Genomic DNA, 72089 nt, shown 5'->3' with positions numbered 1-72089 from the left:
TTGTCAGAATGTGTACTTTCGGAAAATATATGGTTTTCTAGGGTCTCCTAATTGTTAGGGGGTCGTTTGGTACATAATACACATACCGGGTGCAAAAACTGCATGAGCCGAAGCATCTTATGTGAAAATTCATATGCACTATTTTTACTTGGGTGCCCCTGTACCCCACATAGTTTGGTAAATCCATCCATATAGGGCATCAAACTGTTCAGTAGGCCCCTGGCGTTCATATTTAGAATGTTTTATGTTGATACGGTACAAAATGTGGAGGTACATAATGGGGTAAAATGCAAGCTTTGTGACAATTTTCAGAAATGTCATATAAACCGTTCTGTTTAGCATAGCTTTGTAGTTTGGTAGTTTGCAGTAGAAAGATGTATTTACCCATTTTTGTTTTGTCAGAATGTGTACTTTCGGAAAATATATGGTTTTCTAGGGTCTCTGTACTGTTAGGGGGTCTTGTGCCGCATAATACACATACCGGGTGCAAAAACTGCATGAGCCGGAGCGTCTTATGTGAAAATTCATATGCACTATTTTTACTTGGGTGCCCCTGTACACCACATAGTTTGGTAAATCTATGCATATAGGGCATCAAACTGTTCAGTAGACCCCTGGCGTTCATATTTAGAATGTTTTATGTTGATACGGTACAAAATGTGGGGATACATAATGGGGTAAAATGCAAGCTTTGTGACAATTTTCAGAAATGTCATAAAAACCGTTCTGTTTAGCATACCTTTGTAGTTTGGTAGTTTGCAGTAGAAAGATGTATTTACCCATTTTTGTTTTGTCAGAATGTGTACTTTCGGAAAATATATGGTTTTCTAGGGTCTCTGTACTGTTAGGGGATCTTATGCCGCATAATACACATACCGGGTGCAAAAACTGCATGAGCCGGAGCGTCTTATGTGAAAATTCATATGCACTATTTTTAGTTGGGTGCCCCTGTACCCCACATAGTTTGGTAAATCTATGCATATAGGGCATCAAACTGTTCAGTAGACCCCTGGTGTTCATATTTAGAATGTTTTATGTTGATATGGTACAAAATGTGGGGGTACATAATGGGGTAAAATGCAAGCTTTGTGACGATTTTCAGAAATGTCAAAAAAACCGTTCTGTTTAGCATAGCTTTGTAGTTTGGTAGTTTGCAGTAGAAAGATGTATTTACCCATTTTTGTTTTGTCAGATTGTGTACTTTTGGAAAATGTATAGTTTTCTAGGGTCTCCTTACTGTTAGGGGGTCTTATGCCGCATAATGCACATGCCAGTAGCTTATATTGCAGTATATACACTTTGTATGCACTAACTTCCTTTTGGGGTCTCTAAATGCCAGATACATCAGTGATCCTATGCACAATGGGCATCAAACTGTTCAGTGGACCCTTGGCTTTCATATTTAGGGTGTGTTTTCTTGGTACCTAATGTTATGTGGGAGATAAGGTGCTTGAAAGTGGAAGATTTGATGTGATTTTCAGGTATTTCACCAAAACTAGCAATTTTGGGAAAGCACTGCGACTCTGTAGTTTGGAGTAGAAAGACATGGGTACCAATTTTGAATTCGCCCGAATGTGTACTTTCCACAAATATATGGTTTTGGGGGGGTCAATGTATTTTTTTGTGTTTTTACCCCACAGAAACTGCAGTAAACGTGTTGAATTTTCAGTAGCTAAAGAGACCTCTGGGGCAATCTCTATGCACTAACTTCCTTATGGGGTCTCTAAATGCCAGATACAGTGCTGATCCTATGCACAATGGGCATCAAACTGTTCAGCGGACCCTTGGCTTTCATATTTAGGGTGTGTTTTCTTGGTACCTAATGTTATGTGGGAGATATGGTGCTTGAAAGTGGAAGATTTGATGTGATTTTCAGGTATTTCACCAAAACTGGCAATTTTGGGAAAGCACTGCAACTCTGTAGTTTGGAGTAGAAAGACATGGGTACCAATTTTGAATTCGCCCAAATGTGTATTTCCAAAAATATATGGTTTTGGGGGGGTCAATGTATTTTTTTGTGTTTTTACCCCACAGAAAATGCAGTAAACGTGTTGTATTTTCAGTAGCGAAAGAGACCTCTGGGGCAATCTCTATGCACTGACGAGGGCAAGGAAGTGTACAGTGTGAAGCATGAGAGAGTACAGTAGTTTTCTTGGCATGTCACAAAAGCGTGTCAAGGTAAAATTCTCCAACTGGCTCAGGTTGGGAGAAGGAGCAGCCTGAGGGGATTGACGGATCTTAGGTGCTATTTTTATGGCTGGAGGTGGGGCATTCCAAGGGGAATCTGGCTCTCCAGCATGTAAAACCTCATTAATAAAGGTGTGAGAGCCAGAGGAGATGGTGTCCTTGATCTCCTTGATTAAACAGTTTGGAACTCTGGTGGTGTGCAATTCCATGCGCTGCATAACTTCCTGAGTTTGCACCCAATCTATTCTCTCAAAATCCAGGAGATCCCCAACTCTAGTTAACTGAGCCCGGCAAAGGCGGCGGCAGATGCTGGTGGGTTCTAACATCCTAGTCTTTAAAGACGGATTGTAAAGTAAGGGCTCAGTTAGAATGTCCTCCCCTTGAATAACTCCTTCCCTTAACACGGAGACCATGCTCCAGGTTTTAAGAGTCTCTTGGTAGTATGCCGGTAATGGTGAGAGGTTTTTTAAGAACCCTTCAGGTTCGATGACAAATAATTTTCGGTCATACCCCATGTTGCGTACCTTGTGATAAAAGCTGGATGCCAGAGTACACCACTGTGGAGCAGGGTCTGCATAAAGGTATCTCTGTATCTGTTGGAGACGGAAAGTGTGCACTTGGGAGTGTATGCACACAACTCCCTGCCCACCCTCTCTCAAGGGAAGGCTTGAAACACCTGCAGATACCCAGTGCTTTCCCAACCAGAGAAAGTCCAGTAACCTTCTTTGGATCTTAGCAATTAATTCTTGAGTTGGGCTAAGGCACACCAGCCGGTACCAGAGTTGAGAGGCCACAAGCTGGTTGATCACCAATGCCCACCCCCTCAAAGAAAGCACTTTAGCAAGACCCTTCCACTTTCCAAGACGGATGATGACACGCTCCTCTAGTTCACTGAAATTCAGTGAGACAGGGCACTCCTCAGCTGACAGGTAGACTCCAAGATATTTGATGACCTTGGTCTCCCAAGGGATGTCTTGAAAAGTAGGAGGCAGATTGTCTACTTCTAAAGGACCTTCCAGAAGGCCTGAACTTTTGGACCAGTTGATCCGAGCAGATGAGGCAGCAGCGTAGATCTCTTGGCACTCTTGTGCCCGCTTAAGATCATATAGGTCTTGGGCCACAAGGATTACATCATCTGCATAGGCTGAGAGAACCACTTTCATATCTGGTTCTTTGAGCACCAACCCCATTAGTCTTTTCCTTAGGAGACACAGGAAGGGTTCAATGGCCAGTGCATACAGTTGTCCTGACAAGGGGCATCCTTGTCGAACTCCTCGCCCAAAGGTCAGAGGTGCAGTTAGAGACCAATTGATTTTTATCAGACACTCTGCAGAGGTGTACAGCGTTTTCAGGTAGCCTACAAAATGTGGACCAAAGCCATAGGCTTGCAGAGTACCTAAGAGGTATTGATGATCCACCCTGTCAAATGCCTTCTCTTGATCTAGGGAGAGAAAGGCAAGGGATAGACCAGCCCTCCGAGCAAAATGCAGCAAATCTCGGACCAGAAAAACATTATCAAAAATTGTCCGGCCGGGGACTGTATTGGACTGGTCTGGATGAATCACCTCTGCCAGAACAGACTTGAGTCTGAGTGAGATCGCTTTGGCTACAATCTTATAGTCTGTGCTGAGCAAGGAGACTGGACGCCAGTTCTTAATAAAACGGAGATCCCCCTTCTTAGGTAGCAGTGACAACACTGCCCAACAGCATGAAAGGGGCATCTCACCTGTCTCAAGGGCTTCAGTTAGGACCCTTTGGAAATCAGGTCCCAGAGTATCCCAGAAAAACTGAAAGAACTCTACAGTTAGTCCATCTAGCCCCGGAGATTTATTGTGGGGCATTAAACTGAGTGCTTGAGAGAGCTCATCTAGAGTGATAGGTTTCTCCAATCTCTCTTTTCTCCTCTCGCTGACTACTGGAAGCCCTTCCCATAGTTCCTTGCAGGCATCTGGAGAGATAGGATCTGGAGAAAAAAGGTCTTGATAGAAGGACCGAGCCTCTGGGTCCTCAAGGGGGGTGCCATCTTCATCAAGGAGGCATGTGATTTGTTTTCGGTTCCCCTTCTTCTTCTCCAGAGCATAGAAGAAGTGTGAGCCACGATCCAAATCACAAAGTAACTGCATGTGGCTTCGTACATAGGCACCACAAGCCTGACGCTGTTCTATGTTACGCAGAGTCTACTTCTTTTCTAGGTATTCCTGCTGCAGGTTTTGGTCTTCACATCCCAACAGCTTTTGCTCAAGATCAAGCACCTCCTCATTCAATGACTCAATCTCTGCATTGCGCTGCCTGCTCACACTCTTGGTATACTCTTGACACAAGAGTTTTAGGTGAACCTTGCCTACGTCCCACCACTGACTCAAAGTGGCAAATTCATCCTGAAAACCCCTCCAGTCCATCCATATTCCTCGGACCGACTTTGCAAACCCCTCATTCTCCAATAAACTGTTATTAAAGTGCCAATAAGCAGCTTTGGCCAGTGATGGTGCATCTGCCACCATCACAGAGGCACAGTTGTGGTCTGTAAATGGAGCCAACCTAATGGTACTGCACCTGGCTCGTGACATGAGATGGCCCGATATATATATCCTATCGATCCGGGACTGAGAAACATGACCATTTCTCACCCTGACATAGGTGAAGGTATTTGTGTCTGGGTGCTGCTCTCTCCAGATGTCAACCAAGGAGAAGCGGCCAATGAGTTCCCGCAGTGCTGACTCCAATGAGTCCCTTTTCTGGGGCACATTGCGGTCTTGAGCATCCAGGGTGTAATTGAAATCACCCCCCATAATCAAAGCTTCATCTGAGTCAATTGTCTCCACGTATGTTGACAAACTTTCAAAGAACCGTGTTCTCTCTGGTCCGGTAGTTGGGGCATATATGTTTATAAGGTTGTATGTGCTATTCAAGTCCTGGACCCGGAGATGTAACACACAGCCTGGGATGACAGATTTAGCACTTAGCACCTGAGGCTGGAATGATTCAGAGAATAGGGTCACCACCCCACATGAAGTCCATGTGAGGTGGTTAAAAAAGACCCTACCCTTCCACTCCAGATGCCAGGTTGCTTCAAGCTCCGGAGTGGTATGGGTCTCTTGGAGAAAACTTACAGAGTATCTTCCTTGGTTAAGAAAGGAAAGTACCTGAAACATGCGGAAAGGCTCTCGACAGCCATTTGTATTTAGTGTGCTTATACTCAAGGCCATTATTGTGTATTAGGAATTGCTTTAGCCCTCACAGAGGCCAGGTGAGACAAACACGTTTTGTGGAACTTAATGATACGGAGATATTCTGCTGTGCCATAGTTCTTGGCCTCTCTTATGACCCCAATATAATGTCTCACGGAACGTATTATTAAAGGCAAATCATGCCAATTCTGCAGGGCCATACGCAGTTTGTTATCCAATTTTACACCAAGGTTGCTCTCAAGAAACCTTTTGAGTTCCTCAGCAGGGATGAGAGGGGCAGAAGGATTTGCCACACCTGTTTCACCCTCTTCTACAATATTGTTCTCATCCCTTGGCTCTTCCTGGCTGAGGGATTGATAATGTCTCTCCTCCACTTGAGCTTTGAGGATATCTGCACGTGATGTTGCAGGAATGGGATCAGAAGCGCCCATCATTTGGAGAACCTGCAACACCTTCAGAGCTGTCTGGGGCAGCAGATGGAATCAGCTCCTCCACAACAGGGGGAGCTTTAGAGGTTCGATAGTCAGCCTCTGCCCTTTCTACTGCCTCCTGATCACTCCGGATGGCAATAACATTGGGGTCAGTGGAAGGTAAGGGAGGAGAGACCTCCATATGGACAGCAGACTTCACAGGATTGTTTTTTTCTGAGTCTGCCATGCTATCCTCCTTCATATCCACCACCCCAGCCCTATCATCCCCCCATACAGTCTTATCTGCAGATTCCAGTATGGGGGTTATCCCAATATTTTCCCCCTCTAGGAGTGGAATATCCTGAGGCACTGAAAACTGAGTATGTTTGCAGTTCCCAAAACTTAGCACCTCAGGGACATTGACTACCCACTCTGCAGGTGTTTCATTGGGTGTCTCTTTGCACTCCATGTGCAGAACCTCTAAATGTGTTGGAGGCAGGTGCTGCCCCCCTGACTCTGTGGAGAAGCCCATGTTCCCCTGTTCTAGGCTCTCCAGACCATTAACCTCATTATTTCTTACTGAATCTGGAGTTGAGAGTGTATGGTCTGAAACTGGTTGACTGAGTCTAAAATATGGGTTAGACAATGTCACTACATGAGGGCCAGATGTTTCACTGCTCTTCTTGCCCTTAGATGGGGGTGCTCCATCATTGACTACTAATGCCCATTCCTCAGGTACCAGGTGGTTGGACTTAAATTTCCTCTTCTTTTCCTTGCCACCTAAAGAGGAAGGGTCACTCACTGCTCCTACCCCAGCAGATGTTACAATCTTGTGTGCCCCCACACCCACAGGGGAAGGTTGATGTGTGGTAGGAATAGCTGTGCCACTGGGGGATGTGGTGAATTTATTTCCCCTCTTCTCCTTTGCTGCAGTTGCAAGACAGACTGGAGACTTAGATAACTTCAGTGAAGAAGGGGGAGGTTTTGAAGTTGTGGAGGTGGGTTGTGTAACAACCTCCTTTGAGTTCTCCAGTGAAGGAGATGTCCCCTTTAAAGAACCTGCTGAGATAGTCCCAGCAGGGCAAGCTGTTACACATGAAGTGCCAGGGTTGCAAGTGTTGGCCGTGGTCTTAATTTGCCTTTTGGGGCAACTCTGGCGAGTGTGCCCCATCTCCTTGCAAAGGAAACACCTCACTTCCTCTGTGTTGTAAAAAAATTTATACAACACCCCCTCAAACAGAACCCCGAAAGACCCCTCAATACTATCATGACCCCGAGGAAGAAGTAGTTGAACCTGCCGTTTAAAAGAGAGGACATGTTTCAGTCTGCTCTCTTTGCATCCTAAGGGGATTTTAGAAATATTTGATTTTAATTCCCCAAGGGCTTGCAGGTGGGGACGCAATATTGGGTCTTGTAGGAAAGGGGGCACATTGGATAGGACCACCCTAGTGCCCAACCCTTCTAGGGGTTCTACAGGGACATAACTCCCCCCCACTGTGATACCTCTCTGCACCAAAGTGTGTACTGCAGCTAGTGTACGGGCAGAGATTATTGCTTTCCCATACATTTTGCTGGCTGCCACTATTGCAGAGGGGCCCACTAGTTCAGCTGCAGCTTTTATATAAGCCTCTATGCCATGAGCTCCTGACATTAGACATCGGACCCCATGTTTCCGAGTAAGTTGCTCTGCCCCAGGGGTGACTTGGCTTGGTCTGCTGCCCGCACATACTGCCTGCGCAAATGTTTTAGCCGGGGTCACATTGGCTGAAGCAGCAGATGTAGAAGCGCTGGGGTTTGTGACACAGACTCTGACTGCTGCTTTGCTGCAGAACTGTAATCGGGTCTTTCAGGTCTTTTGCCTTTAGGACCCTGAGGCATTTTTTTTTATCATTTTTGTTTTTATTTTCTCCCATTATTTACAAAATACCCCACAAAAAAGGAAGCTTAATTCCTTAAACAAAAAGTAGATATAAAGGAGAGAGGCTCTGGCAGGGAGAGGGTTAATGTGAGCGGGTGCCTGGGAGTTGCACTGCTGCTGAGAAAAGATTTTAAACCCCAAAATCCTTCTCCCTTTAGCTTTCTCACATTACAAAACTAAAAATGCAACATGAAAATAAAAATACCAACACAATGTGAGAAAAAAAAAGTAATTCATTTAAGCTGAAACAGAATCAAACTGCAAATGAAACTGACACCCAGGTGTGGGGGAGGGGGAGGGGGTCTATCAGTGAGTTTGTAGCCCAAAGCAGTGAAGGGAAATGGGCTAGCAATCACTCACCTTCTGGGTGAAACTAAAATTCGATTTTAAATAAAGTAAATCAACTCAAAACTTCTCAAAATTCAACCAACAAATGGCCAACACCTTCACACATCAATTGAAACCAAAAAATCCTCCCTTAGACAGGGATTTCCCTGCTTAATTTCAGCTTAAACAGAGAGCTTGCTTTTTTGTGGCTTTACTCCTTCAGTAGCTAAAGAGACCTCTGGGGCAATCTCTATGCACTAACTTCCTTATGGGGTCTCTAAATGCCAGATACAGTGCTGATCCTATGCACAATGGGCATCAAACTGTTCAGTGGACCCTTGGCTTTCATATTTAGGGTGTGTTTTCTTGGTACCTAATGTTATGTGGGAGATAAGGTGCTTGAAAGTGGAAGATTTGATGTGATTTTCAGGTATTTTACCAAAACTAGCAATTTTGGGAAAGCACTACGACTCTGTAGTTTGGAGTAGAAAGACATGGGTACCAATTTTGAATTTGCCCGAATGTGTACTTTCCAAAAATATATGGTTTTGGGGGGTCAATGTATTTTTTTGTGTTTTTACCCCACAGAAAATGCAGTACGTGTGTTGAATTTTCAGTAGCTAAAGAGATCTCCTGGGCAATTTGTATGCACTAACTTCCTTATGGGGTCTCTAAATGCCAGATACATTGGTGATCCTATGCACAATGGGCATCAAACTGTTCAGCGGACCCCTGGCTTTCATATTTAGGGTGTGTTCTTTTGGTACCTAATGTTATGTGGGAGATAAGGTGCTTGAAAGTGGAAGATTTGATGTGATTTTTAGGTATTTCATCAAAACTGGCAATTTTGGGAAAGCATTGCGACTCTGTAGTTTGGAGTAGAAAGACATGGGTACCAATTTTGAATTCGTCCGAATGTGTACTTTCCAAAAATATATGGTTTTGGGGGGTCAATGTATTTTTTTGTGTTTTTACCCCACAGAAAATGCAGTAAATGTGTTGAATTTTCAGTAGCAAAAGAGATCTCCTGGGCAATTTGTATGCACTAACTTCCTTTTGGGGTTTGTAAATGCCAGATACATCAGTGATCCTATGCACAATGGGCATCAAACTGTTCAGTGGACCCCTGGCTTTCATATTTAGGGTGTGTTTTCTTGGTACCTAATGTTATGTGGGAGATATGGTGCTTGAAAGTGGAAGATTTGAGGTGATTTTTTAGAATTTTCATAATTTTTTATAGAAACTGCTAAATTCAGTAAATCATTGCTGCTTGGTACTTAGGAGTTGGAAGACATAGTTACCCATTTCAGATTCGTCAGAATGTGTAGTTTTCAAAAATGTATGGTTTCCTGGGGTAAACCTAATGTTCCAGGATTTTTGGCTTTGGAATGTGAAGTATGCCGTATTCTGCTGTAATGCTTTGAAAATTTAGTAATTTACTGCTGGGAGTTTTTGATCTATAGAAGTCAGAAATCTCAATAAAACTATACATATCAGGTATTGGCACGTTCGGGAGACATGAGGCTTTCCAAATCAGTTGAATTTTTGTCCATAAAATAAAATATGTTTCTGGTAGAAATTCTTATATCATGAAAAATAGCATTTTTTCTTTTTTTTTTTTGTATTTCAAGCTCTAAATCTTGTTCCAGAAGTGGAAATACACAAAAACTCAGGTAGATTTGGAAAGCTCAGGTTCTCCTGAAAAAAACAATATATAGTTTGCCTACCTAAACTTAAGCCTGCCCCCAGTAAAAGCCCCTACATTGAGAGAGCACAGAATGTTCACAAAACATCTGGCACTGGGGGGGAACTGAAATGACAAATTCGGCTGGCACTTAAAGGGTTAAGAGGTGACATGATAACTATGTATAAATATATAAGGGGATCATATAATAACCTCTCTAATGTTTTATTTACCAGTAGGTCCTTCCAACGGGCACGAGGGCACCCACTCCGTTTAGAAGAAGGGAGGTTCCATTTAAACATTCGGAAAGGGTTTGTTACAGTGAGAGCTGTGAGGTTCTGGGGTCCCCCCCCGAATCAGTCGTGCTGGCTGATACATTATATAACTTTATATAGGGGCTGGATGGATTCTTAGCAAGTGAGGGAATACAGGGGTAGGGAGATAGCTCTCAGTACAAGTGAGGGAATACAGGGGTAGGGGGGATAGCTCTCAGTACAAGTGAGGGAATACAGGGGTAGGGGAGATAGCTCTCAGTACAAGTGAGGGAATACAGGGGTAGGGGGGATAGCTCTCAGTACAAGTGAGGGAATACAGGGGTAGGGAGATAGCTCTCAGTACAAGTGAGGGAATACAGGGGTAGGGGAGATAGCTCTCAGTACAAGTGAGGGAATACAGGGGTAGGGAGATAGCTCTCAGTACAAGTGAGGGAATACAGGGGTAGGGGGGATAGCTCTCAGTACAAGTGAGGGAATACAGGGGTAGGGGAGATAGCTCTCAGTACAAGTGAGGGAATACAGGGGTAGGGGAGATAGCTCTCAGTACAAGTGAGGGAATACAGGGGTAGGGGAGATAGCTCTCAGTACAAGTGAGGGAATACAGGGGTAGGGGAGATAGCTCTCAGTACAAGTGAGGGAATACAGGGGTAGGGGGGATAGCTCTCAGTACAAGTGAGGGAATACAGGGGTAGGGGGGGATAGCTCTCAGTACAAGTGAGGGAATACAGGGGTATGGGAGATAGCTCTCAGTACAAGTGAGGGAATACAGGGGTAGGGGGGATAGCTCTCAGTACAAGTGAGGGAATACAGGGGTAGGGGGGGATAGCTCTCAGTACAAGTGAGGGAATACAGGGGTAGGGAGATAGCTCTCAGTACAAGTGAGGGAATACAGGGGTAGGGGGGATAGCTCTCAGTACAAGTGAGGGAATACAGGGGTAGGGGGGGATAGCTCTCAGTACAAGTGAGGGAATACAGGGGTATGGGAGATAGCTCTCAGTACAAGTGAGGGAATACAGGGGTAGGGGAGATAGCTCTCAGTACAAGTGAGGGAATACAGGGGTAGGGAGATAGCTCTCAGTACAAGTGAGGGAATACAGGGGTAGGGGAGATAGCTCTCAGTACAAGTGAGGGAATACAGGGGTAGGGGAGATAGCTCTCAGTACAAGTGAGGGAATACAGGGGTAGGGGGGATAGCTCTCAGTACAAGTGAGGGAATACAGGGGTAGGGGAGATAGCTCTCAGTACAAGTGAGGGAATACAGGGGTATGGGAGATAGCTCTCAATACAAGTGAGGGAATACAGGGGTAGGGGAGATAGCTCTCAGTACAAGTGAGGGAATACAGGGGTATGGGAGATAGCTCTCAGTACAAGTGAGGGAATACAGGGGTAGGGGAGATAGCTCTCAGTACAAGTGAGGGAATACAGGGGTATGGGAGATAGCTCTCAGTACAAGTGAGGGAATACAGGGGTAGGGCAGATAGCTCTCAGTACAAGTGAGGGAATACAGGGGTAGGGGGGATAGCTCTCAGTACAAGTGAGGGAATACAGGGGTATGGGAGATAGCTCTCAGTACAAGTGAGGGAATACAGGGGTAGGGGGGATAGCTCTCAGTACAAGTGAGGGAATACAGGGGTAGGGGGATAGCTCTCAGTACAAGTGAGGGAATACAGGGGTATGGGAGATAGCTCTCAGTACAAGTGAGGGAATACAGGGGTAGGGGGGATAGCTCTCAGTACAAGTGAGGGAATACAGGGGTAGGGGAGATAGCTCTCAGTACAAGTGAGGGAATACAGGGGTAGGGGAGATAGCTCTCAGTACAAGTGAGGGAATACAGGGGTAGGGGGGATAGCTCTCAGTACAAGTGAGGGAATACAGGGGTAGGGGAGATAGCTCTCAGTACAAGTGAGGGAATACAGGGGTAGGGGAGATAGCTCTCAGTACAAGTGAGGGAATACAGGGGTAGGGGGGATAGCTCTCAGTACAAGTGAGGGAATACAGGGGTAGGGGAGATAGCTCTCAGTACAAGTGAGGGAATACAGGGGTAGGGGGGATAGCTCTCAGTACAAGTGAGGGAATACAGGGGTAGGGGGGATAGCTCTCAGTACAAGTGAGGGAATACAGGGGTAGGGAGATAGCTCTCAGTACAAGTGAGGGAATACAGGGGTAGGGGAGATAGCTCTCAGTACAAGTGAGGGAATACAGGGGTAGGGGAGATAGCTCTCAGTACAAGTGAGGGAATACAGGGGTAGGGGGGATAGCTCTCAGTACAAGTGAGGGAATACAGGGGTAGGGGAGATAGCTCTCAGTACAAGTGAGGGAATACAGGGGTATGGGAGATAGCTCTCAGTACAAGTGAGGGAATACAGGGGTATGGGAGATAGCTCTCAATACAAGTGAGGGAATACAGGGGTAGGGGAGATAGCTCTCAGTACAAGTGAGGGAATACAGGGGTATGGGAGATAGCTCTCAGTACAAGTGAGGGAATACAGGGGTATGGGAGATAGCTCTCAATACAAGTGAGGGAATACAGGGGTAGGGGAGATAGCTCTCAGTACAAGTGAGGGAATACAGGGGTATGGGAGATAGCTCTCAGTACAAGTGAGGGAATACAGGGGTAGGGGAGATAGCTCTCAGTACAAGTGAGGGAATACAGGGGTATGGGAGATAGCTCTCAGTACAAGTGAGGGAATACAGGGGTAGGGGAGATAGCTCTCAGTACAAGTGAGGGAATACAGGGGTAGGGGGGATAGCTCTCAGTACAAGTGAGGGAATACAGGGGTAGGGGAGATAGCTCTCAGTACAAGTGAGGGAATACAGGGGTAGGGGGGATAGCTCTCAGTACAAGTGAGGGAATACAGGGGTAGGGGAGATAGCTCTCAGTACAAGTGAGGGAATACAGGGGTAGGGGGGATAGCTCTCAGTACAAGTGAGGGAATACAGGGGTAGGGGAGATAGCTCTCAGTACAAGTGAGGGAATACAGGGGTAGGGGAGATAGCTCTCAGTACAAGTGAGGGAATACAGGGGTATGGGAGATAGCTCTCAGTACAAGTGAGGGAATACAGGGGTAGGGGGGGATAGCTCTCAGTACAAGTGAGGGAATACAGGGGTAGGGGAGATAGCTCTCAGTACAAGTGAGGGAATACAGGGGTATGGGAGATAGCTCTCAGTACAAGTGAGGGAATACAGGGGTAGGGGAGATAGCTCTCAGTACAAGTGAGGGAATACAGGGGTAGGGGGGATAGCTCTCAGTACAAGTGAGGGAATACAGGGGTATGGGAGATAGCTCTCAGTACAAGTGAGGGAATACAGGGGTAGGGGGGATAGCTCTCAGTACAAGTGAGGGAATACAGGGGTAGGGGGATAGCTCTCAGTACAAGTGAGGGAATACAGGGGTATGGGAGATAGCTCTCAGTACAAGTGAGGGAATACAGGGGTATGGGAGATAGCTCTCAGTACAAGTGAGGGAATACAGGGGTAGGGGAGATAGCTCTCAGTACAAGTGAGGGAATACAGGGGTAGGGGGGATAGCTCTCAGTACAAGTGAGGGAATACAGGGGTAGGGGAGATAGCTCTCAGTACAAGTGAGGGAATACAGGGGTAGGGGAGATAGCTCTCAGTACAAGTGAGGGAATACAGGGGTAGGGGAGATAGCTCTCAGTACAAGTGAGGGAATACAGGGGTATGGGAGATAGCTCTCAGTACAAGTGAGGGAATACAGGGGTAGGGGAGATAGCTCTCAGTACAAGTGAGGGAATACAGGGGTAGGGGGGATAGCTCTCAGTACAAGTGAGGGAATACAGGGGTAGGGGAGATAGCTCTCAGTACAAGTGAGGGAATACAGGGGTAGGGGAGATAGCTCTCAGTACAAGTGAGGGAATACAGGGGTAGGGGAGATAGCTCTCAGTACAAGTGAGGGAATACAGGGGTATGGGAGATAGCTCTCAGTACAAGTGAGGGAATACAGGGGTAGGGGAGATAGCTCTCAGTACAAGTGAGGGAATACAGGGGTAGGGGGGATAGCTCTCAGTACAAGTGAGGGAATACAGGGGTAGGGGAGATAGCTCTCAGTACAAGTGAGGGAATACAGGGTTATGGGGGATAGCTCTCAGTACAAGTGAGGAAATACAGGGGTAGGGGAGATAGCTCTTAGTACAAGTTGATCCAGAGACTGGTCCGATTGCCATCTTGGAGTCAGGAAGGAATTTTTTCCCATCTGGGGAAAATTAGAGAGGTTTCAGATGGGGTTTTTTGCCTTCCTCTGGATCAACTAGTAGTTAGGCAGGTTATATATAGGCATTATGGTTGAACGAGATGGACGTATGTCTTTTTTCAACCCAACTTACTATGTTACTTACTATGTTACTTACTATGTTACTATGTCAAAAATGTTGCTGCGGTTTCATGAATTTTTTTGCCAAAGTGGGATAGATTCGCTCATCACTATTCAAACCAATCTCTGTACCTGATTCTTTACACAGTTGTCTATCATGTACATTTAGCATTCCAAGAGCCACAGACCTTGGTATAGAAAGCACATATTTATGTGACACTGCATCAAAAGCTTTGGCTTTATTATAAAAAGTAAATAAATGTATTTGACACAATTGGCCCTTCATGTGACCCAGTACAGACATACTATCAGGAATATTACCTATTTTGAATTCATCAGAATGTGTACTTCTCTGTATAGTTAGGGGGTGTTACGGCACATAATACACTGCCAGGGGTCTCTGTATAGTTAGGGGGGGTTACGGCACATAATACACTGACAGGGGGCTCTGTATAGTTAGGGGGTGTTATGGCACATAATAGACTGACAGGGGGCTCTGTGTGCAAAAGCTGAGTTGGCAGGCGAGAAATCCATATGCGCTATTTTGATTTTGGGGTCAGTACATACCACAGACTTTGGTATATCTATGCATATTGGGCATCAAACTGTTCAGTAGACCTTAGGTGTTCCTATTTGGGGTGACTTGCCTTTGTACGCAAGAAATTGTGTGAGATAAATGGCAAGTTGCAACATTTCTAGGCAATTTTCTGAAATGTCATAGAAACGACTAACTTTAGGAAAGCTTTGCAGATTGGTACTTTGGTGTAGAAAGGACTCTTTACCCATTTTGGATTTGTCAGAATGTGTACTTTCCAAAACGATATGGTTTTCTGGGGGTCTCTGTATAGTTAGGGGCTGTTACGGCACATAATATGCTGACAGGGGGCTTTGTATGCAAAAGCTGAGCTGGCAGGCGAGAAATCCTTATGCGCTATTTTCATTTTGGGGTCAGTACATACCACACACTTTGATATATCTATGCATATTGGGCATCAAACTGTTCAGTAGACCGTAAGTGTTCCTATTTTGGGTGATTTGACTTTGTATGGAACAAATTGTGTGAGATAAATGCGGCAAATTGCAACATTTTTAAGTGATTTTCTGAAATGTTATAGAAACCACTAACATTAGGAAAGCTTTGCAGATTGGTACTTTGGTGTAGAAAGGACTCTTTACCCTTGTTGGATTTGTCAGAATGTGTACTTTCCAAAAATATATGGTTTTCTGGGTTTTTCTATACAGTTAGGGGGTCTTACGCCACATAATACAAGGTCATTGGGCTTTTTTAAAAATATTCTTTATTTTGGTTTCAAGTAAAGTTGGGGTACAGAAGAGAAAGGGGTGAGGTAAAAAGAACATTTACATCAACATTTAGATATAAACAGCAAAAATGTACAAGATTTGACAACAAGTTTCTTCTATATCATTGGAGTCATAAGGTTGCTACTTTAAGTTCTAAGAACTTCAGGTAGATTTCTATGGCAACGGGGTTATATGGGGTTTTTGTTAGTAAAGGTGATCCGGGGTTCCCAAAGTTTCTAGTATGTTGTACTATCGTTGTGGGCGTGATTTCCTCTAGTTTTCTAATTTCCTCTACTAAATGTATCCAATCTAGGTATGTTGGAGGATTTTTAGCCTTCCGATGTCTTGGGTTTAAAGTTCTGGCGGCATCAATAGTTGCTGGGTAAGTACATCTGTTAATACACTGTTTTTCTCAGGGATTAGTACAATGAGAGGTACGTCATTGTCTTTAATTGTTATTTTTGTTATTTTAGTTATTGTTTCCAGGATCTTGGACCAGTAAGTTTTCATTAGGGGACATGTGTACCATATGTGGGTATGTTTCCCTGGTCCGTTGTCACATCCACAGCAAGAGTCTGAGCTATTTTTATACATCCTTTTCAACTTGGTAGGGGTGTAGTGCCATCTAGTGGCCAGTATAAAATTCATCTCCTTGACCCTAACTGCCCTCGATGATTTGTGGATGGAAAGGAATATCCTTTCCCAAGTTTTATCTGATATCTCTATGCCCAGTTCTTTTTCCCAGTCTGTACAGTAGCTTTTTTTGGGGGTTTCTGCATTGTTTATTAGGAGTTTGTATAGAGCAGAGATGGCCTTTTCCAGTGGTTTTGGGGTTTTGAGTAACATTTCCCATTTAGTTAAGGGTCTGCCCCACTCTTGGCTCTGATTCGATTGTGTAAAGTGGTGTATTTGGTGATAATTCCAAGTATCTCTTGGATGTCGCCCCCATCTTCTTTGTATTTCTGCTAAGGAGATTACTTTGTTATTTATTATGAAATCATTTATTCTACTTGGGCGTTTTTTGTACTGATACCATTTTTTTCCAGGATCTACACTGGGTGGGAAAACCAGGTTTTGTTCTAAGGGCTGGAGGATGTATGGGGTGGGGGCCAACTTATATATTAGGCTGTTCTTAAACCATACCTGGTATGAGGCACTTATAAGGGGGTGGCTCTTTATTGTTTTGGGTAGTAGTTCTGCTTTGGCCCAGAGGTAGTTTTTTAGTGGGATATTGGAGAGCATGTATTCATACATCATTTTGACCATTTGTATTTTGACAAACCAAGAGAGTTTTATTTTATCCATGGTCACTGGGATTTTTATTGCAGAAACTGAGTTGGCAGCTGGGAAAATATGCACTATTTTCATTTGGGTGCCTCTGTACACCACATACTTTGGTAAATCTTTGCATATTGGGCATCAAACTGTTCAGTAGACCGCTGGCATTCATAATTATGGTGATGTGTCATTGTATGTAAGAAATGTTGTAAGATAAATGTGGCAAATTGCAAAATTTTTAGGTGTTTTTCAGAAAAGTCATAAAAACCACTAACTTTAGGAAAGCTTTTCAGATTGGTACTTTGGTGTAGAAAGGACTCTTTACCCATGTTGGATTTGTCAGAATGTGTACTTTCCAAAAATGTATGGTTTTCAGGGGTCACCCTACATTTCTGCAGCCATATCCCACATAAAACTGCCAGCGTTTATGAATTAGGTAAAGGTAAGACATGAAATTTGTGTGCACAAGGTATATTTTGTCATGTGCTTTGATAAACCTATGTACAGTGGGCATCAAACTGTTCAGTAGACCTCTGGGGTTTATATTTAGGAAGTTTTATATAGCTACCTAATGACCTATACAAAAATAAGATGCTTCATAGTGGAAGTTTTGAGGTGATTTTTGGAAATGTCATAAAAGTCGGCAAACTTAGGAAAGCTTTGTGGCTTGGTACTTTGGTGTAGAAAGACATGGGTACCCATTTTGAATTCAAAAAAATGTGTACTTTCCAAAAATATATGGCTTTCTGGGGTGAGCATACATTTTACTAGGTTTATCCCACATAAAATGGTGTAAATGTGTTGATTTTGCAGGAGCTGAAGTAACAGAAATGATAGATCATATGGGGGTATGTTCCCATTGGGGCCCCTACATGCCACATACTTAGGTAAACCTATAAATATTGGGTATCAAACTGTTCAGTGGACTCCTGGTTTCAAAATTCAGGGTGTTTTATCTTGGTACCTAATGCTATGTGGGAGATAAGATGCTGCAAATTGGAAGCTTTGAGGTGAATTTTGGAAATGTCATCAAAATTACCAAATTTAGGAAAGCTTTGTAGCTTGGTACTTTGGAGTAGAAAGACATGGGTACCCATTTTAGATTCAGGGTAATGTGTACTTTCACTTTCCAAAAATATATGGCTTTCTGGGGTGAGCGTACTTTTTTGTAGCATTATCCCACATAAAGGATGTAAATGTGTTGATTTTGCAGAAGCTGAAATGAAAGAAATAATAGATCATATGGGGGTATGTTTACATTGGGGCCCCTTCATGCCACATGCTTAGGTAAACCTATATATATATTGGGAATCAAACTGTTCAGTGGCCCCCTGGCATTCATATTTACGGTGTTTTATTTGGTTACTTTATGACCTGTAGGAGATAAAATACGATAGACAGGAAGCTTTGAAGCAATTTTTTGAAAAATTCACAAATTTTGATAAAAACCAATAAGTTTAGGAAAGCATTGCAACTTGGTAATTTGGAATAGGCAGACAGTTTTACCTGTTCTGGATTCCCCAGAATCTGTTCTTTCCAAAAAAGAACTGTTAGTGGAATTTTTGGTCTTGAAATCTAAAATATGCAGCTTTCTGGTTCATGCTAGCTATAATCAACCAGAACCAGCCAGATAATCTGTTATTGATTGAAAAACTACTCTCAGATACAGGTGCAAGTTTAAGGGTCTTTATATGGATTAATATGAACTGCCCAAACCACTGCTAACAGAACATATGTGCACTGAGACAAATTAGCGACATGCCTGGCCCATTACTGCCAAGTAGAATCACAATGGGATTTATTGTAACATATTTCAGAGGTTTGAGGGAACCAAGTAAAATGTCAGGATAAATGCCCGCCCAAGTCACACGGAACTGTGTGGATGGAAGTAAAAACTTGCACAGGGGCCATATTGTAGTAATATGTTTGGGGACTATGCATACATACCTGCAAGTGTATGATATTAGTATCATTTAATTGTATGAATGTACATAGTGCATAACATATCTGTATAGATTTAAACAGTGAGTCAGTCAGATGTTAATTAAGTTGCTTAAGTTGGGAAGCTTTGAAGTGCCTTTGTGTTGGTTACCTTGGTATTTATTATAGGGGGTGACCAACACCAAGATATCCCAGGAAGCCGTCTGGAGGGTCTTTTGCATTTCAAAGTGGAATTGTTTATACAGTTGTTATTGGTAAAGAAACATCTATAGTTGGTTCAACTAAAACAATGAGATCAAGATACACGCTTAAACCTGTTGTGAGCCAATCCGAACCATTCCCCATTTTGGTCAATGGGATAGAAACAGTATAACCAGGGAGCCTGATTGCTGATTTTTTATGAATTAGGTTAGGGAGAAGTCCTGAAGGCTAATCCCTATAGAACAGATCCTGTGGGCATATTTAAAAGAACTCTGTATCACTTGCTGTCTCTGGGCTGGATAATCGAAATAAATTAGCTTCATCTCTGGAAAAGAACCGTGGTTATTTCCTTTTACCTGGTTGTGGTAAATATTGGAATCTCCAGTATATTTGTAATAATATACTATATCTACACGATACACAACATTATAGTCCTTGACCCCAGGCCAAGACTTACACCATGGGGGAAGCTTTGGCAGAACTCAGTGTAGATTCCCCCTAGCTGCAAGGCAAAGGGGAATCCAACAACCTGGTGGGGCTCACCCTAGCTTCGGTGAAGGTGGACCCACTTGCCCATGCTGTCTGTTGGCTGATGCCTTGGACACATGAGCATCGGAGGCCATGCCTTCGGGTAGGACTCACTGGCGATGATTCAATATCATAAGTATCAAAGTTCTTTGCTAAAGATTAGGATCCAGAAGCTCTTTTGGTTAGAAAATGCAATTATCTTCTAAATTGAGGGAAGTATATATATGATGTGCTGTAACCCAATGTGTATAATAGGGCAGCACTAGTTTATATGTACCTGTACCCATGATGCACCTGTGTCTCTGTGCCAATGGGATCATTTGGCCAGTATCATTTATGGGAATCCCTCCAGGATTAAGTCTAGATCCCCCCTAGTTTTCTGTAGATGTTGAAGAAAAAATTATAGATTAACCAATGAGAATTCTGATTAGATTCCCACCACTATATGTCAGCTATTTAAATTATCTTACATATTTAGAAAATAACATCATTTTCCCCATCATTGTATGGCACAGGAATCAGACATGGGGATAAAGGGACAGACTTGTTCAGTGCTGGGAAACTGTGCTTATTGCTCCCAACTCCAATTGCAGGAACAGAGAACAGGGAGCCGGATTTACTCACATCAGCTGGGATTCTCATTGGAGGATTCTTTTGCATATTAATGCAGCCACTGGCTCTGGAGAGCTGGGAAATGTTTCATTAAACAATGCAAAAACTCTAAACCCCACATTACATTACAGGGCAACACAGGAACCAGTGCAGTCTGCATATTATTCTTATTATTAATCAGCTTTGCTGTATCAGCTTCTATGGCAGATGTTATGTGACTTGTGTTGTTTGTTTTGATAATTTACTACAATCCCTAAGCTCCGCCTCCCAACAGCAGCCCAGAGCTCATTGAGCATGTGCAAGCCCTTGGTTTACAAAAGATAGTCTAACAAAGTAACAAGATGGCAGCCCCCTGTGGAAAACTTTGAAAGCCTAAATCTTTACTATAATTAGGCTTCTCGACCTCTGGGCTGGTGCAGTAAGTTCATAATGTTTCTGTTCTGTGTAGAAAATACAGCATTTCTAATTATATTCTAAGTTTAATAAAAACAAGTTTAAAAAAATAAATATACAAAAGTCAGAATTTGTTTCAAACTTTCATGTTTATTCCTGTCAAGAAATACAAGTCAAAGAAAAAAAAATCTTAATAATAATAATAATATGTTTTGACAATTACAGAGTTTATTTGTAGGAGCCAGAAGTGGACATTGGGGGGTTCAGGAATAATACACTTACAGGTTCTACACACAGAACCAGAGAAATATCACCAGGCAGAGAATATATATAAGGAGACTGATGCGCAGATACATTTCCACTATCAGAGGAGCAATGGATTTTTAGCTCCTCAGAACAATTTTTATAATTTTATACTAAAGCAATGACACATCTTCTACAGTCTTTAACCAGAGGTCTCTCATCTGATCAGCTGAAAGTGTTGTTCTGCCTGGCAGCCATATGGGTACCATCCTGCAGTACTGAGCTGAGTGGGTCAGACTCACCGTGCCGTATTCCCCTGACCAAGCCCAAGTATGAATATGAACTCATTCAGGATGGAGACATCATCATTGGAGGAGTCTTCTCTGTGAACACTGGGGTGCATCGTATACCAGATAATGCTGTGAAATACATACCTGTCTGCGTACAGTAAGGTTTTATCTTCATTCCACAAATTATTTCCTTTTTTCTTTATAATTGATTAGCTTAAATATATGCATTTTTCTATGCAAGTTCTATTTTCAGTATTTTTTACACGGGGAGTCCTTCTGTAACATGCACAGTACTACAACTTGTTTTATTCTATAACAGCACCAAATCAAGATCAACCACAACTTCTATCCTACCACTTTAAATTCTTTTGTGCCGCACATTCTCAGCTACTTCAGTTGCACCCACCTGTTATTACATTATGCTTTCCTGTGGAAATGGAAAAAAAAATGACGTATATTATTTCTTTTTAAACTGAATAAAACCATGGAGCAATGAGCTGAGCACTTTCATTCAACCCCAGAGTTACGTTGCACAGCAGGGCAGGCATTCCATTAGCAACATGTATTTCCTTTCTTTTTCCTCCAAATATGAGTCCAGCCTTAGTGTTCTAGGTACAGAGAGCTCACTACATTTCTAGGTGCAGAGAGCTCACAAACATTTTTTGCTTTTTACCATTATTGACCAAAATACTTGAGAAATATTTCTTGAGAATTTTTTAAGTCTGTGTGACTGGGTTCACTTTTAAAAACTGGAACAATTTTGCCTGTAAAATAAAAAGGTCAAACAAAAAATTTGATAGACAAAAACAAAGTTTGCAAACAGGTCAGAATCATGTACTTTAACCCAGTAACTGCCAGATGATTTGGTCAAAGCGGAACTTGTATTGCCAGACCGTGTTTGAACATTTTGCGCTCTTTCACTTTAGGGGCCTTTCCTAGAGGGCACTTTTAGTTTACCTGGGAAAATAATATATTGTTTTTTTGGGACAAGCTAAGCTTTCAAAATATGCTAGAATGTTTGTGTAATTCCAATTCTGTAACACAATATAGGACTCTAATTGTCTAAAAAATGAAAAAAAAATTTTTTTTTTTTTCAAATATATATAGTTTTATGGAGATTTCTCACTTGCAAAAACTCCCAGTAGTACCTACTAATTTTCGAAAGCGCTGCCCCAGAAATCTGCATATCATTAGGTACCAAGGAAAAACACCCTAAATATGAATGCCGAGGGTCCATATAACAGTTTGATACCCAATGTGCATAGGTTTACCTAAGTATGTATGTAGGGGCCCCAAAATGAAAATACCCCCATATGGTTTCTGTAATTTCAGTTGCTGCAAAATCAACACATTTACTGCATTTTATGGGGGTAAAGCTATAAAAAACTAAGTTTACCCCAGAAAAACATATTTTGGAAAGTACACATTCCTCCAAATCCAAAATGGGTACCCATGTCTTTCTACTCCAAAGTACCAAGCCGCAAAGCTTTTCTAAAATTGGCGACATTGCACCATCTTTTCTCTCACAGGGCATTAGGAAGCCATATAAAACACCCTAAATATGAACGCCAGGGGCCTACTGAACAGTTTGATGCCCAATATGTATAGCTTTATCAAAGTACATGGCACTAACAGGCTAGTGATGGATGAAAAAATTTGGCAGGTATGGATTCACGTCCGAAAATTGACACCAGCATCAAAAGAATTGTCTCTCATATCTTCTCTCTCTTTTCATGCGTAGCATTTTCACAATTTCGCTAATTTTTCGGCAAATCAAAACGGGACAGATTTACTCATACCAAAATATGCCTTGTGCAGACTATTTTCATGGCTTACATTTACCCTTATTCATAAACACATGAGAAGTGGAGTGAAAGAGGCAAAAATATAGGGTGACCCCTGAAAACCATTTCATTTGGAAAGTACACATTCTGACAAATCCCACATGGGTATGGTCATCTTTCTACACCAAACGGTAAAGCTGCACTAAAAGCAATGCAACAAACAACAATGCAAGTCTAAAACTGCAATAAAATCACAAAAATGAAATACAATTCGGCAAATCAATGAAATAACAAAATTAATTATTTGACAGTGTGGTTACTGGTCAGACTTTTCTTGGCATTTCACGAATTTTATGGCAAAGTGAAATGGGACAGATTCGCTCATCACTACCCAGCATGCCTCATTCTTCATGTTACATTATGCTGGGATTTGTAGTCCAGCAACAGCTGAGTAGCATTTGCTTGAGTCACGCTGAGCAGCAGGGTTTAGTTTCCCTTTAATGGGTCTCTGCACAAAAGGACAAATAACTTTTACAGAGAGATAACATGAATGTAGGGATTTCCCTGTACAACTCAGCAGGACCCTCATTTGATAATTGCCTGCATATACGGCAGCATACACATTACCCGATACTGAGCACACAGATACCCACATTATTTGCCCTAGCCAGTTCATACAGTATCAACAAATCAATACTGGCGCATTCCCATTATTCCTTTCTAATACAAAAAACATGACCAACCATCAAGGAAATACATATTTTTTATGCAAAGAGCATCTGCAGACGTACAAGTTGGGCCTCTTTGTTACAGTGTCTCTAATGCTACCGATATATTTCCACAGTCCCGATTATGATCTCTATGAAGAACTCCGCATGCTTCCATTTGCCATTGATGAGATCAACCGGAACCCTGACCTGTTACCCAACATCACTCTGGGGTATCACCTGTTTGATTCTTGCTCTGCGCCCCATTTAGCAGTGGGAAGTGCCCTGCAGATATTATCAGGACCAGGGAAATCCATTCCCAATTACTCCTGTAGGGACCAAGGGATAATTGGTTTTATTGGAAATCTGTATTCTGCCTCAACTATGTCTTTAGCCCAGTTACTGGGTAACTATGGTTACACACTGGTGAGTATAATATGGCAATTTATCTGCACTAATTTCAGCCAGGAGTAATTATTAAATAATAGGTTAATTTCACCTTTATAATGCTCATTCATGGTTTATGCAAATATAACAATCTAATTTCTATAGCGAATTTATTGTAATACCTAGGAGACAGTAGGGTATATTTTATAAAAGCAGAGGAATTCCCTCCTTACATGCCAGAGTATCGTATCCCTTTCCGCTAATCAAATTCCTGCCATTGATAAAGATGCTGAAATCCTGCTCTGGTTGAGGAGAGACATTCTTACATCCATATGATGCTCCCTATGCACAAAGACTTGACTGGGTGATAGTGGGGGATGAGTGCTGAGACGCAGGGCATGTGAAATAGACTCCTTTAGAGACAATTACAACAGTTGGGTTGCACCCTTCCCGTTCTGCACTACAAGAACCAAACCTCCAAACATTTCCAGATTTGCCTCACTGCAAAGAACACTTAGGAGCAAGCCTGAAATGAAAGAGCAAAAGGAGTTTTTGACGTGACATTTTTTCAATTGAAAGATCTGCAGACTTGTTTTGCGAGGAGTCAAGAATTTATTAATCATCCGGATATGAAAGGGATGGAGTCATTGGAAACTACATCAAAGCAGAGGGTACCGGTAACAGCACACATGGACAGTCCTTTTGTCTCTGATGAGGAAATAAGGACTTTCCTGAGGAATTACTGTGATCCCGTATCCCCGGGAGGAAAAAAGAGAAACCTATTGGGTAATTTTAACGGCCAAAAAAGATTTTGGGTGCAGTTCATCCGGGACAAGGATGGTGTCGGTGGACTTAAGCACCCTCCGCAGGCTTTCTCTATTGGAAATAACCATGGTTATCTTTTTTACCCTGGTCAGCCTACATTTTGTAGGAACTGTTTTCAGTTCAGACATTTAAAAGAGAGCTGTACTACTGGACAATAGTGATGGGTGAAATGTTTCTCCAGGCATGGATTCGCGGTGAATTTCTGCATTTCGCCATTGGTGGATTGTTTCGCGAAATGGATGAAAAAATTTGCCACGGAAAAATTCGCTGTACATCCAAAAATTATCGCTGGCATCAAAAAAGAATAGTCGCGGGCGTCAAAAGAATAGCCTCGCGACGAAATAATAGCCACGGGCGACAAAATAATAGCTGTGCGACAAAATAGCCGCGGGTGACAAAATAATAGCTGCGTGACAAAAGAGTAGTCACGGGCGACAATTTTCTTTGCCGCACAACATTTTCGCCGTTTTGGAACAGATTCACTCATCACTACTGGACAATGCTGTTGTAATTGCTTCCAGTCAGGGAACAAAACAGCTGAGTGCAAAAAAGCTAAAAAGTGCCATCTTTGTGGGTCAAATGACCATTTGGTAAAGCATTGCCTTTCTGTACCTAAACCATCCTTTGTGAAAATGGTGAGAAGGAATGTTCGTGTGGAGGAATCTGTAGTAGAGCAACCTGTGGAGGAGGTGCATTTACAGAGGAGAAGGAGAGTCTCAGGATCTCCAAGATGCTGTTCCTGACATGCTACGAGGAGAGGGGGAGGAAAATATCGCCCCATACATGCTAGTTCAGAGCTGCCTTCCCTCCCTAGCACTATTCCCCCCACCTGTATTAGAGGTGCCGGCTCCCAGGGGGCTCTGAGAGTCAGCCCGCTCCATACATGCCAGCTCAGAGCTGCCTTCCCTCCCTAGCACTATTCCCCCCACCTGTATTAGAGGTGCCGGCTCCCAGGGGGCTCTGAGAGTCAGCCCGCCCCATACATGCCAGCTCAGAGCTGCCTTCCCTCCCTAGCACTATTCCCCCCACCTGTATTAGAGGTGCCGGCTCCCAGGGTGCTCTGAGAGTCAGCCTGCCCCATACATGCTAGCTCAGAGCTGCCTTCCCTCCCTAGCACTATTCCCCCCATCTGTATTAGAGGTGCCGGCTCCCAGGGTGCTCTGAGTGTCAGCCTGCCCCATACATGCCAGCTCAGAGCTGCCTTCCCTCCCTAGCACTACTCCCCCCATCTGTATTAGAGGTGCCGGCTCCCAGGGTGCTCTGAGAGTCAGCCCGCCCCATACATGCTAGCTCAGAGCTGCCTTCCCTCCCTAGCACTACTCCCCCCACCTGTATTAGAGGTGCCGGCTCCCATGGGGCTCTGAGAGTCAGCCCGCCCCATACATGCCAGCTCAGAGCTGCCTTCCCTCCCTAGCACTATTCCCCCACCTGTATTAGAGGTGCCAGCTCCCAGGGGGCTCTGAGAGTCAGCCTGCCCCATACATGCCAGCTCAGAGCTGCCTTCCCTCCCTAGCACTATTCCCCCCACCTGTATTAGAGGTGCCGGCTCCCAGGGGGCTCTGAGAGTTAGCCCGCTCCATACATGCTAGCTCAGAGCTGCCTTCCCCAGCATCTTCACCTAAAGCGGCAAATCTGTTGGTTTGTACAAGCAGTGAACCAGCCCCCCTACCCCTTTGTCCCCTACTGCCCCTCTTAACTATCACAAACCTGTCTCCCTCATTAACCTCCACTGTCCCTTCTCCACCCCCCACTACACCGGCCCCTGCCAGTGGTTGCTCAGTGAGCCTCCTGTTCTCCCCCATGCTTGCAGCTGCCCTCAGTGCTGCCAGTTCCCCCCTTAGATTCTGCACCTCAGATTCCAAGAGGAAAACCCACCTGCATCTCTCACAAGTAAATGCTGCATGGAACTGCTGCTCCAGGACCCCATACACATGCAACACTTGGATCACATGCAACACTTGCTGTGCAGTCTGTAACTTATAGAGGTTCAAACCGAACAAGAACGAGCTTTGTCAAATGAACCAAAACTGGGCAATTGGGATTTGGGGCCAGCAGTATGGTCTACAAGTAAAGACAGAAATGGAGGAGTAGGTATTTTATATAAAGGTGGGAATTTTGAAATAACAGATGTAAACCATATAGTCCAAGGAAGGATACTTTTAGTTTGTTTTAAATTTAAAGGGGTGAGTTTCAAAATAATTAATGTGTATGTTTCTCCAGATAAAAATGAAAGATTACTTCTTTTTGATAAGTTAAAATTATTTTTGGGTGGGAGAGTGTGTACCCTGCTTATGGGCGACTTTAATTGCATTATTAGGAACGGGGATCGGGGGAGATCAAGGAATAGTTATGTAGATGCATCTGGGAAAAAAATTAAAAGAAATAGTCGATTTATTTAAGCTGAGAGATGCTCTTGTTTTGTCTGAAACCGCGGGGGAGTGTTATACCTTCTTTAGTGATAAAGGGACAGTACAATCAAGAATTGATACTTTTAATGTGACCAGACCGCCGTTTGCTGATCATGGTATGGTTGTGGCAGGTTTGGAAGCAGATAATATGATGCAACATTGCAAAGGTATTTGGAAGCTAAAAAATTAAATTGAAAAAAAGAGTATATTGTTTGTTTGGAGAAATGGAAAAAATAAGGTAAATAATTTTGGGGATATTGGGAAATGGTGGCCCTGGGTAAAAGTACTAACTAAAAGGTTTTTCATCAGGAAAGGTGTAGAGAAAAGAAGGGAGGAAAAAGTAGAATATGAGAATTGGCAGAAAAGACTGGTGTATTTGGAAGAACTGAGGTCTTTGGGGTTGGAGGTTAAAGAAGAGATTGGAAAAGCTAGGGAAAGAATTAGAAAAAGATATGAAATGATTAGTGCTAAGAATAAAAATGGGGATTTGGTAAGTGGGGAAAAAGGAAATTTTGAAGGAAGTAAGGTCCTTTTATAGTGATTTATTTTCTGAGAAAAGAGAGATTTGGATTTAGAACAAGAGATATTGGAAGATAATCTGGATTCCTTTGATAAAGATTTTATGAGTGGCGATAAAAAAAAGGAAGACACTTTTGAGAGTGTGAAGAAAGCAAAAACTCCAGGTAGTGACGGTTTGCCAATTGAGTTTTATTGTGTTTTTTTGGGATTATATCGGAGAGATGTTTTTTTGATTTTTGCAATTTTGTTTTAGAACAGGAAATTCTGCCTGAGATTATGAGTGAGAGCATTATAGTGCTATTATACACAAAAGCTGGGCGAGAGGAACTGAAAAATTGGAGACCTATCCTTTTGAACGTTGATTATAAGATCTTGGCGAAGATAATTGCAAAAAGGCTCAGAAAGGTTATAGAAAAAATGGTTGGGGACGAGCAGTTTTGTGGGATCCTGGGAAGGCAGATCACAGAATATTTAGTATGTCTGAGGGATGGACTGTGGTATTGTAGGGATCGGAAGCAACCTGTGACAGTAATAACAGTGGACTTTGAAAAGGCCTATGATAGGGTCGTCCATAGTTATATGTTTAATGTATTAAATAAATTAGACATACCAGTGTTAGCTTGGATTATATTATTGTATTTGGATATTATTAGTTTTGTACAGGTAAGTGGTTTCCTAATGGAGAAAGTATGTGTTAATTCAGGAGTGAGGCAGGGCTACCCACTTTCTCCTGTGTTATTTGTGTGTTTTATTGAACCCTTGGTAAGAATGTTAAATAGTGATAAGGATTTGCGTGGTGTAGAGATACCGGGAGGAAACAGGAAAGATTTAAATGTAATATGTTACATGGATGACATTACAATATTGTGTAAAACACAAGCAGCTTTGAGAAGTAGAGTGCTTTTGTATGGCGAGCGGATTTAAATTAAATGTAGACAAGAGTATGTGTAGCAGAGCTACATAAAATAATATTGAGATTTTGGGGGTTATTTTTGGGGATGATTTGTGGGGAAAGGAGACTTGGGAAAAAGTCTTTAAGAAAATTGAGAAGAAGATACATTTTTGGAGGCTAAGAACTTTAACCACAGAGGGGAAAGTCTTAGTGATTAAATCAGTACTTATTCCAATCTTATTGCACATCAGCAGCATTTTTCCAGCCCTGGTTAAATGTCTTAGAAAAATTATAAGGATTATTTTTCAATTGATATGGAACTCTAAGAGGGAGAAGCTAAGGAGGGATAAGGTTACAAAAGCTAATAAGAATGGTGGGAACATTTTAATGAATATAGAGAGGTTTTTGGCAACTAAGTGTTTCAGAGGAGAAGGAGACTGCTGGAGAGAGAGGGGTGCCCAAGGGTTGGATTCAAACAAATAGAAAATGTTAGGCATGTATTTTTTGAGTGTGGTTTTGCAAAAAGAGTATGGGGGAGGATGGGGAAAATGACTGCTGGTTTAACTGGGGTTCAGATGTTGAGGGATGAAATGATTATGTATGGACTATTTCATTTAGAAAAAGGCAAAGCAAGAGTTTTATGGCTAATACTAAATTGTGTTAAAGAGGTTTTGTGGGATGCCAGAAATCTTTTAGTTTTTAAAAATCATGAGATGGATTTAGAGGTTTATAGGTTTAATTCAGGGAAAATTATATTTATATGTTTTGAGTAATACAGTAGGAAAAGGTATGGAGAAATTGATGCCGAAGGTATTTGGAAAAAATTCTATAGAGCTTTGGTGATGTTGGGCTGGTACAAGGGCTCAAAACACATAGCTAAACATTTCTTGCTATATTATTTTTTTAGGCTTTAGTGCCTCTTTAAAAAAAAAAAAAACAATCTATAACAAACTATTGTGCGTCAACAGTGGGGATTACATTTTTCAACAAACCCCCAAATATGCAAAATCCCTAAATCACCAGGAATTAAAAATAAAAATGATGTAAAGATGGTATTGGACACTGGATAAAGTGCACGCAGCCATTCCAAATTCAAACATCTGCTGGAGATGCCAAAAGGACGTGGGCACTATGTGTCCTCTAGCAACTGCCTTCTGGTCTCAGTCCACTCGGTTGATTCAGAAATCCACAAATGCCACTCCTTCACTTCCTACTGTGACAGACATAAGGGAGGGATCAAGGAGGAATGCTCTTTATGAACCGATGTTTGCCAATATGCACCCAAGGTCACCTTATGGGGCAAAACCTGAGAGGGACCTGAGAGGGACATCCCCCATTCTTACCTCCTACATATACTACCAATAACTCATCCCATTATGGTACATTCTGTAAAATGTTTAAAGTACTCACACTGGTTTAACTAAAGACTTGATTTCCCATCCTGACCTTTGATTCCGCTCTTCTTACTTTCTTCCCCTATCATGTTCGAGTTTTCTAAAAAAATGGTAAAATATGCAAAACTTGTTAATGAAAAAGTGTTGTATTCCTATAAATTATGATATTTTAGTATAAATTATGGTTATCAGAAGTAATAAAGTCTGTTCCCAAGGTAAATGCAGCTCTTTTAAGATTGTAAAGAATAAAATATTTGTAATGGAAAAACTCCATTCCATCTCAGTGATAGAAACAATAGTAACACAAAAATTCAACATTTTTCTTTTCAGATCAGCAGTGCTGCCACAGACCCGGCACTTAGTGACCCAGTGCTATATCCGTACTTTCTCAGTACAGTGCCCAGTGACCATATCAGACACACTGCCATTGCCATGCTGATACAACGCTTAGGGTGGACCTGGGTGATTATTCTGGTGGCTGATGATGACAATGGAGAGTTGGTGGGTCAGAAGCTGCAAAGTGAAATTATCAAACATGGCGCCTGTGTTGACTTCATTGTCACTTTAACAACAACAGATGAATTAAAGAATTTAAGAATTTCTGACAGAATAATAAACTCAAAGGCTGAGGTTATAGTCTTGTGTGGGACATTTACTTTCTACTTTTTGGCAACACTGTATATACACTCTTATTTATTCGAAGAAAAGACTCTATTGGTTCCCATGCCAGGGATTTCTTCACAGGTAATTTATGATACATTATCCCATGGGAGTTTGGTGTTCAGATACCCAACTGAGGATAATAAAGGACAAAGGAGTAAATTCATGGAATATATGTTATCTATCACAGAAGACGAATTACTCAAAGATATATTAGTATTTCAGTACTCCTGTAGGAGAGGGGATGAAGAGAAGAAACATTTTCTGTATGATGCCTATGATTTCTTCAAGAACTGCACAGGGGAGGAAACTTTAAAAGAATTTGTAACAGATTATCATTATGGAACAGAAGTGGACAGATCAGTATATACCATGGCACTGGCCCTGCATACGATGCTTTCTTTACATAAACTAAATGGGGCTAAAGAAATTCCATCAAGAATATATAAGAAAAAGGTAAACCCAAGTCTTAATTGGTCATTGCTCCCAATATTAGTTTCTCTACTTGTTAGTAAGTGTGCCACCCATTCAGACTTGTGTTGCCCTCCATTAATCTTTCCCTATGGTTCTGTGAAAGTGTTGGGAACTCTGCATTCTGCTTTGGTTTCAACTGCAGTTGTCTTGGTAGTTGGGCACAACCACACTTACCAACTTCCATAGCTAAACTTTTATCAAGGAATTGGTCTATTGTGCTTAGCCCCTGTTTCTTCTGTTTGATGATATTCCTAAACCCTACCATAGAGTGAAAACCCCCTTACAGGAAGTCAACAAGATGCACGGTTTAGGGCTCCCATGATGTATATTTCTGATGCATCTGGGAACCATTAAAAGAACTTAGAGCCTGTAAAGAGAGAACATAATATTATGCCAACATAAATAACAACTATGTAGGGGATCCCCTGTACTAAACACAAACCAACAGGAACAGACCCCCTAAGTTTGCTTATAACTATGGCAGCATACTGTATGTATTCCCCTGTACTAATGTAAAATTGTACAGTTATGATCTGCAAGTTGAGGCTATAGGGGCTCTTCAAGGTTATTGTAAATACTGTAACAACCTTTTGAAGACTGGGTGCTCACCCTATCAGCTCTGCGGCACAGACACTCTCCACAGTGGCACCAGTCACCTCCTCGATTCCTAGCAGCTTGGCAGAGAATGAGATGGGCTCTATATGTATAGCTGGGATCTAGGCCCTTCCTCCTGGCTGAGCTCCACACTGGATTTCTTCATGGACACTTTCTACCCCCTGCCTGAGAGTAACAGCAAGGAATCCTTCACAGCCGCAGCAAACCCACTCCTTAGATTTGGCTCCAAACCCAGGTGCTCTCTGGCTCCTTTTTTCTGTCTTCTGGGGCATCCAGCAGATTTCAGACCTTTCTTCTGCCTTTCTTCACCTGCTTCTAACTGGGGCTTGATCATTCACAGGCAGAGGCACTAAGGCACAGGAGCTGCCTGAATTTAAAAAGAACAAGGGGAAAGTTCCTATGATCCCCTATACATTAGAAAAGCATCCTTACTATGGATGGATCTTCATGGAGCTCATTTAAAAGGAGAAAGTATGTATGTATGTATGTATATATAACTTTATTTATGAAGCGCCACAAGGGTACGCAGCGCTGTACAATCTTACAATATACACAATTACACACAGGGAGGACAAGTGTTATAATAAATACAATAAATAAGTATAAATACACAGAGATTAAGTGCCATGTGGTATGAGACACAGTAGGAAGGAGTTCCCTGTCCCATAGAGCTTACAATCTAAGTGATTGGTTACATACAGGCATTTCCCCTTAAATTGGACACTAAACTCGTAATGCTGTCCCACTGCCCCCCTGGTTCTCTAGAGAAGTTGATGAAAAAATGTAATTACACATGGAAACCAGTTCACCAAATCAAATCTATCCCATTTTGCTGAGACGAAAAATCCACAAAACTGCTGAAACTGCAAAAAAATTGCAAAATGCGGCTACCGCCCAACTTTTTGATGCACAAGACTTTGACATGACTGCGCCTTTTTTGAAGCGATGGCGAAATGTGGAATTTCGCTGGGAATGCATGCCTGCCAAAAACATTAGCTCATCACTACATGTAATATATTGAAGATAACTGCCCTATAGTATGTGAAATTCATAAATTTGATAAGAACTTTGATACCTGATAAGAAGTGGGTGCCATATACATTAATGGAATGTTCACTTTATTGTTAATTATTGTACATTGTTGATTAACTTTTGGCTTTCCTGTGGATTGACAGAAGGTGGACATTTAGATGGTCAAGCGGCATTTTTTATGTAAAATAGAGATGTGAAACATTCAGAGGATGAATATTGTCCAGTTCACTAAAAGGAACATGAATTGGACGGCTGATACAATACGGGGCTGATGTTCGAACAACAATTCAAACTTTTTTTTCACTAAAATTCATGAATTTATATTATTGTTTCCAAAACTCAAATCTTTGGTATTTATTTAATTTTTTTATTATTATTAATTTATTAATAATGTTAATAATATTAAATAGTAATAGTAATAGTAATAATATTAATATTAAATAACATTTATTTATTAGTTTATTTAACATGAAAACTTGAATTTATAACTTCAGCATCCAAAAGCTTGAGAGCTCATGTAGAAGTCAACAGGAGTTGTCCTAGGCAAAGTTTAAGCAATTTTTTTCAATTCAAGTTTTTTTATTATATTTTTTTATTTCTGTGTTTACATTTTACAAACGTGCATCTACTGGGGAATCACAGAATGCATAACCTTTGTAAGGTTTAAAACAATAAACTAAAGAAAAGAGGGACAGATGCAATAGTATGGGCATATTACAGGTCTGTGTGTTACTTGTGCACCAGAAAGGTAGGTATAAACCCAAAGAAAGTCTGTGAAGGGTTGACATAGTTAGTAGAGTGGATTTGGGGAGATATTTCGGTAGATCATGCAGGGCTTACAGATTTTGTTATATGATTTGGTACGTGCCGTGGTAATACTGGTGAGTCCATGAATAGTAAGTTATCCAGTCTGGACTTTACTAACTGTATAACCAGTGTGGGTGTTTTTGAAACTTTGGCTATTGTTTGTTTGGCAGCAGAGAAAACATAGGTGATTCATTTAATCAGATATTTGTTGAACCCTAAGCCTCACCAGAGTGAGAGAACAGTTACCGAAGTGATTAACCCTTTCCCTGCCAACCACGTAGCTTCTACGTGCTGGCATAAAAAGATGTTAAGATATTTTGGTGCATTTTTAGTCATTTTATTGCATTTTTAGCCATTTTATTGCATTTTCAATTATGCATAGTTGTTCACTTGACTTTGCCTTTAAAACTAATTTTCACAAGACAAAATACTCAAAGTGTGATTCTGACTGCAGATATCACTACGAAAAAAACCCATTGATTTTAGTTTTTTTTTTGGATTTTAGCAATTTTATTACATTTCACATTGTTCTTTGTTACTTGTCTTTGCACATGGACATTTTGTCTGCTGTATTTCAATTTGGCTTCCTCTGTACCCCACATAGTTTGGTAAATCTATGCATTTACAGCATCAAACTGTTCAGTAGACCCCTGGTGTTCATATTTAGAGTGTTTTATGTTGATACATTATGAAATGTGAGGGTACATAATGAGGTAAAATGCAAGCTTTGTGAAGATTTTCAGAAATGTCATAAAAACCGTTCTGTTAAGCATAGCTTTGTAGTTTGGTAGTTTGCAGAAGAAAGATGTAGTTACCCCTTTTTTTTGTCAGAATGTATATTTTTGGAAAATATATGGTTTTCTAGGGTCTCCATACTGTTAGGGGGTCTTATGGCACATAATCAAAACCAGGTGCAAAAACTGCACGAGCCAGAACGTCATTTGTCAAAATTCATATGCCCTATTTTTATTTGGGTGCCCCTGTATGCCACATAGTTTGGTAAATCTATGCATATAGGGCATCAAACTGTTCAGTAGACCCCTGGTGTTCATATTTAGAGTGTTTTATGTTGATACATTATGAAATGTGGGGGTACATAATGAGGTAAAATGCAAGCTTTGTGAAGATTTTCAGAAATGTCATAAAAACCATTCTGTTAAGCATAACTTTGTAGTTTGGTAGTTTGCAGTAGAAAGATGTATTTACCCATTTTTATTTTGTCAGAATGTGTACTTTCAGAAAATGTATGGTTTTCTAGGGTCTCCATACTGTTAGGGGGTCTTATGGCACATAATACACATACCGGGTGCAAAAACTGCACAAGCCAGAGCGTCATGTGAAAATTCATATGCACTATTTTTATTTTGGTGCCCCTGTACACCACATAGCTTGTTAAATCTAGGCATATAGGGCATCAAACTGTTCAGTGGACCTCTGGTGTTCCTATTTGGGGTGATTTCCCTTTGAATGCAAGAAATTGTGTGAGATAAATGCAACAAATTGCTACATTTTTAGGCGATTTTCTGAAATGTCATAGAAACCACTAACTTTAGAAAAGCTTTGCAGATTGGTACTTTGGTGTAGAAAGGACTCTTTACCCATGCTGGATTTGTCAGAATGTGTACTTTCCAAAAATATATGGTTTTCAGGGGGCACCCTACATTTCTGCAGTTTCTATCCCACATAAAACTGCCATGTGGTTATGAATTGGGTAAAGGTAAGCCATGAAATTAGTGGCACTATTTTGGGGTCTCTAAGTGCCATGTGCTTTGATAAACCTACAGTGGGCATCAAACTGTTCAGTAGACCTCTGGGGTTCATATTTAGGGTGTTTTATCTTGGTACCAAATGGCCTGTAGAAAATAAGATGCTGCATATTGGAAGTTTTGAGGTGATTTTTGGAAATGTCATAAAAATCAGCAAACTTATGAAAGCTTTGCGGCTTGGTACTTTGGAGTAGAAAGACATGGGTACCCATTTTAGATTTTGGGAAATGTGTACTTTCCAAAAATATATGACTTTCTGGGGTAGTGTACTTTTTACTAGCTTTATCCTACATAAAATGATGTAAATGTGTTGATTTTGCAAAAGCTGAAATGACAGATCATATGGGGGTATGTTCATATTGGGGCCTCTACATGCCACATACTTAAAGGACAAGGAAAGGCTAAGTCACTTGGGGGTGTCAAAATTTTAGGCACCCCAAGTGACTTAAATCGCTTACCTTATACCCCGGACTGGTGTCCCTGTTAGGAGAAAACAGCACCAGCCCCGGGTACCTGTAGCGCAGCTCTTCCTCCTTCCGCCGTTGCTTTTGGAAGGACAGGCGCATGCGCAGTAGGGTGAAAAGCCGACTTCTCTGTTGAAGTTCGGCTTTTCACTCTACTGCGCATGCACAAGCGACAGACGGAAGGAGGAAGTGCTGCAGCTACCCCGGACTGGTGCTGTTCTCTCCAAACAGGGGCACCAGCCCGGGGTATAAGGTAAGTGATTTAAGTCACTTGGGGGTGCCTAACATTTTGGCACCCCCAAGTGACTTTGCCGTTTCTTCTCCTTTAAGTAAACCTATACATATTGGGTATCAAACTGTTCAATGGACCCCTGGCAAATTGCCAACTTTAGGAAAGCTTTGCAGCTTGGTACTTTGGAGTAGAAAAACATGGGTACCCATTTTAGATTCGGGGGAATGTGTATTTTCCAAAAATATATGGCTTTCTGGCATAAGCTTACTTTTTTCTAGCTGTATCCCACACAAAATGATGTAAATGTGTGTTTTTGCGATTTTGCAGAAGCTGAAATGACAGTACATATAGGGGTATGTTCACATTGGGGCCCCTACATGCCACATACTTAAGTAAACCTATACGTATTGGGCATCAAACTGTTCAGTGGACCCATGGTGTTCATATTTAGGGTGTTTTCTCTTGGTACCTAATGATACGTGGGAGATAAGATACTATAGACTGGAAGCTTTGAAGCGATTTTTAAGAAATTTCACAAAACCAATAAATTTAGGAAAGCATTGCAACTTGGTAGTTTGGAGTAGACAGACAGTTCTACCTATTCTGGATTCCCCAGAATCTGTTCTTTCTAAAAATCTATAATTTTCTGGGATAAACCTTCTGTTAGTGGAATTTTTGGCCTTGAAATCTTAAGTATTCAGCTTTCTGGAGCAGTGCTTTGGAAATTTGGTAGTGTACTGCTGGGAGTTTTGACCTATACAAGTGAGAAATCTCCATAAAACTATATATATTTGGTATTGGCACGTTCAGGAGACATGGGACTTTCCAAATCAGTTGTATTTTCATGCATAAAATAATTTTTGTTTGTGGTGTATGTGTTTATATTATGGAAAATAATAATAATAATAATCCAGTGAGTGCTCGGGTGTGAGTACCGGGGTGAGGTCTCAAGGGGGTGTCCACTTGGTGGGAGTACCAGGGAGAGCCCTAGAGAGGGTCTTCTGGTGTGAGTACCAGAGGGAACCCCAAAGGAGGACCACTTGGCATGAGTACTGGAGGGAATCCCAAAGGAGGAGTACTGCAAGTAGTCCCAGGGAGAGAGGTTCTCCAAAGGAAAGTGTGTGTGACCTGACATTAAGTGTGTTCCTGAATAACCTGCCTGTCTGCAAGTAAGCAGCTACCCCAAAAGGGAAGGGGGTAAGGTACCGGGAGTGCAGGGAGTTCCTGAACCAGGATTACAGTACAGTATCAAGTTCCCAGGGAGGGGAGTTACAGTTCAATCTGTCCCTACCCTGGGTGGAGGCAGGCCATTAAGTAATAAAACATCTGTTCCCCCATATTAAGCGGGGGCTCAGGGCTCCTGTAGCGCCAAAGATATCAGCAGGTAGCAGCACTGTCACTAAAGTGGGCTCCATATACAAACGTACACAGGAGAGTTACACACACACACACACATGCCGTTTGCACCAACTATGTTTTTATTTGCCTGATACATTTGGTAAAGTTTGATATACGGCTAATCCGTCCATTTTTAATTCTCATCTACCGCTAATTTAACTATAGTTTATGTCATTACACAGTGTGACATGCCGAATGCTTGTACACACAATTTTGGGGAATTAGCAATGGTAGGTAGGCAGGCATGCAGAGGATCTGGAGCATAGAGACAGGGACACCAAGTCTTCAGGCAAAACTCAGGTTTATTTAGGGCCAGTTCTTCCCAACAGAAACATAAAGACATAAGTTCATAAACAGTTCAGTGTTATGATATGTCCCTTCTTCAGGGTTCTCACCTTCCAGGGTTGGTTCCACGCTCTGGAACACTCAGGCTTCACAGTAAGCCTTGCTGAGCCCTCTCAGCACTCATCCATTTGGTCATGACTCCCTCTGCTCCCTGGCAGTGGCAGGTGGCACCCCCAGCTCCTCTGGGAGTTCCTAACACAGGCAGCCCTCCTGCTCTGTGCCCTGCTCTGAGAGTGACCTTCACTCAGTCAAGGTTCAATTCCAACTCCAACCCTCTGTGTAATCCCATAGCCCTTTTTATTGGCTGCTCATATGCAGCCTAATCAGGCAGCTCCCTACAGCTGGCCAAATCAAAGCCTTAAAGGGAGATTTACTCCAACACAGCATCACCTGCTGTAAAACCAGGTATTTTACCTGGTGCCATTTGTATCCCACCTTAAAGGAGAACTAAAGCCTTAAATAGAAAATCCTTAGAAATGCTGTATTTTATACTGAACATAAACATAAACATTATGAACTTACTGCACAAGCCCAGGGATTGAGAAGCCTAATTAAAGTAATGATTTATGCTTTCAAAGTTGTCCACAGGGGGCCGCCATCTTGTTACTTTGTTATACCATCTTCTATAAGATCTGGCTCCTGCACATGCTCAGTTTGCTCTGGGCTGCTGTTGGGAGGCGGAGCTTAGGGAACGTAGTAAATTATCAAAACAGCAGCACAAAGCCAGTGGCTGCATAAATATACAAAAGAATCCTCCAATGAGAATCCCAGCTGATGTGAGTAAATCCGGCTCCCTGTTCTCTGTTCCTGCAATTGGAGTTGGGAGCAATAAGCACAGTTTCCCAGCACTGAACAAGTCTGTCCCTTTATCCCCATGTCTGATTCCTGTGCCATATAATGACGGGAAAATGCCATCATTATCTCTATATGTAAGATAATATCAAAATGGCTGATATAGTGCTGGGAACCAAATTAGCATTCTCATTGGTCAATGCTTTTGTGTATATATTTTTTTCCTCAACCTCCATAGAGAACTAGGTGGAACCTACAAATGACCCCATTGGCACAGAGACACAGGTGCATCATGGGTACAGGTACATATAAACTAGTGCTGCCCTATTATACACATTGTATTACAGGATATCAATACAAACAAGCTTTAGCTCAGTATTTAGACATAACTTGTTTATAACAGACTCCCAAATATTCCCATATCCCCATCCCCCAAAATATCAGCTCAGAAGATAATTGGGGCTTTTTCTAATATAAACACATTCTGAATTCTATCCTTCTACAAATGACTTTCTCTTATACTCACATTACACTGACCAAAGCAAAGGGCAGATGAGCAGCCTGGGGGTGCCATACAGACTGGGGGGCCCATGCAGCCTGGGGGTGCCATACAGACTGGGGGTGCCATACAGACTGGGGGTGCCATACAGACTGGGGGGTGCCATACAGCCTGGGGGGGGGCATGCAGACTGGGGGTGCCATACTGACTGGGGGTGCCATACAGACTGGGGGTGCCATACAGACTGGGGGTGCCATACAGACTGGGGGTGCCATACAGACTGGGGGGGCCATACAGACTGGGGGTGCCATACAGACTGGGGGTGCCATACAGCCTGGGGGTGCCATACACAGCCTGTTTATAATAGTGAGACACAAACTCTGAGCTCAGTGTCAGTCACTTTGCAAATCAGCATGCCTGGGAAGGAACATAGTGTTTGTGCAGAGGTTCCCCTGTACATGTTGTTCTGCCTATACACCTACTGGCACAGTTTGGCCTCTCCCCGTGTGTAATGCACACACACCCCCATGCAACTGCTTCATATACACTGAGAGTAGTTATTGGTCTGTTGGGTACCAAAGTGAATAATATTCTGTATCTTAGCCCTGGGGGGGAGTGTAAGGTGCAGATACAGTCACTGTGTTACATACAGAGAAATCTTTCCAATGGGAAAATTTATTCCCAGAGGGGCTGTTTGTAACAGCAAAGTGACTGAAACTTTTGTCACAGCTTCTGCCTCTGTTTCCAACCTTTGTAACTTATATTTGTTACACAGCTCAGTATTTGGGATCATTACAAGGGGGAAAGAGAAGCCGCACTAAGGATTCAGCTAAAGTCTCGCCCCAAGCTCAAAAGGCCTTTAGTTTTTTAGAGAGCAGCCAGACAGGACTGTGATTGGTTGGCTAGTATGCATGTTTAATAGTGACCAGACCAAGCTGGCAGGGGAAAGAAAAATAATGTGAGTGGATCCCTAAGCTCAGGTCACTGACATCAGCCAAGAGCAAACTGAGCATGTGCAGTAGTTGGGCAAGGCAAAAGATGGAGAGCTACTGTGGGCATCTTCAGGGGCATGGGGCTTTATTTCTATAGAGCTTTGGTGACTTTGGGCTGGTACAAGGGCCCAAAACACATAGCTAAACATTTCTAGACATACACCAAAATAATGACCTTTCCCATTGCATCTCTCACAACAGTTATACCACTTTCTAAGAACTGTATATGATGAGGAAGCCTGGGGGAGAGAGAAATATTTCAATATAACTGGCAACAATCCACAGGTTTATCTTATTAACAATTGGTACTTAACCGAATGGATACAAAATGAAAAAAATGTTGGCAGATTTACTTGGTCAGAATCTAAAGGGAACCTTGAAATCAACATCCAAGAAATCATATGGAAGAATGTCACCAACAACCAGGTGGGGAAACTCGTCATTGGGCATTTGGCCTTCTCACATATTTGAATGTGATTCTTTTATTATTAACTCTTCATTATTGTTAAGGTTATGCATAAAGATTCAATCTTTAAACACAAAAAATAGATTTTACCCCACTGTAATAGAGCCTGACAAACTTACACACTAGGGTTTTGTCTCATTTCATGGAAGGTGCTCCCCCACACGATCATGTTTTATATTAAGCAATCATTTTACTATTTTCCATGATAATTTGATTTTAGAGGCAAACGTTTCAGTGGAGTTCTTTGTGGGATATTACTAAGTAATAATGTGGATCAGTATGGGAACCTCCATTTTAAAAACAATAATTAAATAACTAAATTTATAAAACAAACAGTTAAATTGATCTAGTCATTTGTATCACTATAAAAATAGGGGTGTCTTCTGATGCTCTTTGGGTAAGTTAGTTACTAAAGCCCCAAATTCCCTAAAGGAATACTGACAGCTTAGGGTCCAGGACTCTATTTAATAAGGCTGCCTCAGGTTGCCAGATAGTATCCCATCTCCACCATGGAGTGAAGTCCAAAGAGACAGGACTATAGAATCTCTTCCCTTTGGTAGATAAAGAAACAACTATGGGCCAATAGGGTCTCATTGTTGAAGTGGAAATCTTTCTGGCAAAAGAATGCCACCCTTGCTAATGAAGCTAGTCATTTTGCACACTTTTCTGGCAGGCTTCAATCCTTCTTTCCTTATGCAATACCATCTAGGATATTTTAATGCTGGACAGTATGTGACTGAATTCCCAAATCTAGCTTTTGAGACTCAATTAAAATAATGAAGCCTATATGGTGACCTTACGGCAGACAAGCTGAACGATGATCTAAAGTTGACGCTCTTCTCTGTGGCCATAACATAGATAAAGAACTTGGAAGGCAATTCCAACCCATTCTGGGTCCAAGTTTTTAAACCTCCTGTCACAATATCAGAATGTCTTGTTTGCAATGTAGAAGGGCAAACCTCAGATATTGTGCTAGCTTCAATGCCTGTATTGTTGTTATAAAGCTATGTGCTCTGCGCAAATATAATCTGTTCATATGACTTCCTTGATGAGGTTTGCCAATATTGATATTATCTGCCTCCTGTATGTTATACACTTCTACATGCTTCTTACTATACTTCATTCTCCCCTCCCACAAAAATTGTTCATTCTCCGCCTGGTAACCCCCATAAAAATCAGTTCCAACCCCATCTTGGTAGGTACCTACAAGACAGCAGACTCAAGACAGTTATTGTTATCTTAATATTTGTTTGAAACATGCTTTGTTTTTTGGATTGTAAAAAGCTCTGTAGAACCAATACTGAGAACCACTTTCTGGTTATGATCACCTTTTAAAGGGGCACTAAACCCAACCGTAAAGCTGCCCCACTTTGCCCCCTAGTTCTCTATAGAAATTGATGAGATGAAAAACGTAATTACACATGGAAACCAATTCACCAATGAGAATTCTACTGACTGAAAACTTAATTAAAGATGCAAGACAATTGACCAATGAGAATACAGCTCCCAGCAAGCCTCACCCTTCATTATATGTTACATTCTGGGATTTGTAGTCAACCAGTAAAGTTTGGTTGAGCCGTGCTGTGCAGCAGGGTTTAGTGTCCCTTTAAAACCATGCCAGGGTCCACTGAAAAGTTGGATATCATTGTGCATAGGGTACCAAAGTATGTGGAATGTAAGAGCTCCAACATAAAAGTATCCCATAGGAGCCATTATTTTAGCTACTACAAAATTCCCACATATGATGTTACATTTCTGCCATTTATGCTACTGCAAAATCAACACATTTTCTGCAATTTAACAAAAGCCACCAGTGCAGAGAAAACAACTCTAATTGTGCAAGAATTTATTAGATACATTCTTGGCAGTTAGAGTCTTTCCCTGCCAGCATACAGCAGATAAAAGCTCGGCAGACAAAGGGTGAAAGAAGTAAAATTAATTAATAGCAATTTTGAAATATATTTAAAGAGTCATTCTTAAAGTCTCATTCTAATTTCCAGACTCTAAAATCCCAGTGTTCTGCAAACTGCCCTCCCGGCTACAGGAAAGTCCCACAGAAATCAGCGCCCCCCTGCTGCTATGACTGCGCTCCATGCTCAGAGGGAGAGATCTCCAATGTCACTGGTAATGGATAATTCTGTCTGTAAATTTAGTTTCCTCCTTGTGTATCTTATTAAGTAAATAACCATGGTATAGTCAGTTAATTATAATTGGCAATTAAAGGTCAAAATCATAGGAATAGGAGTTCTGTAGTGTATGTGGGAATTATCGGTATAAAAAATATTTGGTAAGAAGTAAAATTTAACAAACATCCAAAAGGCAGACCAGGCAGACAGTACAGTGATCATTTGTGGGCCCAATACACATATGAGTCTCTCGTAATCCAGACTGAGCCAGCCCAAAACAGACAAAATCATCCAGATAATGCACAATCCCCTCTGTGCCAGCCTCCATACTCATAACCCACTCAATAAAACACTAACATGCTTTAAAGTAGGTTCACAATATTGAACAGCCCATAGGAAAACTGGACCACATAATGGTGACCCTCAGACCTTTGTTCCAACATCTGGTGAGGGTCAGGATGTACTGGGAGCAGGTATAAAACAGCCACGTCCATACAGAAATCACCAAGGCCTCTTTAAAAGATGCCACAAGGCAAGGTCCCTGTTGGTCCCAAGGTCCCATGGCAATGTCATCATTTACCAAAGTTGCTTCAAAAGGGAAACCGCAAGTCCACCTGCCATACTCCCTTTAGAAGAGATCCTAAACCATGCAGTAAATCCTCTGACAGCAAGATAGCACCCCTTTCCTGTTATAGTTGCTAAGCCACTGATATATCTTCTCTAGACTCATGAATGTGCTCCCATTTCCTCATAGCCTTTGAGGGTTTGGCTACAGATTTACCCTTCTTGAAGCACCTGGAAATGCCCACTCTCACATGCTAAATGCTCATGTAGGAACATGCATCTACTTTGGCAATGAATTGAAAACATAAACCCTCCCCATCTTCCCAGGGTCCATTCAAACTGGCACATTCTTGAGGAGCCTGTGGAGCAAAAAACTCACCATTCAGAACTGTCATGAACCAGACTGTATTCCTGGTCCAGACTGGCCAATCACCCTGCAACCTGCTCGATTTTACTTGAGGGAAAGTATGGTGATGCAAATGCATGGACATTCTCCATGGAATAGGAAGCTACGCTTCTCTGCCTGAGACTATCCAGTCTGATTCACAGCCCTGCTCCTAGTCCTGGAAGGGAACCAACAACTGTTTTGCAGCATAACATATCAGTGTAGAGGAAGCACACTAGATCTGAGGTTGGTTGACAGAGAGACTATGGGGACCTCATCCATTACAATCAATTGTGACTGTAAACAAGCTGGGCCATATTTATGGGTCTGCTGTTCCAAACAGTAGAGCAAATCTTAGAATTTCCAAGCAGCCATAGTTGAGTTGATCAACATGTCACTCAACAATGCTACAAAGTATGGTAAAGGGGTTGAGAAAGTCAGGCATTGCTTTTAAAAACACACCAACCCCTCATTTCCCAACATTCGTAAGACAGAATACATGTACCCTTCCTTTCTAGCCCAGTAAAGGTTCCCCTGCATTGTATGTTTGTTTCTGGGGAGCATTATTTGGATGGAAAAAAATGACTCACAAACTGTAAACAAAAAAATTGCTGGTCTAACAATAGTGGTTTAGCCAAAGGCTCAAGATTAATCTGAAGGGATTTAACTTTTATTTCTCAAAAATATGATTGTGCTGTAACTTTTCTGTGGACAATTCTGTTGTTTTTATTTATTTTTAAACATTCTTACAAAGGGTTTAATTGTTTCTTCCAGATATGGAAAACTGTCTACAATGTCCAGACAATGAGTGGCCAAATCGGGGGAAGAATATGTGTATTGAGAAACAAACTGACTTTCTCTCCTACGATGGCAGTTTGACTCTGTCCTTTGCTTTCATTTCTGTGATATGCTTTCTGATGAACGAAATTATATTTGGAATCTTTATTTCATATCGAGACACTCCAGTAGTAAAGGCCAATAATCGTGATCTGAGCTTTATTCTCCTCATTGCCATCAAGCTGAGCTTCCTCAGTGTGTTTCTGTTCCTCGGTCACCCTGTGGATATAACCTGCATGCTGCGCATCATCACTTTTGGAATCCCCTTCTCCATAGCTGTCTCTTCTCTCCTGGCCAAGACTATCATGGTTTGTGTTGCTTTCAAAGCCACCAAGCCAGGGAGCTCATGGAGAAAATGGCTGGGAGTCAAACTGTCCAATTCTGTAGTCTTGTTCTGCTCATCCATTCAAATAATCATCTGCATGACTTGGTTGGCCATTTCTCCTCCCTTTCAGGAACTGGACATTCACACTTCCCCTGGAACCATCATCATTCAGTGCAATGAGGGCTCAGCTATTGGCTTTTACTCAGTAATTGGGTATATGGGGCTTCTGGCAGCTGTTAGTTTTGTTTTAGCATTTTTAGCTCGGAGCTTACCGGACAGTTTTAATGAGGCCAAGTACATCACTTTCAGCATGCTGCTCTTCTGCAGTGTTTGGATCACAATGATCCCGGCCTATCTGAGCACCAAAGGCAAAAACACTGTGTGTGTGGAGATATTTGCCATCATCTCTTCATCCTGTGGCCTTCTCTTCTGTATATTCCTACCCAAGTGTTACATTATATTATTTCATCCAGAAATGAACAGAAGACAATATTTATTGGGCAGATGAAATAAATAGAGATGTGATTCTGAATCTGTACATTTGTATCATACATTAATTATGTGATTTCTCTATTATTTCATGAATTTCACCATCCTTGTGTGAGAGAATAGAAACCTCAGTTTTTTCCTCTTCACCTCCATTAAACTGAGCTTTCTCCTGTATTTCTGCTACCGAGTTGTTTTGATTTGGAAATTGTCTTCTCCATATTTGTCTCTTCTCTCCTGCCAAGATAATTATAGCTACAAAGTTAGGGAGCTCAAGATGAAAGTGAGTGATTGTTCTGTCATCTCTATACTTGATATAGGTTGACAGGCAGATAAAATCCTTCCATCATCAACTCACTGATGGCTGTTATATTAAATGTGTCCTAGAGTTACACATGATGGAAAGGGAAACTAGCAAAGACATTCTGTATTTATGTTACTGGTAGGTGGAATAGTAACAACATAAATGGTGAACAGTACTGGACAAATAACACACTATGGGGCCGATTCACTAAGGGGCATTAACGCATAACGCATAGTTTTTTCCGTTAAAAAGCACACGATAATTAAGTACCGATTCATCAGTCATTTCGCATGCGGTAATATGTATATTGCATGCACAAAAAAGCGCATTATCGTAAAGCTTTATTTCCATCGCATTGTGGGAATTAGCGAATAGAAATAATACTGACGCATGATTCACAGACACATGTGAAGCGTTAAAGGCGCAAAATATTGCGTTATTCTGTGCGAAAATGAACACCTACTTGGGGCAGGCGGTACTTAAAGAACATTGTGGTTCTGAGCGTTTGGCAACACAACATGGAGTTTGCAGTGGGATTTTTTCAAGTCTGTGTTGGCCCTAGTGTGATGCAGCCGCCAGTTTTCAGGGAAATGGTCATTTTTAGAATGGTAGTATTCAGAAAGTAACGGTTACGTGCGTAATAGCATGCGCTAATATCGCGTGCTACAAAATAACACATAAATATATTGCATACTTTAAAATATCGCTTAAAAATATGTCATCGCCAGATAAAAAATGACAATAACATCGCTTCTTAAGTCAGACAAGTGTCCTTAGTGAATTGATCGTTAATTCTCAAAATATAAGAAGTGCATGCTATAAATATAACTAGTTTTTTCGGCCTTTAGTGGATCGGCCCCATAGTGTTTGTGCAGAGGTTCCCCTGTACATATCATGTTGTTCTACCTATACACAGTTTGGGCTTTGGCTTGTGTTCTCTATATAATAACCAGTCAGTGCAGGAATCTCCATTGACTTTACTTTGGGCACAATGAGTTGTGTTTTTGTTTTTTTGGTCCCCTATGTGGGAGGGGTATATGGTGTTTTCACTCTATGGTATATAAGTGATAGAATCAACCTATTTTTATGTTTAATTAAGAATATGATGCTTTTAAATAATTGTGCGGAGTTCAGTTCTGTCAATGTTTGTATCCTTTCTAACAAGGTGGAAAGAAAAGTCACACAATAAACTATAAGTGACTGAAACTGCTTGAGTGTTACTTTCATTGCTGCCTTTGTCCCCATCACTAAATGTAACCATTTGCAAGTCTTTTCAAACTAAAGTCTTATTTCTATGGCCTAGGTATCAATCTCAATACCAAGAAATTGTATAACTGCTGTATGTGGGATTGTTTTATCTCCTGCTAAAGGCACCCCAAACTTATTGGCAATGAATATAAAAGTGTGTGTGATTCTACAGCTATTTACCTCCGGGCGGGCTTTGAATTTGTCGAATAAAACACAACCTATTCTACAAAAAGGTGTTAAATCTGGATGTTTACTACACAAAATGTTACCCCTGTCACATGATGCGGAGGTGATGTAGATGGTCGGGCAACACTGATTGACTCTTCTGGCTGCTGGATCACATTCTACTTCTTAGATGTCGAGTTCCTCACTGCTTTCTTCTGTAACTTTTGATGTAGCCCTTCTGACAGGTTTGTTGCCACTCACCAAAGCTCTCTTCTTAGCTGGGCAGGACTATGGCAATGTAAAAGCATGGCTGCTCTCTGCCACCTTAAATGTGGATGCTTCTTCTTGAGTTGCCTGTAGACCCCATTGACTGCTACTTTTCATCCTTCTTTCAGGATGCAACCATTTTCTCTGTGGTGAGCTCTCTGGAAGAAGCAACACTGGAGATCTTGGATAACATCTTGGGAGGAACACCTTATGCCTGTTCCTTTGAAAAAATAGGTAAGTACCCCATTGCCTCCTGCCTTTTATACTTGTCTCTGGATATCACCTGACCCTACCTGTCCCCACTTTAGCCTACCATATGTCCTTTATTTCCCTTCACCCACTGGAGGTATAACTAATTCAACTATAATACAGCACCACCAAAGAAAGACCTAACTAAATAGCCAGTTGCTGTTCCATGTGCATCTACGGCCAATAGGGATGTAGCGAACCTAAAAAAAAATGTTCGCGAACGTTCGCGAACTTTGCGAACCCCATAGACTTCAATGGGAAGGCGAACTTTAAAACCTAGAAAAGCCATCTCTGGCCAGAAAACTGATTTTAAAGTTGTTTAAAGGGTGCCATGACCTGGACAGTGGCATGCAGGAGGGGCATCAAGGGCAAAAATTTCTCTGAAAAATACGTTGTTGACACAGCGTTGCGTTTTGTGCTGTTAAGGGGAGAAAACACACTACATTCCTAAACTTATGTAATAAACTGCTTTAAAAAGTCCGGCATCTACATGCCAATCAAGTCGTGTAAAGGTTACAGCCGGTTCACACGCAAAGACAAAACGCCGCGTTTACTGCAACGAAAAAAAACGCAAAAAGCTTTAATGATACTGTCAAGTGTGCGAATATTAGTTTTTACTAGTTGCTTGTCACCTCCAGGACGTTCGTCCCGTCGGTGGGAATATTTCTGTAGTGGTGTGTTTAGCAGTCACCGTGCTTGTGCGCACGTGCATGGTCAGGCAGAGGTAATTCAATGTACAGTAATGTGAACCAAAAAACACTGATTCTGCAGTGTGGGCCCAGGTTTGTCCTACCTTTTCTATCACCTGTGGTGACCATAAAAGATACGATTTTGCCGCAGTTGCAGAACCCTGAAAAATCAGGAATGTGTACATTCCTAAAAAATTATGGTTTTTTTGTTGCAGCCACTGAAGCACAGAGGACAGAAAAAATATCTTAGATAGATGGTATCATAACCATGCCCCAGGCAAACCCTTTCAAAGAACTAAGATAGGGTGACAACAAGCACAGAAGACATTAAAAACATCAAAGCTAGATGGTATAATAACCATGCCCCAGCCAAACCCTTTCAAAGAACTCAGATAGGGTGACAACAAGCACAGAAGACATTAAAACATCAAAGCTAGATGGTATCATAACCATGCCCCAGCCAAACCCTTTCAAAGAACTCAGATAGGGTGACAACAAGCACAGAAGACATTAAAAACATCAAAGCTAGATGGTATCATAACCATGCCCCAGCCAAACCCTTTCAAAGAACTCAGATAGGGTGACAAGCACAGAAGACATTAAAAACATCAAAGCTAGATGGTATCATAACCATGCCCCAGCCAAACCCTTTCAAAGAACTCAGATAGGGTGACAAGCACAGAAGACATTAAAAACATCAAAGCTAGATGGTATCATAACCATGCCCCAGCCAAACCCTTTCAAAGAACTCAGATAGGGTGACAAGCACAGAAGACATTAAAAACATCAAAGCTAGATGGTATCATAACCATGCCCCAGCCAAACCCTTTCAAAGAACTCATATAGGGTGACAACAAGCACAGAAGACATTAAAAACATCAAAGCTAGATGGTATCATAACCATGCCCCAGCCAAACCCTTTCAAAGAACTCAGATAGGGTGACAACAAGCACAGAAGACATTAAAAACATCAAAGCTAGATGGTATCATAACCATGCCCCAGCCAAACCCTTTCAAAGAACTCATATAGGGTGACAACAAGCACAGAAGACATTAAAAACATCAAAGCTAGATGGTATCATAACCATGCCCCAGCCAAACCCTTTCAAAGAACTCATATAGGGTGACAACAAGCACAGAAGACATTAAAAACATCAAAGCTAGATGGTATCATAACCATGCCCCAGCCAAACCCTTTCAAAGAACTCATATAGGGTGACAACAAGCACAGAAGACATTAAAAACATCAAAGCTAGATGGTATCATAACCATGCCCCAGCCAAACCCTTTCAAAGAACTCATATAGGGTGACAACAAGCACAGAAGACATTAAAAACATCAAAGCTAGATGGTATCATAACCATGCCCCAGCCAAACCCTTTCAAAGAACTCAGATAGGGTGACAAGCACAGAAGAGTAGAAGAGAGAAAAATTCAGGATTTACCTGTCCAAAAAGTTTGGCTTACAATTAAGCCAGTAGGATTTGCACCCTAGTTTGTACGGTGGTGGAGGAGGACGCTAAAGGACAGCTGTGTGTGGTGTCAAGCGGCGTGCAGAGAAGGACAGCTGCATGGGCAGTCAGAACAAGTCTTCCGGCGTGCAGTAACCCTCCGAGATCCATGCCTCATTCATTTTAATAAAGGTCAGGTAATCAACACTTTTGTGACCTAGGCGAGTTCTCTTCTCAGTTACAATCCCTCCTGCTGCACTAAAGGTCCTTTCTGAGAGGACACTTGAGGCAGGGCAAGACAACAGATTTATGGCAAATTGTGACAGCTCTGGCCACAGATCAAGCCTGCGCACCCAGTAGTCCAGGGGTTCATCGCTCCTCAGAGTGTCAATATCTGCAGTTAATGCCAGGTAGTCCGCTACCTGCCGGTCGAGGCGTTCTCTGAGGGTGGATCCAGAAGGGTCCTGGCGCTGCCTTGGACTGAAAAAACTTTGCATGTCTGACGTTACAGAGTGGCCAAAGTGCATTGTCCTTGCAGGTGTGCTCGTGGGAGGATTACCGGCACCTCTGCCCCTGGAATGTGGAGTGACATCACCCTTAAAAGAATTGTACAACATGTTTTGCAGGCTGGTTTGGAAATGCAGCATCCTTTCGGACTTGTGGTACGTTGGTAACATTTCTGCCACTTTATGCTTGTAACGAGGGTCTAGTAGCGTTGCCACCCAGTACAGGTCCTTCTCCTTAAGCCTCTTGATACGGGGGTCCTTCAACAGGCATGACAGCATGAAAGACCCCATTCTCACAAGGTTGGATGCAGAGGTATCCATCTCCCCTTCCTCGTTATCAAGGACTACGTCCTCATCCACCACCGTCTCCTCCCCCCAGCCACGTACAAGACCAGGGCTCCACAAAAGGTGACCACAAGCCCCCTGGGAAGCCTGCTCCTGTTGGTCTTCTGCCTCCACAAAGCCACCTTCCTCCTCTGACTCCGCTTCTGACACCTCTCCCTGTGTTGCAGCAGGTGCCTGGGAACGTTCTGGTGTTTCCGCCCAGAAATCAGGCTCTTGGTCACGCTGGTCTACAGCGTCATCTGTAACTCGTCGCACGGCACGCTCAAGAAAAAAAGCAAAGGGTATTAGGTCGCTGATGGTGCCTTCAGTGCGACTAACCATATTTGTGACCTCGTCAAAAGGGCGCATCAGCCTGCAGGCGTCGCGCATAAGCACCCAGTAAAGGGGGAAAAAAATCCCCAGCTCTGCAGATCCAGTCCTACCACCCAGTTCAAATAGGTATTCATTGATGGCTCTTTGTTGTTGCAGCAGACGTTCAAACATCATTAGCGTGGAATTCCAGCGAGTCTGGCTGTCGCAAATTAAACGCCTGACTGGCAAGTTGTGCCGCCGCTGAATGTCAGCAAGGCGTGCCATGGCTGTGTAGGAACGTCTGAAATGGCCAGACACCTTCCTGGACTGCCTGAGAATGTCCTGCAATCCTGGGTACTTCGAGACAAACCGTTGGACTATCAAATTTAAAACATGTGCCATGCAGGGCACATGTGTTAAATTGCCCAGTCTCAGTGCTGCCAACAGATTGCTTCCGTTGTCACACACCACTTTTCCAATTTTCAGTTGGTGTGGGGTCAGCCACCGATCGGCCTGTGAGTGCAGAGATGACAGGTTTCTACTTTCCAGGCACGTCATGCCCAAGACAGCATGACAACGGCGTACCTGGCACGTCGAATAGCCTATGTGGAGCTGGGGGTGCACAGGTGTGGAGGAGGACACAGCAGCAGAGGAGGAAGAAGCCGAGGAAGAAGCCAAGTTAGAAGACGAGTTAGAAGACGAGTTAGAAGACGAGTTAGAAGACGAGTTAGAGAGCAAAGGAGGAGTAGAGGTGGTGGCAGACCCGCATGCAACCCGTGGCGGTGACACCAACTCCACTGTTGTTGAACCACGCATTCCCTGCTTCCCAGCCATCACCAGGTTCACCCAGTGGGCAGTGTAGGTGACATACCTGCCCTGACCATGCTTGGAGGACCATGTGTCAGTAGTCATATGGACCTTTGCCCCAACACTAAATGACAGAGATGCGGTGATTTGGCTCTGCACATGCTGGTACAGGTGTGGTATTCCCTTCTGTGAAAAAAAATTGCGGCTGGGTACCTTCCACTGCGGTGTCCCAATTGCTACAAATTGGTGGAAAGCCTCAGAGTCCACCAGCTGGTATGGTAAAAGCTGGCGGGCTAAGAGTGCAGACAATCCAGCTGTCAGACGCCGGGCAAGGGGATGACTCAAACAGGGGATTGGTTTCTTACGCTCAAACATGGCCCTCACAGAAACTTGGCTGGGGGCAGATGAGCAGGAACTGGAAGGCGGAGTGGAGGGTGGTTGAGACGGGTCAAGGACAGCAGAGGTAGAGCAGTAAGATGCTGGAGCAGAAGGAGGGTGGCTTAGCGTTTGGCTGCTGCCTTTGAGGTGTTGCTCCCATAGTGCTTTGTGTTTGGCGTTCATGTGCCTTCGCATAGCAGTTGTACCTAAGTGGGTGTTGGGCTTCCAAGACTCAGTTTCTGACTGCACTCATTGCAAATTACAGCGCTTTTGTCAGAGGCACACACATTAAAAAAATGCCACACTGCTGAGCCTTTTGATGTGGGCTTTCTAGCAGTAACAGTAGAAGTTGGCGGGTGCGTTGGCTGGCTGACCACAGGTGCCGATTCATGTTGTTGCCCTACTGTTCCCTGGGAGCTGTCCCTGCTTCTTTTAAGTCTTAATCTCCTCCTGCCTCTCTGACTCTCCGTCTCTCCATCTGAACTATCCTCCTCTTGCTCTCTTCTTGTGGGCACCCACAAAATATCACTCTCCTCATCATCATTCTCCTCAGATGCATCAATTTCTTCTGACAGCTCACAGAAGACAGCAGCAGCGGGGACCTCATCACACCTTATGTCCATCTCTGTTGTGTTGCCTGCCTGAATTATGATATCTGGTGTAACGTCCACATCTCCTTCATCTTCTTCTGGCAATAATGGTTGCGCATCACTCAGTTCAACAAACTCATGAGTAAATAACTCCTCTGACTCCAGTGAAGAAGGGGCGGCGGTGGTGGAGGAAGTGGTACGTGGGGTGCCCATAGCAAAGGAGGATGAGGATGTTGTGGCAAAGTTAGAAACAGTAGAGGATGGGGTGTGCTGTGTAAGCCAGTCAACTACCTCTTCAGCATTTTGGGAGTTCAGGGTAAGTGCCTTCGGAAAACTGGGCAATTTCCTAGGGCCACAGGATATCATAGCAGCACGGCCCCTAGTGCCTCTGCGTGGCGGCCTGCCTTTGCCTGGCATTTTTTTTATTTTTACAAAACAACAACAACTCGGGTGATGTTTCTGGACACGGAATTATTATTGTAATTTAGACAGATTGTGAAAAAGCTCACACAGCTAGGTGGCACTTGGTTGCAGACACCGGGCAACAAGGCCTGCAAGGGCAACGTATACAGTAGTGGATACGGAATATTTTATTGCTGGTGGAAAACCGTCACTCAAGTGATGTTTCTGGACACGGAATTATTATTGTTATTTAGACAAATTGTGAAAAAGATCACACAGCTAGGTGGCACTTGGTTGCAGACACCGGGCAACAAGGCCTGCAAGGGCAACGTATACAGTAGTGGATACGGAATATTTTATTGCTGGTGGAAAACCGTCACTCAAGTGATGTTTCTGGACACGGAATTATTATTGTTATTTAGACAAATTGTGAAAAAGATCACACAGCTAGGTGGCACTTGGTTGCAGACACCGGGCAACAAGGCCTGCAAGGGCAACGTATACAGTAGTGGATACGGAATATTTTATTGCTGGTGGAAAACCGTCACTCAAGTGATGTTTCTGGACACGGAATTATTATTGTTATTTAGACAAATTGTTATTTAGACAAAAAATACAGAGCAGTAGAAAGTAGATTACTAGCCAGAAATCCTACTTAAACTCTCCCTGAAATGAATGCACAGCTCCTATCCCCACACAAATACAGAGCAGTAGAAAGTAGATTACTAGCCAGAAATCCTACTTAAACTCTCCCTGAAATGAATGCACAGCTCCTATCCCCACACAAATACAGAGCAGTAGAAAGTAGATTACTTGCCAGAAATCCTACTTAAACTCTCCCTGAAATGAATGCACAGCTCCTATCCCCACACAAATACAGAGCAGTAGTAGATTACTAGCCAGAAATCCTACTTAAACTCTCCCTGAAATGAATGCACAGCTCCTATCCCCACACAAATACAGAGCAGTAGAAAGTAGATTACTAGCCAGAAATCCTACTTAAACTCTCCCTGAAATGAATGCACAGCTCCTATCCCCACACAAATACAGAGCAGTAGTAGATTACTAGCCAGAAATCCTACTTAAACTCTCCCTCAAATCAATCACAGCTTCTCTCCCTACACTATCTCTTCAAGCACACACAGGCAGAATGTAAAATGGCTGCTGGGCTTCGGTTTATATATGGAAGGGAGTGGTCCAAGGGGGGGGGGGTGGTCCAAGGGGGGGGGGGTGGCCCAGGAGGGAGAGCTGCCTGATTGGCTGACATGTATCTGCTGGTCTGGGGTGAGAGGTCAAAATTTGGCGCCAGCTAAGGCGAACCCAAATGGCGAACATCGCCAAAAGTTCGCGAATTTGCGGACTTGCGAACACCCGATGTTCGCGCGAATTAGTTCGCCGGCGAACAGTTCGCTACATCCCTAACGGCCAATTCAAAGTCCCCACTTGTCAGAAATGGGTGCTGAGAGGTAGCAGCATGGATGGAACTAAAGGTAAAATCTCTGATACATAAACTTGATACAGAAGATTATTATAAGTAACTCAGCCCTGGATGTGTTTATTATGTTAAAATATACAAGTTTCATCTTATACCTCAAAATCTAGGGGAGTAGCCATCTTACTCAGTAATGGGCTTAATTGTGCAGTCCTAAAAACCTATAAAGACAATGAAGGCTGATATTTAATACCAGATTTAGATATACAGGGCATAAAACATATGGGGATCTATGCACCTAATACTGATACAGACATTCTACAGCAACTTGACTCCTGGGGGGGTGTCAGACTTCATCATGGGAGGAGACGTAAATGTGGTTTGGAATGACCTTTTAGACAAATCAGGTAAATCCATTACAAATACACAAACAAGAGCAAAACCTCTACATACAACTTACCGTCATCATAACCCGATTGCTAAAGATTCTACGTTGTACTCAGCAGTACACAGAACTCATTCAAGAATTGACAATATATTTGTCTCTTGGGAGCTGCTATCACATCTTAAATCAGTTAAAATTGGAAATATGGACATTTCTGATCATATCCCAGTATTTGCCACATGAAAACAAACCGTACCTGTGCCACACTCCTTTAACTGGAGATTGCTGGCATACCTGTATGCTAGTGAGGACTTCTAAATATTTTTAAAAAAGAAATGGTCAATCTAAATGGTCAATAATCGAATACACCGGGATAATCCACAGCTTGTTTGAGCAGAGGTGAAACCTGTTTTGAGAGGACATACTATATCCTATTTAATTAATCAGAAAAAAGCATTCAGTGGCAAATATAACACCCTTCAGAGTAATCTGACAAAATACTATACAGCAATCTGTATCACTGGAGAACAAAAATACAAAGAAGCCAAAGAAGCTACTGACCTCCTATTTTAAGCAATTTTTCTCTGTAGGTATTAGGCACTGGGGAATTGCATGTGGGGTAGGTTTGACCCATTTCTTACCATGAGACTCATTACTGGGGAGTGAGGTATTGGGTCACTGTATGGAATGTGTGTGGGTTTGATTTGGTTGATTTCACACATTGATGGTAGGACCTATTAGCCACCTTTATAGATAGTGATATTTGGGATATAGTGGTTTAAGAATGTTTTCCTCCTTTGGGGGTCTTATCCCCCTTATCAGGTAACCCTGCACTGTATGATCATTTTAATATACTATATTATTTTCATTTTTTCTGTTACTACAAAAAACTTATAGTGTGCATTTTATCAATATTGAATAAAAGTTATTAGTGTATTTCCACTTCTGGAACAAGATTTAGAGCTTGAAATACACAAAAAAAAAGAAAAAAAGCTATTTTTCATGATATAGGGATTTATACCAGACACATATTTTATTTTATGGACAAAAATTCAACTGATTTGGGAAGCCTCATGTCTCCCGAACGTGCCAATACCTGATATGTATAGTTTTATTGAGATTTCTGACTTCTATAGATCAAAAACTCCCAGCAGTAAATTACTAAATTTTCAAAGCATTACAGCAGAATACGACATACTTTACATTCCAAAGCCAAAAATCCTGGAACATTAGGTTTACCCCAGGAAACAATATATTTTTGAAAAGTACACATTCTGACAAATCTGAAATGGGAAACTATGTCTTCCAACTTCTATGTACCAAACGGCAATGCTTTCCTGAATTTAGCAGTTTCTATAAAAAATTATGAAAATTTGAAAAAATCACCTCAAATCTTCCACATTCAAGCATCATATCTCCCACATAACATCCCACATAGGCACCAAGAAAACACACCCTAAATATGAAAGCCAAGGGTCCACTGAACAGTTTGATGCCCATTGTGCATAGGATCACCAATGTATCTGGCATTTAGAGACCCCATAAGGAAGTTAGTGCATAGAAATTGCCCCGGAGAGCTCTTGAGCTACTGAAAATTCAACATGTTTACTGAATTTCTGTGGGGTAAAAACACAAAAAAAAATTGACCCCCCAAAACCATATATTTTTGGAAAGTACATATTCGGACGAATTCAAAATTTGTACCCATGTCTTTCTACTCCAAACTACAGAGTCACAATGCTTTCCCAAAATTGCCGGTTTTGATGAAATACCTTAAAATCACATCAAATTTTCCACTTTCAAGCACCTTATCTCCCACATAACATTAGGTACCAAGAAAACACACCCTAAATATGAAAGCCAAGGGTCCGCTGAACAGTTTAATGCCCATTGTGCATAGGATCAGCACTGTATCTGGCATTTAGAGACTCCATAAGGAAGTTAGTGCATACAAAGTGTATACCCTGCAATATAAGCTACCGGCATGTGCATTATGTGCCATAAGACCCCCTAACAGTACGGAGACCCTAGAAAACCATATATTTTCCGAAAGTACACATTCTAACAAAATAAAAATGGGTAAATACATCTTTCTACTGCAAACTACCAAACTACAAAGCTATGCTAAACAGAATGGTTTTGATGACATTTCTGAAAATTGTCACAAAGCTTGCATTTTACCCCATTATGTACCCCCACATTTTGTACCATATCAACATAAAACATCCTAAATATGAACGCCAGGGGTCTACTGAACAGTTTTATGCCCTATATGCATAGATTTACCAAACAACATGCCGTACAGGGGCACCCAAATAAAAATAGTGCATATGAATTTTCACTTAAGATGCTCCGGCTCGTGCAGTTTCTGCACCCAGTATGTGTATTATGTGCCATAAGAACCTCTAACAGTATGTAGACCCTAGAAAACCATATATTTTCTGAAAGGACACATTCCGACAAAACAAAAATGGGTAAATACAACTTTCTACTGCAAACTACCAAACTACAAAACTATGCTTAACCGAATGGTTTTTGTGACATTTCTAAAAATCATCACAAAGCTTGCATTTTGACCCATTATCTACCCCACATTTTGTACCATATCAACATAAAACAATGAAAATATGAATGCCAGGGGTCTACTGAACAGTTTGATGCCCAATATGCATAGATTTACCAAACTATGTGGGGTACAGAGGAAGCCAAATTGAAATACAGCAGACAAAATGTCTATGTGAAAAGACAAGTAACAAAGAACAATGTGAAATGCAATAAAATTGCTAAAATTAAAAAAAAAAACACTAAAATCAATGTTGTTTTTTTTTTTGCTTAGTAATATCTGCGGTCAGAATCACAGTTTGAGTATTTTGGCTTGGGCAAATAAGTTTTACAGACAAAGTGAAGCGAACAACAACTATCCATAACTGAAAATGCAATAAAATGGCCAGAAATGCAATAAATTACCTAAAAATGTGCCAAAATCACAGAAAATGAAGTAAAAACACCAAAATAATACACAAAAGGTATTGCGCAGTACGGTTAGTGAATACACTATCCGCAATGGCAATAAAACATTTTTTTCAGGCGAGAATAAAAACGATGCAATAAAAAAAAAATTACAAAATTACATAAGTGTGTAAGTGTGCGTGTACACTAGGTAAAATGTGTTTTGTGTGCATGAAAAGCTGCTCCTCTGCTCCCAAACCCAGAAGTGCAGCAGGACGTAGACTCTACATCATCTGGCACTTAGGTACTTTTATACACAGGACGTAGATTCTACGTCCTGTGACACTTAAAGGGTTAATAGATGTCATTATTATTTATTATTATTATTATTATTATTATTATTGAAATTATATTATATATCTTTCTTTACAAAATTATTTTTCTCATTAGATATTGGTTTCATGACGTTTGTGTGCCTTTATAAAATGTGAAGAAACTTAATAAGAACAAGTTTAAAAAATAAATATACAAAAAAGTCAGAATTTGTTTCAAACTTTCATGTTTATTCTACTGAGAGAATCAAGAAATACAAGTCAAAGAAAAATCTTAATAATATGTTGTACTGAGACAATTACAGAGTTTATTTGTAGGAGCCAGAAGTGGACATTGGGGGGTTCAGGAATAATACTCTTACAGGTTCTACACACAGAACCAGAGAAATATCACCAGGCAGAGAATATATATAAGGAGACTGATGCGCAGATACATTTCCACTATCAGAGGAGCAATGGATTTTTAGCTCCTCAGAACAATTTTTATAATTTTATACTAAAGCAATGACACATCTGTTACAGTCTTTAACCAGAGGTCTCTCATCTGATCAGCTGAAAGTGCTGTTCTGCCTGGCAGCCATATGGGTACCATCCTGCAGTACTGAGCTGCGTGGGTCAGACTCACCGTGCCGTATTCCCCTCACCATGACTAGGTATGAATATGAACTCATTCAGGATGGAGACATCATCATTGGTGGAGTCTTCTCTGTGCACACTGGGGTGCATCGTAAACCAGATAACGATGTGAAACACATCCCTCTCTGCATACAGTAAGGTTTTATCTTCATTCCACAAAATATTTCCTTTTTTTTTTATAATTGATTAGCTTAAATATAAGCATTTTTTATTTAAGATCTATTTTCAGTATTTTTTACAAGGGGAATCCTTCTGTAACATGCACAGTACTACAACTTGTTTTATTCTATAACAGCACCAAATCAAGATCAACCACAAGTTCTATCCTCCCACTTTGAAGTCTTTAACAACTAAGAGGCAGGGTTGCTGTCAGGGAGAGTACAAGAAGTACAGCCTGGGGGTCAAATTTACCCCCAACTCCAAGAGATATTGTGCCGCACATTCTCAGCTACTTCAGTTGCACCCACCTGTTATACATTATGCTTTCCTGTGGAAATGAAGAAACAATGATGTATATTATTTCATTTAAACTGAATAAAACCATCGAGCAATGAGCTGAGCACTTTCATTCAACCCCAGAGTTACGTTGCACAGCAGGGCAGGCATTCCATTAGCAACATGTATTTCCTTTCTTTTTCCTCCAAATATCCAGCCTTAAGGGGCTGATTTACTAAGACACGAATTCGAATCCGAATTAGAAAAATTCCGATTGGAAAACGAGCATTTTGCGACTTTTTCGTATTTTTTGCGATTTTTCGGCGTCTTTACGAATTTTTCGTATCTTGGCTCGAATTTTTCGTATTGAGCGCTCATAAGCGGCGGCCGAAACTTTCAGACTTAGCATGTTTTTGGAAGCCTCCCATAGGACTCAATGGCACCCTGCAGCTCCAACCCGGCCCAAGGAAAGTCTCCCATAGGGTTTAATGGCACTCTGCAGCTCCAACCCGGCCCAAGGTAAGTCTCCCATAGGGCTCAATGGCACTCTGCAGCTCCAACCCGGCCCAAGGAAAGCCTCCCATAGGGCTCAATGGCACTCTGCAGCTCCAACCCGGCCCAAGGAAAGCTTCCCATAGGGCTCAATGGCACTCTGCAGCTCCAACCTGGCCCAAGGAAAGTCTCCCATAGGGCTCAATGGCACTCTGCAGCTCCAACCCGGCCCAAGGAAAGTCTCCCATAGGACTCAATGGCACTCTGCAGCTCCAACCTGGCCCAAGGAAAGTCTCCCATAGGGCTCAATGGCACTCTGCAGCTCCAACCCGGCCCAAGGAAAGTCTCCCATAGGGCTCAATGGCACTCTGCAGCTCCAACCCGGCCCAAGGAAAGTCTCCCATAGGGCTCAATGGCACTCTGCAGCTCCAACCCGGCCCAAGGAAAGTCTCCCATAGGGCTCAATGGCACTCTGCAGCTCCAACCCGGCCCAAGGAAAGTCTCCCATAGGGCTCAATGGCACTCTGCAGCTCCAACCCGGCCCAAGGAAAGTCTCCCATAGGGCTCAATGGCACTCTGCAGCTCCAACCCGGCCCAAGGAAAGCCTCCCATAGGGCTCAATGGCACTCTGCAGCTCCAACCCGGCCCAAGGAAACCCTCCCATAGGGCTCAATGGCACTCTGCAGCTCCAACCCGGCCCAAGGAAAGTCTCCCATAGGGCTCAATGGCACTCTGCAGCACCAACCCGGCCCAAGGTAAGTCTCCCATAGGACTCAATGGCACCCTGCAGCTCCAACCTGGCCCAAGAAAAGTCACCATACTGAAGCTTGAATGAATCCGAATCTTTCGTACTCAGCGCGAAAGCTGCATAAAAGTCGCAACGGTTACGAAAAAGTCGTGGCAATTTCCGAAAAATTCGTAAAGACGCCGAAAAAATCGCAAAATACCGACCATTACGAAAAAAACGCAATCAGACGCATTCGACCCGTTCGTGAGTAAGTAAATGGGCCCCTTAGTGTTCTAGGTACAGAGAGCACACTCCTATCTACTTTCCATAATGGCTTTATTTATCAGCCAAAAAAAACCCACAACCAAACAAACATTTTTTGCTTTTTACCATTATTGGCCAAAATGCTTGAGAAATATTTCTTGAGAGTTATTTAAGTCTGTGTGACTGGGTTCCCTTTTAAAAACAGGAACAATTTTTCCCGTGAAATAAAAAGGTCAAACGAAAAAAATTGGTAGACAAAAACCAATGTTTACATTCAAAAACAAAGTTTGCAAACAGGTCAGAATCATGTAACTGCCAGACGATTTGGACAAAGCGGAACTTGTACTGCCAGAATTCATCACTTTAGGGGCCTTTCCTCGGGGGGACTTTTAGTTTACCTGGGAGAATAATATATTATTTTTTTCGGGACAAGCTAAGCTTTCAAAACATGCTAGAATTTTAGAAATAAATAATTTTTAAGGAAAAAAACAAAAGACAAAATGATAAAATAAGAAACTAATAAAAAAAAAAGTATGTGTGTCTGTTAGTGTGTAAATATGTACAAAAGCAAGAGAAAAGCAACAAAAGGCAGAAAAGCAGAACAAAAACTACATTTAGTAAAGGTGAGTTGTGTGTGTGTAAATGTGTGTATATAGGTAAAAAGGCCACTTACCTTTTTTGTGATCTGGAGGGTCCTTGGCTGTAAACAGGGTTCTATGATTGCAGAGTTTCTATAGCAGGAAGTGAGTGGGCGGGCTCAGCAGGGCTGGGGAAGGAAGGGACACTAAACCCTGCTGCACAGCACTGCTCAACCAATGAGAATTCTACTCACCTGAAAATGTAATGATGGATACAAAATTGACCAATGAGAATGCTGATCCCCAGCACTGTGTCAGGCCCCTTGCTGGTACCTTACATATAGAGATAATGATGGCATTTTCCCGTCATTATATGGCACAGGAATCAGACATGGGGATAAAGGGACAGACTTGTTCAGTGCTGGGAAACTGTGCTTATTGCTCCCAACTCCAATTGCAGGAACAGAGAACAGGGAGCCGGATTTACTCACATCAGCTGGGATTCTCATTGGAGGATTCTTTTGCATTTCAATGCTGCCAATGCGGGCACTGGGGAGCCTGAAAGGTTTTATTGTGCAATATTGCTTTAAGAACACAACCCTGATGTTGCTCAACTACAGCTCCCAGCATGCCTCACCCTTCATTATATGTTACATTATTCTGGGATTTGTAGTCCAGCAACAGCTGGGTAACGTTTGGTTGAGCCGCGCTGTGCAGCAGGGTTTAGTTTCCCTTTAATGGGTCTCTGCACAAAAGGACAAATAACTTGTACAGAGAGATAACATGAACGTAGGGATTTCCCTGTACAACTCAGCAGGACCTTCATTTGATAATTGCCTGCATATACGGCAGCATACACATTACCCGATACTGAGCACACAGATACCCACATTATTTGCCCTAGCCAGTTCATACAATACCAACAAATCAATACTGGCACATTCCCATTATTCCTTTCTCATACAAAAAACATGACCAACCATCAAGGAAACACATATTTTCCCTGCAAAGAGCATCTGCAGAAGTACAAGTTGGGCCTCTTTGTTACAGTGTCTCTAATGCTACCGATATATTTCCACAGTCCCGATTATAATCTCTATGAAGAAATCCACACACTTATCTTTGCCATTGATGAGATCAACTGGAACCCGGATCTGTTACCCAACATCACTCTGGGGTATCACCTGTTTGATTCTTGCTCTGCGCCCCGTTTAGCAGTGGGAAGTGCCCTGCAGATATTATCAGGACCGGGAAAATCCATTCCCAATTACTCCTGTAGGGGCCGGGGGCAAATTGCTGGTTTTATTGGAAATCTGGATTCTGCCTCAGCTATGTCTTTAGCCCAGTTACTGGGTAACTATGGTTACACACTGGTAAGTATAATATGGCAATATATCTGCACTAATTTCAGCCAGAAACAATTATTCAATATCAAGTTAATTTCACCTTTATAATGCTCATTCAGGGTTTATGTAAATACAACAATCTAATTTCTATAGTGAATTTATTGTAATACCTAGGAGACAGTGGGGGATATTTTATAAAAGCAGAGGAATTCGCTCTTTAAATGCCAGAGTATCAAATCCCTTTCCACTAATCAATTACCTGCCATTGATAAAGATGCTGAAATCCTGCTTTTGTTGGGGAGACTGGGTGATAGTGGGGGATGTGTGCTGAGACGCAGGGCATGTGAAACAGACTCCTTTAACCCTTTCACTGCCAGCCGTTTTGGACAAAGCGGAACTTCTACTGCCAGACATTTTTTTAACATTTTGCACTGTTTCATTTTAGGGTCCTTTCCTTGGGGGGACAACCTAAGCTTTAAAAATATGGTAGAATTTTTGTGTAATTCTAATTCTGTAACAAGATATAGGCTTCTAAATGTCTAAAAAATGAAGAAAAAAATCATATTTTCCATAATATAAACACATGCACCAGAAACAAAAATTAGTTAATGCATGAAATAACAACTGATTTGGAAAGTCCCATGTCTCCTGATTGTGCTAATACCAAATATATATAGTTTTATGGAGATTTCCCACTTGTATAGGTCAAAAACTCCCAGCAGTACACTACCAAATTCCCAAAGCACTGCTCCAGAAAGCTGCATACTTTAGATTTCAAGGTCAAAAATTCCACTAACAGAAGGTTTATCCCAGAAAATTATACATTTTTAAAAAGAACAGATTCTGAGGAATCCATAATAGGCACAACTGTCTGTCTACTCCAAACTACCAAGTCGCAATGCTTTCCTAAAGTTATTGGTTTTTATAAAAAAATTTGAAATTTTTAAAAAATCACTTCAAGGTTTCCAGTCTATAGTATCTTATCTCCTACAGGTCATAAAGTAACCAAATAAATCACCCTAAATATGAACACCAGGGGTCCACTGAACAGCTTGATGCCCAATATGTATAGGTTTAACTAAGTATGTGGCATGTAGGGGCCCCAATGGGAACATACCCCCATATGATCTGTAATTTCTGTTATTTCAGCTCCTGCAAAATCAACACATTTACATCATTATATGTAGAATAAAGTTACAAAAGGTACACTCACCCCAGAAAGCCAAAGTACACATCCCCCTGAATTCAAAATGGGTACCCATGTCTTTCTACACCAAAGTGCAAAGCTGCAAAGCTTTCCTAAAGTTGGCAAGTTTTAAAATCCTCTCAAAGCTTCCAGTTTGCAGCATCTTATCTCCCACATAGCATTAGGTACCAAGATAAAACACCCTGAATTTGAACGCCAGGGGTCCACTGAACAGTTTGATGCCCAATATGTATAGGTTTACCTAAGTATGTGGCATGGAGGGGCCCCAATGTGAACATACCCCCATATGTACCCCTTTATGTAGGATAATGCTACAAAAAAGTACGCTCACCACAGGAAGCTATATATTTTTGGAAAGTACACATTCCCCTGAATCTAAAATGGGTAGCAATTTCTTTTTACTCCAAAATACCTAGCTGCAAAGCTTTCCTAAGTTTGACGATTTTTATGAAATTTCCAAAAATCACCTCAAAACTTCCATATTGCAGCATTTTATTTTCTACAGGTCATTAGGTACCAAGACAAAACACCCTAAATATGAACCCCAGAGGTCTACTGAACAGTTTGATGCCCACTGTACATAGGTTTATCAAAGCACATGGCACTTAGAGACCCCAAAATATACCTTGTGCCACTAATTTCAGGGCTTACATTTACCCAATTCATAAACACATGGCAGTTTTATGAGGGGTAGAAGCTGCAGAAATGTAGGGTAACCCCTAAAAGGTTATATCTTTTTGGAAAGAACACATTCTCACAAATCCAACATGGGTAAAGAAGACTTTCTACACCAAAGTACTAATTTGGAAAGCTTTCCTAAAGTTAATGGTTTTTATGACTTTTCTGAAAAAGGCCTAAAATTGTTGCAATTTGCCATATTTATTATCTTACAGCATTTCTTAAATATAATAACACATCACCATAAATATGAATGCCAGAGGTCTACTGAACAGTTTGATGCCCAATATGCAAAGATTTACCAAAGTATGTGGGGTACAGCGGCACCCAAATGAAAATAGTGCATAGGAATTTTCTCAGCTGCCAACTCGATTTCTGAAAAAAAAGCCCAATGACCGTGTATTATGTGCCGTAACACCGCCTAACTGTACAGAAAAACCCAGAAAACCATTTATTTTTGGAAAGTACACATTCTGACAAATCAAACATGGGTAAAGAGTCCTTTCTACACCAAAGTACCAATCTGCAAAGCTTTCCTAAAGTTAGTGGTTTTTATGACATTTCAGAAAATCGCATAAAAATGTTGCAATTTGCCGCATTTATCTCACACAATTTCTTGCATACAAAGGCAAATCACCCCAAATAGGAACCCCTAAGGTCTACTGAACAGTTTGATGCCCAATATGCATAGATATACCAAAGTCTGTGGTATGTACTGACCCCAAAATGAAAATAGCGCATATGGATTTCTCGCCTGCCAACTCAGCTTTTGGAGTCCCCTGTCAGTGTATTATGCGTAACACTAACTATACAGAGACCCCCAGAGACCATGTGTGTAAGTGAGTGTATTAGGCAAATAAAGAGCACTTACCAGCAGAAGGTTTCAGGGATCGCAGGCAGGCAGTCCTCTCTGCAGTCCTCGCAGCACAGGAAGTGCGTGGGCGGAGCTAGGAGCAGGGGAACAGACAGTACAAGCAGCAGACGCATGCGATCGATCTGCTGCTTTTAGCTAGGTCCTGCAATGCGATCGCATCGCTGAACCAACTTGCCAGTCCCCTTGGCTCATTTTTTTTAAACAACGTAGTACCTACGGTTTTGGCAGGTAAAGGGTTAAAGACAATTACAACAGTTGGGTTGCACGCTTACCATTCTGCAGTACAAGAACCAAACCTCCAAACATTTATGAGGAATCCATTTCCAGATTTGCCTCACTTAGGAGCAAGCTTGAAATGAAAGACCACTTTGTTGCATTTATGAAGAAAATTTTTGACAATGATCATGAACCCGCCCCACCCCTACAAGAACATGATGAATGCTGGTACCTACCTTCCATTGGTGTGTATCACCCACACAAACTGAAACTAATCAGGTTGGTATTGACTCAAGGGTCAAGTATCAAGATATATCTCTCCATGATGTCCTTCTCACTGGTCCCACCCTAACAAGCTTGTAGGAATACTTGTGAGGTTCAGCAGGGAGCCAGTTGTGATCTCAGCCGATATCCAGCAGATACTCCATTGCTTCATTGTGCGAGACGACCACAGAAATTTCTCCAATTGCTCTGGCACCGCAACAATGCCATCAGCAATGGAATAACACAACATCGTACGAAGGTGCATGTCATTGGTAACAGGCCACCACCGGCTGTCACAACATTTGACCTAAGAAGGACTGATTGTGAAGGCAAAAATTGAGTGTGGTGCGGATGCATGACACATTGTAGAAAAAGACTTCTACGTGGAAGACGGCCTGAAATGTTTACCTGCAGATGAAGAGGCTATTGACCTGCTCAAGAGGACACAAAGTATGCTTCCAACAGTACTGCTGTAATGAAAGCCTTTCAGCCTGACGATGATGGGACAGAATTTAAAGACTTAAAGGGGAACTAAAGTCTTAAATAGAATATAAATAGAAATGCTGTATTTTGTATACAGAACATAAACATAGACATTCTGAACTTACTGCACAAGCCCAAAGGCTGAGAAGCCTAATTAAAGTAAAGATTTAGGCTTTCAAAGTTTTCCACAGAGGCTGCCATCTTGTTACTTTTTTAGACCATCTTTTGGAAACCAAGGGCTTGCACATGCTCAGTGAGCTCTGGGCTGCTGTCAGGAGGCGGAGCTTAGGGATTGTAGTAAATTATCTAAACAAACAGCACAAGTCACATAACATCTGCCATAGAAGCTGATACAGCAAAGCTGATTAATAATTAGAATCATAATATGCAGCCTGCACTGGTTCCTGTGTTGCCCTGTAATGTAATGTGGGGTTTAGAGTTTTTGCATTGTTTAATGAAACATTTCCCAGCTCTCCAGAGCCAGTGGCTGCATTAATATGCAAAAGAATCCTCCAATGAGAATCCCAGCTGATGTGAGTAAATCCGGCTCCCTGTTCTCTGTTCCTGCAATTGGAGTTGGGAGCAATAAGCACAGTTTCCCAGCACTGAACAAGTCTGTCCCTTTATCCCCATGTCTGATTCCTGTGCCATATAATGACGGGGAAAATTATGTAATATAAGATAATAGTTAAATAGCTGACATATAGTGGTGGGAATCTAATCAGAATTTTCATTTAATTCTTTTGCATCTATATTTTTTTTTCAACCTCTATAAAGAACTAGGGGGGATCTAAAACTTAATCCTGGAGGGATTCCCATATACTGGCCAAATGATCCCATTGGCACAGAGACACAGGTGCATCATGGGTACAGGTACATATAAACTAGTGCTGCCCTATTATACACATTGGGTTTCAGCACATCATATATATACTTCCCTCAATTTAGAAGATAATTGCATTTTTTAAACAAAAGAGCTTCTGGATCCTAATCTTTAGCAAAGAACTTTGATACTTATGATACTGAATCATCACCCGTGAGTCCTACCCGAAGGCATGGCCTCCGATGCTCATGTGTCCAAGGCATCAGCCAACAGGCAGCATGGGCAAGCTCCACCAGGTTGTTGGACTCCTCTTCGCCTTGTAACTAGGGAAAGTCCACATAAGTCTTTGCCTGGGGTCTAACCCAGAGGTCTATGACACCCATCCAGGGGGCACAAATCAAACACAAAAAAGGTGCTGAAGTGTACAGGTACAACGCCATTGATTGCCTGGGTAAGGCTCCAGCTGGCGGCCGGAAAGAACAAAACCTCCCACCCACCTAATGGCTGGGGCAAAGAAGTGAAGCATGATTGGGCAGAAGGAGCATGTGCAAAGCCCCTGACTAAAAATAAGTCCGCAGCTCTACCTAATGGGAACACAGCTCCCTCCACTTTCATCAATGCTTTAAAATAATTGCACTGAATTCAATTTCTCTAAGTTCTGTCAATGTTCCCATCCTTTCTAACAAGGTGGAAAGAAAAGTCACACAATAAGGATTCAGCTAAAGTCTCACCCCAAGCTCAAAGTGCCAGAGCAGGACTGTCAGGGAGCAGCCAGGCAGGACTGTGATTGGTTGGCCTGTATGCATGTTTAATAGGGAACAGGCAGTGACTAGAGCAAGCATAGGAAAGAAGAATATTGTGAGTGGATCCCTAAGCTCAGTGACATCAGCCAAGTGCAGACTGAGCATGTGCAGTAGTTGGGCAAAAGATGGAGAGCTACTGTGGGCATCTTCAGGGGCATGGGGCTTTATTTCTATAGAGCTTTGGGGATGTTGGGCTGGTACAAGGGCCCAAAACACATAGCTAAACATTTCTAGCCATATTCTTTATTAGGCTTTAGTTTCCCTTTAAAGGGACACTAAACCCAACTGTAAAGCTGTCCCACCGCGCCCCCTAGTTCTCTATAGAAGTTGATGAAAAACATAATTACACATGGAAACCAATTCACCAATGAGAATTCTACTGACTGAAAACTTAATTAAAGATGCAAGAGAAGTGACCAATGAGAATGCCGATCCCCAGCACTGTGTCGGCCATCTTGCTGGTACCTTACATATAGAGATAATGATGGCATTTTCCCGTCATTATATGGCACAGGAATCAGACATGGGGATAAAGGGACAGACTTGTTCAGTGCTGGGAAACTGTGCTTATTGCTCCCAACTCCAATTGCAGGAACAGAGAACAGGGAGCCGGATTTACTCACATCAGCTGGGATTCTCATTGGAGAATTTCTTGCATTTTAATGCAGCCGCTGGCCCTGGGGATTTGGGGGAGAGTTTTATTGGGCAATATTGCTTTAAGAATACAACCCTGATGTTGCTGGACTACAGCTCCCAGCATGCCTCACCCTTCATTATATGTTACATTATTCTGGGATTTGTAGTCCAGCAACAGCTGAGTAACGTTTGGTTGAGCCGCGCTGTGCCGCAGGGTTTAGTGTCCCTTTAACAGAGCTCCAGGCCGAGACTGAATTAAGTAACAGATATTATAAAAACTTCAAAACTGTATTGGCCCTGACTCTTTCCCCACAGAATGGCTCTATATCTTTACAACTCCAAAACCTGGTAAGGACCATTCCCATCACTCTGACTACAGATATGATGTATGATAACCCTGGTTGGCTGATGGAGCGCCCAACCCATACTATTAGTGCTTATCACTGAAAAAGTGTTTGGAAAAGCGAATGCCATAAACATGCTCATTTTACCAAAATACAATAGAAATCTAAGGTACAGGTATGGGATCCCTTATCCGGAAACCTGTTATCCAGAAAGCTCCGAATTACGGAAAGCCTGTCTCCCATAGACTCCATTTTAATCAAATAATTCAGATTTTTAAAAATGATTCCCTTTTTCTCTGTAGTAATAATACAGTACCTTGTAATTGATCCCAACTAAGATACAAATACTCCATATTGGATGCAAAACAATCCTATTGGGTTTAATTACTGTTTTATTGATTTTTTAATAGACATAACGTATGGAGATCCAAATTACAGAAAAACCCCTTATCCGGAATACTCTTGGTCCCGAGCATTCTGGATAATGGGTCCTATACCTGTACTACCGATTCCACTGCACAAAACTTTCTTTCCCCTGCTTCAGCACCTTCTGATGTCAAATGCAGGTCTGGCATACTGCAAAGCCACACTACTGGGCCAAACAACAAACTGGCGCTTGGAATGAAAAGTTGGGTAGATATGGAACATGTGATGTTTAAAGCCCAGTTTTTTAACCCTCTTACTCCAACTTGGTGATTGTAGCAAAAAGGCAGGCTACCTATATTGGGTTTGCTTGCTAGTACCACCAAATCCTCATTGACTGTATGAAACTCATTCAAATCCATTTCACTAAAATCAACCGCAATAATTCCACTGTGACAGTGTAGTCAAATACAAGACTTCCTATTCTCTGCTGTAAACAAGATGGTATCCAAGAAATTGGGAACATATATGACCCCGATGCACTCACATACTCAGCCAATCAAGCCAAATATTGACCACAGAACCACCAACTCTCTACATACTTACAGTAAGTACAGTTTATGAATGTGAGTGTATAGATTGGTAGGTGTGGGTTGTGGGTGCTGGGTTTACTTGGATGGGTTGAACTTGATGGACTCTGGTCTTTTTTCAACCCTATGTAACTATGTAACTATGTGTTTGACATCTTCTGCTGACCAACAAGTGGCAATGTGTACACTCTCTAACTACATTTGAGCTGCCCTGTTTAATTACTCCTACCAATCCTAAAGGACAATTTTACAATCTTCTCGACCAACACTTTCTAGACAATAAATGAAAGGCCCTTCAACTTGAGAAAAACAGATCTACAACAAACTATTGTGCGTAAACAGTGGGGATTATATTTTTCGACAAACACCCAAATGTGCAAAATCCCTAAATCACCAGGAATTAAAAATGTAAATGATGTAAAGATGGTATTGGACACTGGATAAAGTGCACGCAGCCATTCCAAATTCAAACATCTGCTGGAGATGCCATAGGGACGTGGGCACTATGTGTCCTCTAGCAACTGCCTTCTGGTCTCAGTCCACTCGGTTGATTCAGAAATCTACAAATGCCACTCCTTCACTTCCTACTGTGACAGACATAAGGGAGGGATCAAGGAGGAATGCTCTTTATGAACCGATGTTTGCCAATATGCACCCAAGGTCACCTTATGGGGCAAAACCTGAGAGGGACATCCCCCATTCCTACATATCCTACCAACAACTTATCACATTATGGTACGTTCTGTAAAATGTTTAAAGTACCCCATCTCAGTAGTAACAACATATTTTGCCATTTTTCTTTTCAGATCAGCAGTGCTGCCACAGACCCGGCACTTAGTGACCCAGTGCTATATCCGTACTTTCTCAGTACAGCGCCCAGTGACCATATCATACACACTGCCATTGCCATGCTGATACAACGCTTAGGGTGGACCTGGGTGATTATTCTGGTGGCTGATGATGACAATGGAGAGTTGGCGGGTCAGAAGCTGCAAAGTGAAATTATCAAACATGGCGCCTGTGTTGACTTCATTGTCACTTTAACAGCAGCAGAATTAAAGAATTTTAGAATTTCTGACAGAATAATAAACTCAAAGGCTGAGGTTATAGTCTTGTGTGGGACATTTACTTTCTACTTTTTGGCAACACTGTATATGTACTCTTATTTATTCCAAGCAAAGACTCTATTGGTTCCCATGCCATGGATTGCTTCACACATAATTTGGGATACATTATCCCATGGGAGTTTGGTGTTCAGATACCCAACTGAGGATAATAAAGGACAAAGGAGTAAATTCACGGAATATATGTTATCCATCACAGAAGACGAGTTACTCAAAGATATATTAGTATTTGAGTACTCCTGTAGGAGAGGGGATGAAGAGAAGAAACATTTTCTGTATGATGCCTATAATTTAGTCAGGAACTGCACAGGGGAGGAAACTTTAAAAGAACTTGTGCCAGTCTATCGTTACAGAACAGAAGTGAACAGATCAGTATATACCATGGCACTGGCCCTGCATACGATGCTTTCTTTACATGGACTAAATGGGGCTAAAGATATTCCATCAAGAACATATAAGAAAAAGGTAAACCCAAGTCTTAATTGGTCATTGCTCCCAATATTAGTTTCTCTACTTGCTAGTAAGTGTGCCACCCATTCAGACTTGTGTTGCCCTCCATTAATCTTTCCCTATGGTTCTGTGAAAGTGTTGGGAACTCAGCATTCTGCTTTAGTCTCAACTGCAGTTGTCTTGGTTGTTGGGCACAACCACACTTACCAACTTCCATTGCTAAACTTTTATCAAGGAAACGGACTATTGTGCTTAGCCCCTGTTTCTTCTGTTTGATTATATTCCTAAACCCTACCATAGAGTGTAAACCCCCTTACAGGAAGTCAACAAGATGAACGGTTTAGGGCACCCATGATGTATATTTCTGATGCATCTGGGAACCATTAAGAGAACTTAGACCCTGTAAAGAGAAAACATAATATTATGCCAACATAAATGCCAGCCATGTAGGACCAACAGGAACAGACCCCCTAAGTTTGCTTATAACTATGGCAGCATACTGTATGTATTCCCCTGTACTAATGTAAAATTGTACAATTATGATCTGCAAGTTGAGGCTATAGGGGCTCTTCAAGGTTATTGTAAATACTGTAACAACCTTTTGAAGACTGGGTGCTCACCCTATCAGCTCTGCGGCACAGCCACTCTCCACAGTGGCGCCAGTCACCTCCTCGATCC

At 42.0% G+C, this 72089-nt stretch overlaps 1 protein-coding gene across 1 annotated transcript; it reads left to right on the top strand.

Annotated features, from left to right (window-relative positions):
- Positions 1-44471: 44471 nt before the first annotated feature.
- Positions 44472-45104, top strand: LOC100490840 (vomeronasal type-2 receptor 26; the record flags this gene model as incomplete). The annotated part of the gene is made up of 1 exon (XM_031895167.1): positions 44472-45104. A coding segment is annotated over exon 1 (633 nt), but the record flags the coding sequence as incomplete, so codon positions are not given.
- Positions 45105-72089: the final 26985 nt, after the last annotated feature.

This window comes from Xenopus tropicalis, chromosome 1 (genome assembly GCF_000004195.4).
Source record: "Xenopus tropicalis strain Nigerian chromosome 1, UCB_Xtro_10.0, whole genome shotgun sequence".
Classification (NCBI taxonomy): Eukaryota; Metazoa; Chordata; class Amphibia; order Anura; family Pipidae; genus Xenopus; species Xenopus tropicalis.
Note: the sequence above shows the minus strand (reverse complement) of the source record. Positions and strands in the feature narration are given on the sequence as shown.